Source organism: Triticum aestivum, chromosome 5A (assembly GCF_018294505.1).
Source record: "Triticum aestivum cultivar Chinese Spring chromosome 5A, IWGSC CS RefSeq v2.1, whole genome shotgun sequence".
In the NCBI taxonomy this organism is placed as follows: Eukaryota; Viridiplantae; Streptophyta; class Magnoliopsida; order Poales; family Poaceae; genus Triticum; species Triticum aestivum.
Genome location: NC_057806.1, coordinates 613887576 through 613959201, shown reverse-complemented (window position 1 = coordinate 613959201; position 71626 = coordinate 613887576). Strand labels below are relative to the sequence as shown.

General features: G+C 46.3%; 4 protein-coding genes across 7 annotated transcripts; 1 reads left to right on the top strand and 3 right to left on the bottom strand.

The window, feature by feature from the left end:
- The first annotated feature begins 29415 nt into the window (after positions 1–29415).
- Positions 29416–36549, top strand: LOC123105337 (indole-3-acetaldehyde oxidase). Its single transcript, XM_044527393.1, has 7 exons — positions 29416–29763; positions 31682–33322; positions 33728–33990; positions 34105–34314; positions 34400–34618; positions 34747–35907; positions 35998–36549. The coding sequence occupies exons 1-7, from the start codon at positions 29598–29600 to the stop codon at positions 36409–36411; spliced, it is 4074 nt and encodes a 1357-aa protein (XP_044383328.1). The 5' UTR covers positions 29416–29597; the 3' UTR covers positions 36412–36549.
- Positions 36550–36897: 348 nt separating this feature from the next.
- LOC123105338 (probable glutamate carboxypeptidase PLA3) lies at positions 36898–48089 on the bottom strand. Of its 4 annotated transcripts, XR_006450806.1 has the most exons (12): positions 47011–48084; positions 45743–45985; positions 44548–44700; positions 44226–44294; positions 43132–43219; positions 42571–42654; positions 42170–42258; positions 41755–41868; positions 38862–38996; positions 38580–38748; positions 38345–38482; positions 37027–37254 (listed from the first exon to the last, which is right to left on the bottom strand). XR_006450806.1 is itself a non-coding variant. In XM_044527394.1 (11 exons), the coding sequence occupies exons 1-11, from the start codon at positions 47947–47949 to the stop codon at positions 37052–37054; spliced, it is 2286 nt and encodes a 761-aa protein (XP_044383329.1). In that variant the 5' UTR covers positions 47950–48089; the 3' UTR covers positions 36898–37051. The 4 variants fall into 4 exon arrangements, 3 of the variants coding, with proteins under 3 accessions (XP_044383329.1, XP_044383331.1, XP_044383330.1); XM_044527394.1 differs by lacking the exon at positions 38345–38482 and having other exon boundaries at positions 36898–37254; positions 47011–48089; XM_044527396.1 differs by lacking the exon at positions 37027–37254 and having other exon boundaries at positions 38341–38482.
- LOC123105339 (uncharacterized) lies at positions 40494–41743 on the bottom strand. The gene has a single exon (XM_044527397.1). It carries the CDS (start codon positions 41368–41370, stop codon positions 40747–40749), a length of 624 nt encoding a protein of 207 aa, XP_044383332.1. The 5' UTR covers positions 41371–41743; the 3' UTR covers positions 40494–40746.
- An 8339-nt stretch (positions 48090–56428) lies between the features above and the next one.
- LOC123107956 (probable carboxylesterase 15) lies at positions 56429–57842 on the bottom strand. The gene has a single exon (XM_044529833.1). It carries the CDS (start codon positions 57730–57732, stop codon positions 56728–56730), a length of 1005 nt encoding a protein of 334 aa, XP_044385768.1. The 5' UTR covers positions 57733–57842; the 3' UTR covers positions 56429–56727.
- Between the last annotated feature and the right edge of the window lie 13784 nt (positions 57843–71626).

Genomic DNA, 71626 nt, shown 5'->3' with positions numbered 1-71626 from the left:
GGGACTACACCCAGTGGGTGCACTTAGCGTGCCCCCACTCGTCCAAGATTTGGCAGACACACCCAGTGGGTGTACAGATACAAAGATCTTCGGAAAGGAGATTCTTCAAACAACATAACATAACAGACCAAGTGTTGAGTCGACTGACCTGGACGTTACTCTAAAGGGCCGAACTCGCGTCATAAGCTGCTTGGTTGGCCTCCCGAGCCACTTTCACTTGTTCCATCAGGATCCCCGCCTGGCGTATGGCCTCTTTCACGGCAGCCGCTTGGTCCTCAGGGACGGGGTACGTGGAGAAGAGAGAAGGCGGATCCGCAGTCGACATCGAGGGCTGCATGCTCGTCAGAGGAACAGCGAAAGTCACAGAAGCCCGAGTGGTTTCACCACCATCCCGAGCTACGGCCTCAGACGCCGGAGCAGACTGGGGAGTCTTGTCAGGCGACGCCCTCCTGTTCCTTCTCACTCTCAGCGGTTCGTTGTCATCGTCATCCGGGAGGTTGATAACATGAGGAGGAGCTACAAGAAAAAATTCAATCGACCAGAGTTGCAATAAATGTCCGGTCGACTCAAAGCAGAACATCAGCAATCGTACCAGGGTTGGAGGTAACAGCATCCTCCATCTCTTGGTCATCGTCCTGGGCGGAGATCTCAGAAGTAGCAACACTGCAAGTCTCGAAAGTCAGTCAGTTGGCTCAATGAATCGACCAAGGATCTGTCCACGGTCAACAAAGGAAAACAAGTTTTATTATTACCCAGAAATGGTGGGGATGGCCATCTTCATCTTGGGCAGAGCCTTGGGCGGCTTGGACGGCATCGCGCGTGGGTGCTTGGGAGCCTTTCCAGTCGGCGTAGGAGAAGAGGTCCGAGGGTGTTTCGACGACTGCCCAACAGGAGTAGTCGCCCTACCACGCTCCCGCGCTGGATCGTGTGTGAGCTTGGATCGCCCCTCCGGGCGGGGGGGGGGGGGTCAACCTCCTCCTCCTCCTCTTCGCTGGAGTCGACGTCGTCGCCTCCCTCTCCTTCATCGTCGGACTCCCACTCGCCTTGATCGTCTCCGCTCTCACCTCCGCTCGCCTCCCCTTCCTCAGTTGGCTCCTGTCCCCCGTTGGGCGTCGAGTACATCTCAGTAGTCGCCTGAAAAACAATAGACAAGACAAAGGTCAATCGACCAACTCAAAGAAGACCAATGAAGAAAACAAGATCTCAGTCGGGAGCATAAAGACAGACCTGGTCCACGTCATACGAGTTGTCGAGTGGAATTACCCTCCTGGCTCCTCAGGGGTTGTCCTTGTTTCCTGTGATGCTCGATAGCCACCCCTCCGGCATCTCATCAGTGACCTCCTCTGGGTGGATCCGAGTGGAGTCATCGAGACCCGAGTACAGCCACATCGGGTGGTCACGAGCCTGGAGCGGTTGGATGCGCCTCCGAAAGAAGACCTCCAGCAAATCCGTACCAGTCACGCCCTCGCGGACAAGCTCAACCACTCGACCATCTAGCACTTTGACCTGGGCCTTTTCTTCTGGCGTCACTTTCAGAGAAGCAGGTTTTTCAGCTCGGTCGAGAGAGAAAGGGGGAAGACCAGTCGACTGTCCTGGGGTCGCCTGGTCCTTACAGTAGAACCAGGTCGCCTGCCAACCACGGACCGACTCCGGGAAAGTGATAGATGGAAAACAACTCTTTCCCCTCGTCTGGATCGCCAGGCCCCCGCAAAGCTGGATCACCTACGTCCTTTCGTCACTCGACTTGGCCTTCTTGACCGATTGAGAACGGCAGGTAAAGATGTGCTTGAAGAGGCTCCAATGGGGGCGGCAACCCAAGAAACCCTCACACATGGAAATGAAAGCAGCAAGGTATACGATGGAGTTGGGAGTGAAGTGGTGGAGCTGCGCTCCGAAGAAGTTCAGGAAGCTCCGGAAAAAAGGATGGGGCGGCAGAGAAAACCCGCGGTCGATATGGGTGGCCAGGAGCACGCACTCATCGTCGCGGGGTTGAGGTTCGATCTCTCTCCCCGGGAGACGCGCAGCTTCGTGGGGAATGACTCCCCCCTCGACCATGTCATCGAGATCTTCTTGCCGGATCACCAACGGCATCCAATCGCCTTGGATCTAGCCTCGGGGCAGAGCAGACCTTGAGGAGGATCCGCCCTGAGCGGACCTCTTCCCTTTCCCCTATGTCGCCGCCTTCTTCGCGCGCTCCAGAGCGGATGTCTTGTCCTTCGCCATCGTCGCCGGCAAATCTTGCACGGGCCTGCGGCGCTAGGGTGAGAGCGGAGGTGGTGGAGGAACTTGCAAAGGGGGAGAGGAAGAAGAAAGCACACTGTTTGGAAACCCCGAGCCGGCGACTTATAAGAGGCCACTCCCGAGTGGCCGACTGGTAGGCCCAGGCTATCCAGTCAAATCCCGCAGCAGACGCGCGCGCAGTACGTGGCGAAAAAGGTGGCGCGGAAATCGAGGAGCCTCCGCTTTATCGCTTCCAATTACTGCGGCCGCTCCCGTCCCGCGCGCTTCCCGAAATCCGAATCCCGCGACATCCGCGGGCCACAGAACAACTTGTCAAAACAGAAGACCCCGCTCGCGCCAACACTCGGTATGTCACAAGTAAAGAAATTCACTCGATGAAAGGCCTGGAATGGATCAAGACGACTGAAAGAGGTTGATGATGTCATCCGTGACGATTGACCCGAAACAAGGCATTCATGTAGCCCAAAGAACCAGTCGGAAAGGCCTCCAACTCTTTCCCCACTCTAACCTCGATCCATTCGGGGGCTAATGATGAAGCTATGTACCTAGGGTAGGGGCACGGACTGGTCCTAAAGAGCCCTACCCAAGGACATCCCTAGAAGAAGTCACCTTTCAATCGACTTGAAGGTATCCCACTCGACAGGTTCAAGACACTCGACCAAGAAGCTATCACTCGACCATGAAGCCAACCACTCGACTGCCAGGAGACCCAAAGTCACTCTGCAGGCAAACGGTCGGCTATTAAGTAGTCTTTATGGTCATTATAGCACTTTATTAGGGGCGTTACCAGAAACGCCCAACCTTAAATGTACCTTAAACCCTGCATTACTGAGGGCAGGAGAGGACCGGCAAACTCTATATAAGCCACCCCCCTCCTCAGTATGAAGGGTTCGCACCTCTGTTATTCACATGCCTATAATCCAATCGACCGCCTCCGGGCACCAAGACATAGGGCTGTTACTTCCTCCGCGAAGGGCCTGAACTCGTACATCTTGGTGTGTTTACAACTTCCCAATAGCTAAGATCTAGCCTCTCCATACACACCCCTCTACATCACTGTCAGAGTTAGAACCACGACAGTACCTCCCTGCTAGACTTATAGCAAGGCACACATCAGATCTGGTACACAGCATTGCATACATGATAGAGCCTATGGCTGAAGCATAGGGAACATCTTTCATTTTCTCTCTATCTTCTGCAGTGGTCGGGCATTGAGTCTTACTCAACTTCACACCTTGTAACACAGGCAAAAACCCTTTCTTTGCTTGATCCATTTTGAACTTTTTCAAAACTTTGTCAAGGTATGTGCTTTGTGAAAGTCCAATTAAGCGTCTTGATCTATCTCTGTATATCTTGATGCCCAATATGTAAGCAGCTTCACCGAGGTCTTTCATTGAAAAAATCTTATTCAAGTATCCTTTTATGCTATCCAGAAATTCTATATCATTTCCAATCAATAATATGTCATCCACATATAATAGTACAAATGCTACAGAGCTCCCACTCACTTTCTTGTAAATACAGGCTTCTCCAAAAGTCTGTATAAAACCAAATGCTTTGATCACACTATCAAAGCGTTTATTCCAACTCCGAGAGGCTTGCACCAGTCCATAAATGGATCGCTGGAGCTTGCACACTTTGTTCGCTCCCTTTGGATCGACAAAACCTTCTGGTTGCATCATATATAACTCTTCTTCCAGAAATCCATTCAGGAATGCAGTTTTGACATCCATTTGCCAAATTTCATAATCATAAAATGCGGCAATTGCTAACATGATTCGGACAGACTTAAGCATCGCTACGGGTGAGAAGGTCTCATCGTAGTCAATCCCTTGAACTTGTCGAAAACCTTTTGCAACAAGTCGATCTTTATAGACAGTAACATTACCGTCAGCGTCAGTCTTCTTCTTGAAGATCCATTTATTCTCAATTGCTTGCCGATCAATGGGCAAGTCAACCAAAGTCCACACTTTGTTCTCATACATGGATCCCATCTCAGATTTCATGGCTTCAAGCCATTTTGCGAAATCTGGGCTCACCATTGCTTCTTCATAGTTCGTAGGTTCGTCATGGTCTAGTAACATAACTTCTAGAACAGGATTACCATACACACTCTGGTGCGGATCTTACTCTGGTGGACCTACGAGGTTCAGTAACAACTTGATCTAAAGTTTCATGATCATCATCATTAACTTCCTCACTAATTGGTGTAGGTGTCGCAGAAACCGGTTTCTGTGATGAACTACTTTCCAATAAGGGAGCAGGTATAGTTACCTCATCAAGTTCTACTTTGCTCCCACTCACTTCTTTCGAGAGAAACCCCTTCTCTAGAAAAACTCCAAATTTAGCAACAAAATTCTTGCCTTCGGATCTATGATAGAAGGTGTACCCAATAGTCTCCTTTGGGTATCCTATGAAGACACATTTCTTTGATTTGGGTTCGAGCTTATCAGGTTGAAGCTTTTTCACATAAGCATCGCAGCCCCAAACTTTCAGAAACGACAACTTTGGTTTCTTACCAAACCACAGTTCATAAGGTGTCGTCTCAACGGATTTCGATGGTGCCCTATTTAAGGTGAATGCGGCCGTCTCTAAAGCATAACCCCAAAACGATAGCGGTAAATCAGTAAGAGACATCATAGATCGCACCATATCTAGTAAAGTACGATTACGACGTTCGGACACACCATTACGCTGTGGTGTTCCGGGTGGCGTGAGTTGCAAAACTATTCCGCATTGTTTCAAATGAAGACCAAACTCATAACTCAAATATTCTCCTCCACGATCAGATCGTAGAAACTTTATTTTCTTGTTATGATGATTTTCAACTTCACTCTGAAATTCTTTGAACTTTTCAAATGTTTCAGACTTATGTTTCATTAAGTATACCCATATCTGCTTAAATCATCTGTGAAGGTGAGAAAATAACGATATCCGCCACGAGCCTCAACATTCATCGGACCACATACATCTGTATGTATGATCTCCAACAAATTTGTTGCTCTCTCCATAGTTTTGGAGAACGGTGTTTTAGTCATCTTGCCCATGAGGCACGGTTCGCAAGTACCAAGTGATTCATAATCAAGTGGTTCCAAAAGTCCATCAGTATGGAGTTTCTTCATGCGCTTTACTTCGATATGACCTAAACGGCAGTGCCACAAATAAGTTGCACTATCATTATAAACTCTGCATCTTTTGGCTTCAATATTATGAATATGTGTATCACCATTATCGAGATTTAGCAAAAATAGACCACTCTTCAAGGGTGCATGACCATAAAAGATATTACTCATATAAATAGAACAACCATTATTCTCTGATTTAAATGAATAACCGTCTCTCATCAAACAAGATCCAGATATAATGTTCATGCTCAACGCTGGCACCAAATAACAATTATTTAGGTCTAATACTAATCCTGAAGGTAGATGTAGAGGTATCGTGCCGACCGCGATCACATCGACTTTGGAACCATTTCCCACACGCATCGTCACCTCGTCCTTAGCCAATCTTCGCTTAATCCGTAGCCCCTGTTTCGAGTTGCAAATATTAGCAACAGAACGAGTATCAAATACCCAGGTGCTACTGCGAGCATTAGTAAGGTACACATCAATAACATGTATATCACATCTACCTTTGTTCACCTTGCCATCCTTCTTATCCGCCGAATACTTGGGGCAGTTCCGTTCCAGTGTCCAGTCTGCTTGCAGTAGAAGCACTCAGTCTCAGGCTTAGGTCCAGACTTGGGTTTCTTCTCCTGAGCAGCAACTTGCTTGCTGTTCTTCTTGAAGTTCCCCTTCTTGTTCCCTTTGCCCTTTTTCTTGAAACTGGTGGTCTTATTGACCATCAACACTTGAGGCTCCTTCTTGATTTCTACCTCCGCTGCCTTTAGCATTGCGAAGAGCTCGGGAATTGTCTTATCCATTCCTTGCATATTATAGTTCATCACAAAGCTCTTGTAGCTTTGTGGCAGTGATTGAAGAACTCTGTCAATGACACTATCAACCGAAAGATTAACTCCCAGCTGAGTCAAGTGATTATGGTACCCAGACATTCTGAGTATATGTTCACTGACAGAACTATTCTCCTCCATCTTGCAGCTGTAGAACTTATTGGAGACTTCACATCTCTCAATACGGGCATTTGCTTGAAATATTAAATTCAACTCCTGGAACATCTCATATGCTCCATGACGTTCAAAACGTCGTTGAAGTCCCAGTTCTAAGCCGTAAAGCATGGCACACTGAACTATCAAGTAGTCATCAACACGTGTCTGCCAGGCATTCACAATGTCTGCAGTTGCTGGTGCAGGTGGTACACCTAGCGGTGCTTCCAGGACGTAATTCTTCTGAGCAGCAATGAGGATAATCCTCAAGTTACGGACCCAGTCTGTGTAATTGCTACCATCATCTTTCAACTTTGCTTTCTCAAGGAACGCATTAAAATTCAACGGAACAACAGCATGGGCCATCTATCTACAATCAACATAGACAAGCAAGATACTATCAGGTACTAAGTTCATGATAAATTTAAGTTCAATTAATCATATTATTTAAGAACTCCCACTTAGATAGACATCCCTCTAATCCTCTAAGTGATCACGTGATTCATATCAACTAAACCATGTCCGATCATCATGTGAGATGGAGTAGTTTCAATGGTGAACATCACTATGTTTATCATATCTACTATATGATTCACGCTCGACCTTTCGGTCTCCATGTTCCGAGTCCATATCTGTTATATGCTAGGATCGTCAAGTTTAACCTAAGTATTCCGCGTGTGCAACTGTTTTGCACCCATTGTATTTGAACGTAGAGCCTATCACACCCAATCATCACGTGGTGTCTCAGCACGAAGAACTTTCGCAACGGTGCATACTCAGGGAGAACACTTATACTTTGATAATTTAGTGCAGGATCATCTTATAATGCTACCGTCAATCAAAGCAAGATAAGATGCATAAAAGATAAACATCACATGCAATCAATATAAGTGATATGATATGGCCATCATCATCTTGTGCTTGTGATCTCCATCTTCGAAGCACCGTCATGATCACCATCGTCACCAGCGTGACACCTTTGATCTCCATCGTAGCATCATTGTCGTCTCGCCAATCTTATTCTTCCATGACTATCGCTGCCGCTTAGTGATAAAGTAAAGCATTACAAGGCGATTGCATTGCATACAATAAAGCGACAACCATATGGCTCCTGCCAGTTGCCGATAACTTGGTTACAAAACATGATCATCTCATACAATAAAATTTAGCATCATGTATTGACCATATCACATCACAACATGCCATGCAAAAACAAGTTAGACGTCCTCTACTTTGTTGTTGCAAATTTTACGTGGCTGCTATGGGCTTAGCAAGAACCGTTCTCACCTACGCATCAAAACCACAACGATAGTTTGTCAAGTTGGTGTTGTTTTAACTTTCTCAAGGACCAGGCGTAGCCACACTCGGTTCAACTAAAGTTGGAGAAACTGACACCCGCCAGCCACCTGTGTGCAAAGCACGTCGGTAGAACCAGTCTCGCGTAAGCGTACGCGTAATGTCGGTCCAGGTCGCTTCATCCAACAATACCGCCGAACCAAAGTATGACATGTTGGTAAGCAGTATGACTTATATCGCCCACAACTCACTTGTGTTCTACTCGTGCATATGACATCTACGCATAAAACCTGGCTCGGATGCCACTGTTGGGGAACGTAGTAATTTCAAAATTTTCCTACGCACACGCAAGATCATGGTGATGCATAGCAACGAGAAGGGAGAGTGTTGTCCACGTACCCTTGTAGACCGAAAGCGGAAGCATTAGCACAACGCGGTTGATGTAGTCGTACATCTTCACGATCCAACCGATCAAGTACCGAACGTACGTCACCTCCGAGTTCAGCACACGTTCAGCCCGATGACGTCCCTCGAACTCCGATCCAGCCGAGTGTTGAGAGAGAGTTTCGTCAGCACGACGGCGTGGTGATGATGATGATGTTCTACCGACGTAGGGCTTCGCCTAACCACCGCTACAGTATTATCGAGGTGGACTATGGTGGAGGGGGGCACCGCACACGGCTAAAAGATTAAACGATCAATTGTTGTGTCTATGGGGTGCCCCCTGCCCCTGTATATAAAGGAGCAAGGGGGGTGCGGCCGGCCTAGAGAGGGGTGTGCCAGGAGGAGTCCTACTCCCCCCCCCCCTTTCCTTGTTGGACTAGGAGAGAGAGGGGAAAGAGGTGGAGGAGAAGAAGGAAGGGGGGCGCCGCCCCCTTCTCCTTGTCCTATTCGGACTAGGGGGAGGGGCGCGGCCCATGCCCTGACCGCCTCTCCTCTCTTTCCACCAAGGCCTACTGAAAGTGCAACCATCCCTGGGTGGTTTTGGTAATTCCTAACAACATATAGCTCATTGAGCTAACATTATTCCAAGATTAATATTTCAGGAAAAGCTCAATGAATGGCATGGCATGGATGAGGAAAGTGGATCCCTCAAAATTCTAAGGACAAAAAGTTTGGCTCAAGCTTGAAGCTCAAGACTCTACATTTTATATTTTAGTGATCCAAGATCACATTGAGTCTATAGGAAAAGCCAATACTATCAAGGAGGGATGAGGTGTTGCTTAATGGCTTGCTTGCTCAAAATGCTTAGTGATATGCTCCAAAATCCTCAACTACCTTCCCACATCCACATATGACCTAAACCAAAAGTCAAACTCGGCCCCACCGATTCTTTCTATCCGGCGCCACCGAGTTTCAAATGTCATAGCCACTGCCACAAACCCTAGGCAAATCGGTCTCACCGATAGGGATCTCGGTCTCACCGAGATGGGATTGTAATCTCTCTGTTTCCCTTCATAACGTTTCAGTCTTACCGAGATGAGCGATCGGTCCCGCCGAGATTGCAATGTAAACTCTCTGTTTCCCTTTTGTAACACTTCGGTCTCACCAAGATGAGCGAATCGGTCCCACCGAGTTTACCTGACCAACTCTCTGGTCAGCTTATTACCAAAATTGGTCCCACCGAGTTTGTGTAATCGGTCACACCGAGATTACGTTATGCCCTAACCCTAACCATATCGGTCCTACCAAGTTGCATCTCAGTCCCACCGAAAATCCTAACGGTCACTAAGTTTGCTGAATCGGTCCGACCGAGTTTAACCATTCGGTCCCACCGAGTTTGGCAAATTGTGTGTAATGGTTAGATTTTGTGTGGAGGCTATATATATCCCTCCACCCACTCTTCATTTGTGGAGAGAGCCATCAGAACATACCTACACTTCCAATACACATTTACTGAGAGAGAACCACCTACACTTGTGTTGAGGTCAAGATATTCCATTCCAACCATATGAATCTTGATCTCTAGCCTTTCCAAGTTGCTTTCCACTCAAATCTTCTTTCCACCAAATCCAAATCCTGTGAGAGAGAGTTGAGTGTTGGGGAGACTATCATTTGAAGCACAAGAGCAAGGAGTTCATCATCAACACACCATTTGTTACTTCTTGGAGAGTGGTGTCTCCTAGATTGGCTAGGTGTCACTTGGGAGCCTCCGACAAGATTGTGGAGTTGAACCAAGGAGTTTGTAAGGGCAAGGAGATCGCCTACTTCGTGAAGATCTACCGCTAGTGAGGCAAGTCCTTCGTGGGTGACGGCCGTGATGGAATAGACAAGGTTTCTTCTTCGTGGACCCTTTGTGGGTGGAGCCCTCCGTGGACTCGCGCAACCGTTACCTTCCGTGGGTTGAAGTCTCCATCAACGTGGATGTACGATAGCACCACCTATAGGAACCACGACAAAAACATCCATGTCTCCAATTGCGTTTGAATCCTCCAAACCCTTCCCTTTACATTCTTGCAAGTTGCATGCTTTACTTTCCGCTGCTCATATAGTCTTTTGCATGCTTGCTTGAATTGTGTGGAGATTGCTTCTTGTGCTAAGATAGCTAAAATCTGCCAAGAACTAAAATTGGGAAAAGACTAGATTTTTATTTGGTCAAGTAGTCTAATCACCCCCCCCCCTCTAGACATACTTTCGATCCTACAAGTGGTATCAGAGCTTTGGTCTCCATTTGCTTTGATTTCCATAGCTTTTGGCGGTCATAGCCTTGGTTTCACAACCTAGGAGAGTATGGCGTCTAGCGAGGGAAATTATCACCGTAGAGGTCCTTACTTTGATGGCACTAATTTTTCTAGTTGGAAGCATAAGATGAAAATGCATATTCTTGGACATAACCCTGTCGTTTGGGCTATTGTGTTTATTGGCTTGCAAGGTGAATTCTTTGACGGGAAAGAACCGAACCGTGAAGCCACCGCGGAAGAGTTGAAAATGCTGCAATACAGCGCTCAAGCTTGTGATATCCTCTTCAACGGATTGTGCCCCGAAGAATTCAACAAAATCAGCCATCTTGAGAATGCAAAGGAAATTTGGGATACTTTGATTGATATGCATGAAGGTACCGACTTCGTCAAGGAATCCAAATTGGAAGTGCTTCAAAGTCAACTTGACAAGTTCAAAATGAAGGATGGTGAAGGTGTTGCTGAAATGTACTCTAGGCTTGCTCTTATCACAAATGAGATTGCCGGCTTAGGGAGTGAAGAGATGACCGATAGATTCATCATCAAGAAGATCCTAAGAGCCTTGGATGGAAAATATGATACCGTGTGCACATTGATCCAAATGATGCCAAATTACAAAGATCTCAAGCCAACGGAAGTCATCAGAAGAATTGTTGCTCATGAGATGTCACTCAAGGATAAAGAGGAACTTCACAACAAATCAAGTGGTGCTTACAAAGCCTCATGTGAAGCCCCCACATCATCGAGTGAGAAACAAACCTTCAATGAAGAATTGAACTTAATGGTGAAGAACTTCAACAAGTTCTACAAGAGTAGAAGCAAAGAGAGAAGCTCCAAGTCAAGGTCCTACAATGACAAAAGATCTTCTAGTCGAGAGCGAAACTGCTACAATTGTGGAAGGCCCGGACACTATTCCAATGAGTGTACTGCCCCCTACAAGAGAAGAGAAGATTCTCCCAAGAGAAGAAGTAGAAGAGAAGAATCACTATCTAGAGAAAGAAGGAGTAGAGATGATCGTTATGAACGAAGACCCTCACGGAGAAGCAAGGATTCGGAAAGAAAGGACAAGTCGTCAAGGAGCTACACAAAACGAAGACATCAAGCTCATGTTGGTGAATGGGTATCCGGCTCCGACTCCGACAACCACTCCGAGAGAAGCTATCACTCCGACTTCAAATATACTCAAGATGAAGGTGTTGCCGGTCTAGCACTTGTGACAACCAACTCCTACGACATATTTGACTCACCAAATGAAGGAGTTGGAACATGCTTCATGGCTAAAGGCCCAAAGGTATCACATCCCAAGTATGTTGATTTCAATAGTGATGAAGATGACTTGTTAGGTGATGATGATTTACTTGTTGACAACTCTAGTGATGAATACTGTGATGAAACGTCAATTAATCATGCTAATCAAGATAAAACGAATGACAATGATAAGGAGAAGATTGAGTCTCTAACTAAAGAACTAAACACTCTTAAGTTAGCTCATGAAACTATCTTAGGAGATCATCGAGAACTTTTAAGGACTCATGAGAAATTACGCTTTGAAAAGCTCAACCTTGAGCAAGAGCATGAGTTCTTAAAAGCAATCAATGATGATCTTCGTAAGAAAAGTTCTTCTTACATTGCCAAGCGTTTACTCTTATCCACTTACATGCCTCAAGTCAAGTCTAGTAACAAGAACAATAAAGATTCTTCCTCTAGTAGTAACAATAATCATGCTAAATCCAATATTGTTGCTTCTAGTAGTTCTCTTGATTCCACTAATGATTCTCTTAGCCAAGTTACACTTGAGCAAGAAAATAGCTTATTGAAGGGAATTATAGAGAAAGGTGTTTACAAGAGCCTTGCCGGAAGTAAGCAATTCGAGGAAATTGTGCGCAAGCAAGGAAGGCACCGGAAGAATCAAGGTGTTGGTTTTGAACGAAAGTTCAATGCCAATGGAGTTGAGTGGAAAGAAGATCAATACCCCAAGACGAAGTTTGTTCCTGAACAAGAGAAGTATGATCCTACTTCTTTCAAAGGGACACAAGCTCAAGATGATTTTCCACCACAAGACCACAAGCAAAAAGGCAAGGACAAGCTTCAAGAGGAAATTGATGCATTTGAAGAAGCTCCTAAGGCCTTGGTCAAGTGGGTTCCCAAGACTACTTCAAGTTCCACTTCATCAAGTACAACTACAACACCGAGGATTCCCATCAAGATGGTGTGGATCCCGAAGAAGAAGAACTAGAGAGTTCTTGAGGGTGACTCTGCCAACATACTTCACTCTTATCATCTTGGCAAGAACAAGTGCAATCAACTTCCACATCTTGCACTAGTTCAAGGAGTCACAACCCCTCTTGTTGGTAAGACAAGGGACAAGGTAACCTAAAAGCTTTCATAGACATCATCTTGTGTGTGCATCACTTTATGTCTATGGATATCCTTGTTTGTTCCTTGTGGGACTAACCCGTGTAGGTATTGAAAGTGCAACTCACTCCAATGGATAGCTTCAAATGATCTACATCAACATTGAGCATCCACATCTTCAACATCTACATGAAGTCATCATCGACAAAACCCAAGGTTAGTTCATCCCTCTTAGGGGGGATCTCACATCTAGGGGGAGCTTTACTCTAAGAATTGAGCTAAAGCAACTCTAATGGTGTGAACACAACAATGCTTTATGTAAAAGTGGTAACCCCACTTGTGCTTAAACGATGAGTATGACCTATGATCAAATGTTCTCATTTGACTCCTAAGTCAATATACTCATATATAGATGACCTAGTCATCGCAAATTGTTTGATAGATGCTAGAATTGGTTGTGCATGCCTTGCCACATATTTCAATTGCCATTTTATTGTGTGAGCATGTTGATTGCATATTTTACTCATTCGAGGACATCCACTTGTTGTTTTGATTGATTGGTTTTCTTTTCTTTTGCCAAGTGGATGGACAAGAATGCCTAAGAACCCTCTCTAGCTATCTATGCTTTTCTCGTCTCAAACTCTAGTCATGCTACATCACAAAATTTGATCAAGTCAGATTCGAACCACTCTGTGTGAGGAGCACTCGGAATCCCCGATTCATCATAGACTTAAACTTCCAAAACTTCTTTGTGCGTTTCGGTCTGACCGATTCATCCATTTCGGTCATACTGAGATCACTAAGTCGATCTAGGTTTTCAATCTCGGTGCAACTGATTTGAACCTTTCGGTCACACCGAGTTTTAGTAACTGATTGCAGTTATGAATCTCGGTGCCACCAAGTTGTTCCACTCGGTCCCACCGATAGGGTCGGGCTATATATACCCAGGGGTCAAATTTTGGAAAACTTTCCGAACCTCCTCGACCCGCGCTTATGAAGGAAATATGCCCTAGAGGCAATAATAAAGTTATTATTTATTTCCTTATATCATGATAAAAGTTTATTATTCATGCTAGGATTGTATTAGCCGGAAACATAATACATGTGTGAATACATAGACAAACAGAGTGTCACTAGTATGCCTCTACTTGACTAGCTCGTTAATCAAAGATGGTTATGTTTCCTAACCATGGACAAAGAGTTGTCATTTGATTAACGGGATCACATCATTAGTTGAATGATCTGATTGACATGACCCATTCCATTAGCTTAGCACCCGATCGTTTAGTATGTTGCTATTGCTTTCTTCATGACTTATACATGTTCCTATGACTATGAGATTATGCAACTCCCGTTTGCCGGAGGAACACTTTGTGTGCTACCAAACGTCACAACGTAACTGGGTGATTATAAAGGTGCTCTACAGGTGTCTCCAAAGGTACATGTTGGGTTGGCGTATTTCGAGATTAGGATTTGTCACTCCGATCGTCGGAGAGGTATCTCTGGGCCCTCTCGGTAATGCACATCACTTAAGCCTTGCAAGCATTGCAACTAATGAGTTAGATGCAGGATGATGTATTACGGAATGAGTAAAGAGACTTGCCGCTGACGAGATTGAACTAGGTATTGGATACCGACGATCGAATCTCGGGCAAGTAACATACCGATGACAAAGGGAACAACGTATGTTGTTATGCGGTCTGACTGATAAAGATCTTCGTAGAATATGTGGGAGCCAATATGAGCATCCAGGTTCCGCTATTGGTTATTGACCGGAGACGTGTCTCGGTCATGTCTACATTGTTCTCGAACCCATAGGGTCCGCACGCTTAAGGTTTCGATGACAGTTATATTATGAGTTTATGAGTTTTGATGTACCGAAGGAGTTCAGAGTCCCGGATGAGATCGGGGACATGACGAGGAGTCTCGAAATGATCGAGACGTAAAGATCGATATATTGGACGACTATATTCGGACTTCGGAAAGGTTCCGAGTGATTCGGGTATTTTTCGGAGTACCGGAGAGTTACGGGAATACGGCGGGAGAAGTATTGGGCCTTATTGGGCCATATGGGAAAGAGAGAGGGGCTGCCTAGGGCAGGCCGCGCCCCCCCGCCCCCAAGGGCTAGTCTGAATTGGACTAGGGGGAGGGGCTGCGCCCCCTCCTTCCTTCCCTTCTCCCTTCCCCTTCCTTGTCTCCTACTCCTACTACATGGAAGGACTCCTAGTTGGACTAGGAAAGGGGGAATCCTACTCCCGATGGGAGTAGGACTCCCCTAGGGCGCGCCATAGAGAGGGCCGGCCCTCCCCTCCTCCACTCCTTTATATACGGGGGCAGAGGGCACCCCATAGACACACAAGTTGATCTTCGTGATCGTTCCTTAGCCGTGTGCGGTGCCCCCCTCCACGATATTACACCTCGATCATATTGTAGCGGTGCTTAGGCGAAGCCCTGCGACAGTAGAACATCAAGATCGTCACCACGCCATCGTGCTGACAGAACTCCTCCCCGAAGCTTTGCTGGATCGGAGCCCGGGGAGCGTCATCGAGCTGAACGTGTGCAGAACTCGGAGGTGCCGTCCGTTCGGTGCTTGGATCGGTCGGATCGAGAAGACGTACGACTACTTCCTCTACATTTTGTCAACGCTTGCGCTTCGGTCTACGAGGGTACGTAGACAACACTCTCACATCTCATTGCTATGCATCTCCATGATCTTGCGTGTGCGTAGGAAAAATTTTGAAATTACTACGTTCCCCAACAGTGGTATCAGAGCCAGGTTTTTATGGTTTGATGTTATATGCACGAGTAGAACACAAGTGAGTTGTGGGCGATATAAGTCATACTGCTTACCAGCATGTCATACTTTGGTTCGGCGGTATTGTTGGATGAAGCGGCCCGGACTGACATTACGCGTACGCTTACGTGAGACTGGTTCTACCGCCGTGCTTTGCACATAGGTGGCTGGCGGGTGTCAGTTTCTCCAACTTTAGTTGAACCGAGTGTGGCTACGCCCGGTCCTTGCGAAGGTTAAAACAGCACCAACTTGACAAACTATCATTGTGGTTTTGATGCGTAGGTAAGATTGGTTCTTGCTTAAGCCCGTAGCAGCCACGTAAAACTTTCAACAACAAAGTAGAGGACGTCTAACTTGTTTTTGCAGGGCATGTTGTGATGTGATATGGTCAAAACGTGATGAGATATAAGTTGTTGTATGAGATGATCATGTTTTGTTGAAGTTATCGGCAACTGGAAAAAGCCTTATGGTTGTCTCTTTATTGCATAAGATGCAAGCGCCAAATAATTGCTTTACTTTATCGCTATGCGATAGCAATAGTTGCAAGAGCAATAGTTGGCGAGACGACCATGTGACGACATATTGATATAGATCAAGATGATGGAGATCATGGTGTCATGCCGGTGATGATGGAAATCATGACGATGCTTTGGAGATTGAGATCAAAGGCACAAGATGATGATGGCCATATCATGTCACATATTTTGATTGCATGTGATGTTTATCTTTTATGCATCTTATCTTGCTTTGATTGACGGTAGCATTATAAGATGATTCCTCACTAAATTTCAAGATAAAAGTGTTCTCCCTGAGTATGCACCGTTGCCAAAGTTCGTCGTGCCCAGACACCACGTGATGATCAGGTGTGATAAGCTCTACGTCCATCTACAACGGGTGCAAGCTAGTTTTGCACACGCAGAATACTCAGGTTAAACTTGACGAGCCTAGCATATGCAGATATGGCCTCGGAACACTGAGACCGAAAGGTCGAGCGTGAATCATATAGTAGATATGATCAACATAGTGATGTTCACCATTGAAAGCTACTCCATTTCACGTGATGATCGGTTATGGTTTAGTTGATTTGGATCACGTGATCACTTAGAGGATTAGAGGGATGTCTATCTAAGTGGGAGTTCTTAAGTAATATGATTAATTGAACTTAAATTTATCATGAACTTAGTCCTGGTAGTATTTTGCAAATTATGTTGTAGATCAATAGCTCGCGTTGTTGCTTCCCTATGTTTATTTTGATATGTTCCTAGAGAAAATTGTGTTGAAAGATGTTAGTAGCAATGATGCGGATTGGATCCGTGATCTAAGGTTTATCCTCATTGCTGCACAGAGGAATTATGTCCTTGATGCACCGCTAGGTGACAGACCTATTGCAGGAGCAGATGCTGACATTATGAACGTTTGGCTAGCTAAATATGATGACTACTTGATAGTTTAGTGCACCATGCTTAACGGCTTAGAATCGGGACTTCAAAGACGTTTTGAACGTCATGGACCATATGAGATGTTCCAGGAGTTGAAGTTAATATTTCAAGCAAATACCCGAGTTGAGAGATATGAAGTCTCCAACAAGTTCTATAGCTAAAAGATGGAGGAGAACCGCTCAACTAGTGAGCATGTGCTCAGATTGTCTGGGTACTACAATCACTTGAATCAAGTGGGAGTTAATCTTCCAGATAAGATAGTGATTGACAGAATTCTCTAGTCACCATCACCAAGTTAGTAGAACTTCGTGATGAACTATAGTATGCAAGGGATGACGAAAATGAATCCCGAGCTTTTCATGATGATGAAATCGATGAAGATAGAAATCAAGAAAGAACATCAAGTGTTGATGGTTGACAAGATCACTAGTTTCAAGAAAAGGGCAAAGGGAAAAGGGGGAACTTCAAGAAAAACAGCAAGCAAGTTGCTGCTCATGTGAAGAAGCCCAAGTCTGGTCCTAAGCCTGAGACTAAAGTGCTTCTACTGCAAAGGGACTGGTCACTGGAAGCGGAACTACCCCAAGTGATTGGCGGATAAGAAGGACGGCAAAGTGAACAAAAGTATATTTGATATACATGTTATTGATGTGTACTTTACTAGTGTTTATAGCAACCCCTCAGTATTTGATACTGGATCAGTTGCTAAGAGTAGTAACTCGAAACAGGAGTTGCAGAATAAACAGAGACTAGTTAAGGGTGAAGTGACGATGTGTGTTGGAAGTAGTTCCAAGATTGATATGATCATCATCGCACACTCCCCTATACTTTCGGGATTAGTGTTGAACCTAAATAAGTGTTATTTGGTTTTTGCGTTGAGCATGAATATGATTTGATCATGTTTATTGCAATAAGGTTATTCATTAAAGTCAGAGAATAATTGTTGTTCTGTTTACATGAATAAAACCTTCGATGGTCATACACCCACTGAAACAAGTTCGTTGGATCTCGATCGTAGTGATACACATATTCATAATATTGAAACCAAAAGATGCAAAGTTAATAATGATAGTGCAACTTATTTGTGGCACTGCCGTTTAAGTCATATTGGTGTAAAGCGCATGAAGAAACTCCATGCTGATGGGCTTTTGGAATCACTTGATTATGAATCACTTGATGCTTGCGAACCATGCCTTATGGGAAAGATGACTAAAACGTCGTTCTCCGGAACAATGAAGCAAGCAACAGATTTGTTGGAAATCATACATACTGATGTATGTGGTCCGATGAATATTAAGGCTTGCAGCAGGTATCATTATTTTCTGACCTTCGCAGATGATTTGAGCAGATATGGGGATATCTACTTGATGAAACATAAGTCTGAAACATTTGAACAGTTCAAAGAATTTCAGAGTGAAGTGGAAAATCATCATGACAAGAAAATAAAAGTTTCTACGATATGATCGCAGAGGTAAAATATTTGAGTTATGAGTTTGGCCTTCAATTAAAACAATGTGAAATAGTTTCACTACTCACGCCACCTGGAACACCATAGTGTAATGGTGTGTCCGAACGTCATAACCGTACTTTATTAGATATAGTGCGATCTATGATGTCTCTTACCGATCTACCACTATCGTTTTGGGGTTATGCATTAGAGATAGCTGCATTCACGTTAAATAGGGCCCATTGAGACGACACCGTGTGAACTATGGTTTGACAAGAAACCTAAGTTGTCGTTTCTTAAAAGTTTGAGGTTGCAATGCTTATGTGAAAAAGTTTCAACCTGATAAGCTCAAACCCAAATCGAAGAAGTGCGTCTTCATAGGATACCCAAAGGAAACTGTTGGGTACACCTTCTATCACAGATCCGAAGGCAAGACATTCGTTGCTAAGAATGGATCCTTTCCAGAGAAGGAGTTTCTCTCGAAAGAAGTGAGTGGGAGGAAAGTAGAAAACTTGATAAGGTAATTGTACCTTCTCCCTTATTGGAAAGTAGTTCATCACAAAAATCTGTTCTTGTGACTACTACACCAATTAGTGAGGAAGCTAATGATGATGATCATGTAACTTCAGATCAAGTTGCTATCGAATCTCGTAGGTAAACCAGAGTGAGATCCGCACCAGAGTGGTACGGTAATCCTGTTCTGGAAGTCATGTTACTAGACCATGACGAACTTGCGAACTATGAGGAAGCGATGATGAGCCCAGATTCCGCGAAATGGTTTGAGGCCATGAAATCTGAGATATGATCCATGTATGAGAACAAAGTTTGGACTTTGGTTGACTTGCCCGATGATCAGCAAGCAATTGAGAATAAATGGATCTTCAAGAGGAAGACGGACGCTGATAGTAGTGTTACTATCTACAAAGCTAGAATTGTCGCAAAAGGTTTTCGACAAGTTCAAGGTGTTGACTACGATGAGAGTTTCTCACTCGTATCTATGCTAGAGTCTGTCCGAATCATGTTAGTAATTGCCGCATTTTATGAAATCTGGCAAATGGATAAACAAAACTGCATTCCTTAATGGATTTATTAAAGAAGAGTTGTATATGATGCAACCAGAAGGTTTTGTCAATCCGAAAGGTGCTAACAAAATGTGCAAGCTCCAGCGATCCATCTGTGGACTGGTGCAAGCATCTCGGAGTTGGAATATACGCTTTGATGAGTTGATCAAAGCATATAGTTTTATACAGACTTGCGGTGAAGCCTGTATTTAAAAGAAAGTGAGTGGGAGCACTACAGCATTTCTGATAAGTATATGTGAATGACATATTGTTGATCAGAAATAATGTAGAATTATTCTGTAAAGCATAAAGGAGTGTTTGAAAGGAGTTTTTCAAAGAAAGACTTCGGTGAAGCTGCTTACATATTGAGCTTCAAGATCTATAGAGATAGATCAAGATGCTTGATAAGTTTTTTCAATGAGTACATACCTTGACAAGATTTTGAAGTAGTTCAAAATGGAGCAGTCAAAGAAAGAGTTCTTGCCTGTATTACAAGGTGTGAAGTTGAGTAAGACTCAAAGCCCGACCATGGCAGAAGATAGAAAGAGAATGAAAGTCATTCCCTATGCCTTGGCCATAGGTTCTATAAAGTATGTCATGCTGTGTACCAGATCTATTGTATACCCTGCACTGATTTGGCAAGGGAGTACAATAGTGATCTAGGAGTAGATCACGGACAGCGGTCAGGATTATCCTTAGTGAAATAAGGATATGTTTCTCGATTATGGACGTGACAAAAAGGTTCGTCGTAAAGGGTTATGTCGATGCAAGTTTTTGACACTGATCCAGATGATTCTAAGTCTCAATCTGGATACATATTGAAAGTGGGAGCAATTAGCTAGAGTAGCTCCGTGCAGAGCATTGTAGACATAGAATTTTGCAAAATACATACGGATCTGAATATGGCAGGCCCGTTGACTAAATTTCTCTCACAAGCAAAACATGATCACTCTTTTGGTGTTAATCACATAGTGATGTGAACTAGATTATTGAATCTAGTAAACCCTTTGGGTGTTAGTCACAAGGAGATGTGAACCAATCACATAAAGATGTGAAATATTGGTGTTAATCACATAGCGATGTGAACTAGATTATTGACTCTAGTGCAAGTGGGAGACTGAAGGAAATATGCCCTAGAGGCAATAATAAAGTTATTATTTATTTCCTTATATCATGATAAAAGTTTATTATTCATGCTAGAATTGTATTAACCGGAAACATAATACATGTGTGAATACATAGACAAATAGAGTGTCACTAGTATGCCTCTACTTGACTAGCTCGTTAATCAAAGATGGTTATGTTTCCTAACCATGGACAAAGAGTTGTCATTTGATTAACAGGATCACATCATTAGTTGAATGATCTGATTGACATGACCCATTCCATTAGCTTAGCACCCGATCATTTAGTATGTTGCTATTGCTTTCTTCATGACTTATACATGTTCCTATGACTATGAGATTATGCAACTCCTGTTTGCCGGAGGAACACTTTGTGTGCTACCAAACGCCACAACGTAATTGGGTGATTATAAAGGAGCTCTACAGGTGTCTCCAAAGGTACATGTTGGGTTGGCGTATTTCGAGATTAGGATTTGTCACTCCGATCGTCGGAGAGGTATCTCTGGGCCCTCTCGGTAATGCACATCACTTAAGCCTTGCAAGCATTGCAACTAATGAGTTAGTTGCGGGATGATGTATTACGGAACGAGTAAAGAGACTTGCCGGTGACGAGATTGAACTAGGTATTGGATACCGACGATCGAATCTCGGGCAAGTAACATACCGATGACAAAGGGAACAACGTATGTTGTTATGCGGTCTGACCGATAAAGATCTTCGTAGAATATGTGGGAGCCAATATAAGCATCCAGGTTCCGCTATTGGTTACTGACCGGAGACGTGTGTCGGTCATGTCTACATTGTTCTCGAACCCGTAGGGTCCGCACGCTTAAGGTTTCGATGACAGTTATATTATGAGTTTATGAGTTTTGATGTACTGAAGGAGTTCGGAGTCCCGGATGAGATCGGGGACATGACGAGGAGTCTCGAAATGGTTGAGACGTAAAGATTGATATATTGGACGACTATATTCGGACTTCGGAAAGGTTCCGAGTGATTCGGGTATTTTTCGGAGTACCGGAGAGTTACGGGAATACGGGGGGAGAAGTATTGGGCCTTATTGGGCCATACGGGAAAGTGGGCAGTCCGTGCCCCCCCCCCAAGGCCTAGTCCGAATTGGACTAGGGGGAGGGGCTGCGCCCCCTCCTTCCTTCCCTTCTCCCTTCCCCTTCCTTGTCTCCTACTCCTACTACATGAAAGGACTCCTAGTTGGACTAGGAAAGGGGGAATCCTACTCCCGGTGGGAGTAGGACTCCCCTAGGGCGCGCCATAGAGAGGGCCGGCCCTCCCCTCCTCCACTCCTTTATATACGGGGGCAGAGGGCACCCCATAGACACACAAGTTGATCTTCGTGATCATTCCTTAGCCGTGTGCGGTGCCCCCCTCCACAATATTACACCTCGGTCATATTGTAGCGGTGCTTAGGCGAAGCCCTGCGACAGTAGAACATCAAGATCGTCACCACGCCGTCGTGCTGACGGAACTCCTCCCCGAAGCTTTCCTGGATCGGAGCCCGGGGAGCGTCATCGAGCTGAACGTGTGCAGAACTCAGAGGTGTCGTCCGTTCGGTGCTTGGATCGGTCGGATCGGAAAGACGTATGACTAATTCCTCTACATTGTGTCAACCCTTCCGTTTTGGTCTACGAGGGTACGTAGACAACACTCTCCCATCTCGTTGCTATGCATCACCCTGATCTTGTGTGTGCGTAGGAAATTTTTTGAAATTACTACATTCCCCAACAGCTTAGACCGCTCTGCCTCCAGGGTCTCCGGATCGTCTTCCTCGTCGCCAGCCGCCTCCTGCCGCTGGTCTCCGCCGCCGTCAATGGGAATCATCCCCGCCGTTGCCGTCGTAGCGAGTTCATCGCCAAACTAGGGTATGAACTCGATCACTATGCTATCCCTATCTGATTCCTAGCACATTGTGTTCGCCATGTATCTTGCCACGATTGAGATCATTCTTATCCAGTCAAAACACTCCATAGTTTAGACGTGAATTGAAAATTCAGGGTTAGGTTTCTGTCGAATCCATCTCGGACCCACCGAGTTGTGGAACTCGGTACCACCGATTTGGCTCAGGCCATTGAACATGTAATTTTTGGTCTGACCGAGAATTGCAAATCGGTGTGACCGAGTTCAGGAATTTGTGAAACCCTAGCAGTCTCGGTGCCACCGAATTGTGACTCAGTCTGACCGAGTTCACTAGTTTAGGTTCCAACAGCTGCTTCGGTATCACCGAGTTTACAAATCGGTTGATCCGAAATGCTTTCTGTGGAAAACTAAAACTAAGTTTTTGACTCATTCTTTTACAAAAACCTCTGCATTTTGTGATGCTCATCCACTTTATCTCATCTATATCTATTCACAGGGTCTGCTATCAGTGTTTGCAATATGTCTGATTAGAGTGACAGCCAGAACAGGTCAGAGGAGCAGGTTCACCTGAGTGAGGGCACTAGTCCCTCTAGCAGTTCAGATGATGGTAGCAGGAGCACCCCAAGCAACTTACCCAAAGCTGCCACCAGAACAAGGAAGAAGAAAACTTCAGAGTCTGAGGATGAAGATTATGTGGCAGTAGACGATGAGGCCATTTCAAAGAAGAAAGTGCTCAAGAAGGAGTACAGCTCAGCTGCAGTTAAGCCAGTGATGAAGATCAAAAGGCCAGCAGGAAGACAACCCATGTCAAAAGCCAGAGCCACCACTCAAGCATCTTTGGAATCCAAACCCAAAGAGCCTGCTGCAGAAGGAAAGAAAAGGAAGGAAAGGGTCAAGAAGACCATGGCCAGAGTGATTGGAAAGGCTTCCATGATGTAAGAAGAAGAAGAATAGGTTGCTGCACCAGCACCCAAGGCACAAAAGCTGATGGGTGATGCTATAAGTCAGGGGCTGCAACATCAAAGCCCAAAGAAGCACCCAAAGCAGCCTCCAAGCCCAAGAGTGCACCTAAGAGGAATACCATGAGTATACCAGCTGCTGAGAAGAACAAGGCCCCAGTGCCTGAAGTTGCTGCTGATGAAGATGATGAAGGACAAGTCCTGAGGAAGCTCAAACCCAAGATTCCAGACCACAATGATGCTTATCCTGTGGCTGAGAACATGAAGATCAGGAGAGACTCAGGGTTGAGGCTATGGAGAGAGTCAGATCCATATGCCACCAGGAGAAGGACTGCTGTTGATTACAGGTTCCACACAAAGGAACAGCAGGATTTCTATGAGACAATCTTGTTGGACAAGAAGCCTATAGTGTGTGATATGAGGTGGGTCGACTGGACCTACATGAAGGAGAATGAAGAACACTATCCTGGAGTGTATGACAGCTTCAGTGCGTGTGGAGTTGCAGACTTTGTTGGGCAGAAGCTCACAAACTGGAATGATGAGCTCATTATGCAATTCTACTCCACAGCACATTTCTATCCAGATGGCAGAATAGTTTGGATGTCTGAAGGAACGAGATACCAATCAACTATTGAGGAATGGGCCAATCTGATCAATGCCCCAAAGGAAAGTGAAGATGACTTGGATGTTTATGCCAAGAAAAAGATGGATCACAATTCTATGTCACAGATGTACAAGGAGATCCCAGACAAAGCTCTTGAGACTTTCAAGTTTGGGTCAGTCCATTTTCTTCTGTCAGGACTGCCAACGATCAACTGGATCCTAAGGCACACTCTTTTGCCCAAGTCAGGTGACCACAACATGATCAGAGGGCATGCAATTAATTTGCTACACATATTTGATGTGCCATAGAAATTCAAGGTCATGAGTCTCATGGTTGAGACTATCAAGAGGACAGCAGCAGACCAAAAGAGAAGTTGTGGATATGCCCCACAAATTCAGGAGTTGATTAACTCAAAGATGGGCACAGGAAAATATATGTTGGATAAGGAACACTTTGTTCTTTATCCTGACTTTGAGGACAACCAAGTGGTTATGGATGAAGATGAACCATCCTCAGTACAAGCACAAGCCAAGAAGGAGAAGGCAAAAGCTGAAAAGGCTGCAAGGATGCCAACTACTGAAGAAGCATCTCAGTATCTCCTGAAAAGCAAGCAAGATCAGCTTGGCTACCTGATTGCATCCACTCTGAGGATTGAGAAGGGACTGGACACCCTGACTCAAAACCAGGAGAGCTTGAAAAGAATCGTGGAGCAAAAATTCTATGACTTGGATGTGAAGGTAACTGAAATTCAGTCTGTTGTGGAGCAACTTCAAGATGATATGCAGGAGAGGAAGGGAAAGACAACCACTGATGCATTTGCTAGAGTGCCTAGAGCTCAGAGGTCTGCTGCAGTGCCTGTTCCAGACACCAGAGCCACGTCATCTGCACCAGCTACAGCTTCAGTGCCACCAGCTCCAGCACCTACTCCATCAGCTCCAGCTACTTCGACTGAAGCCTTCGTTCTTGGAGTTATCCGGACACCACCACCTGAAGACCAAGCTTGAGAGACGTTTTAGTGCTATGCATTTTCTATGAACTTTTTGGTAACTTGTTGCCAAAGGGGGAGAAACATGTATAGATCATAGGCTTCGAGAGAGAGCGTTGCTTTTTATTCTCTCTTGCTTTGGTGGTTGAACTTTGTTTGTCTTTTGATTGCTTGAGATACTATGCTATTATCTGTGAGACATTGATGATCATGTGGTTGATCATAAGCTACACTTATGCTTGTTAGATGATATTATCTTACTTATCCTTATATGATCATTCACTTTGCTTGGTGATGAGTGCATGTATTCAATCTTTATTATTTTGAGCGCTCCACCAAGATGTATGTGACATGGAAGAGTAACCCATGATCCTAACTCATTGTGCATTTGCAGTCCAAAGCAAATCTTAAGATATGCACAAATTTAGGGGGAGCTCTTGCTTTTCACATACTTCTCAAAGCGACAATATCTTTCACTCTTATTATCATTTGTCGAAGCTTTGATCTATATGTTGTCATCAATTACCAAAAAGGGGGAGATTGAAAGTGCAACTATCCCTGGGTGGTTTTGGTAATTCCTAACAACATATAGCTCATTGAGCTAACATTATTCCAAGATTAATATTTCAGGAAAAGCTCAATGAATGGCATGGCATGGATGAGGAAAGTGGATCCCTCAAAATTCTAAGGACAAAAAGTTTGGCTCAAGCTTGAAGCTCAAGACTCTACATTTTATATTTTAGTGATCCAAGATCACATTGAGTCTATAGGAAAAGCCAATACTATCAAGGAGGGATGAGGTGTTGCTTAATGGCTTGCTTGCTCAAAATGCTTAGTGATATGCTCCAAAATCCTCAACTACCTTCCCACATCCACATATGACCTAAACCAAAAGTCAAACTCGGCCCCACCGATTCTTTCTATCCGGCGCCACCGAGTTTCAAATGTCATAGCCACTGCCACAAACCCTAGGCAAATCGGTCTCACCGATAGGGATCTCGGTCTCACCGAGATGGGATTGTAATCTCTCTGTTTCCCTTTGTAACGTTTCGGTCTTACCGAGATGAGCGATCGGTCCCGTCGAGATTGCAATGTAAACTCTTTCTTTCCCTTTTGTAACACTTCGGTCTCATCGAGATGAGCGAATCGGTCCCACCGAGTTTACGTGACCAACTCTTTGGTTAGCTTATTACCAAAATCGGTCCCACCGAGTTTGTGTAATCGGTCACACCGAGATTACGTTATGCCCTAACCCTAACCATATCGGTCCTACCGAGTTGCATCTCAGTCCCACCGAAAATCCTAACGGTCACTAAGTTTGTTGAATCGGTCTGACCGAGTTTAACCATTCGGTCGCACCGAGTTTGGCAAATTATGTGTAACAGTTAGATTTTGTGTGGAGGCTATATATATCCTTCCACCCACTCTTCATTTGTGGATAGAGCCATCAGAACATACCTACACTTCCAATACACATTTTCTGATAGAGAACCACCTACACTTGTGTTGAGGTCAAGATATTCCATTCCAACCATATGAATCTTGATCTCTAGCCTTCCCCAAGTTGCTTTCCACTCAAATCTTGTTTACACCAAATCCAAATCCTGTGAGAGAGAGTTGAGTGTTGGGGAGACTATCATTTGAAGCACAAGAGCAAGGAGTTCATCATCAACACCCCCTTTATTACTTCTTGGAGAGTGGTGTCTCCTAGATTGGCTAGGTGTCACTTGGGAGTCTCCGACAAGATTGTGGAGTTGAACCAAGGAGTTTGTAAGGGCAAGGAGATCGCCTACTTCGTGAAGATCTACCGCTAGTGAGGCAAGTCCTTCGTGGGCGACGGCCATGATGGAATAGACAAGGTTGCTTCTTCGTGGACCCTTCGTGGGTGGAGCCCTCCGTGGACTCGCGCAACCGTTACCCTACATGGGTTGAAGTCTCCATCAACGTGGATGTACGATAGCACCACCTATCGGAACCACGACAAAAACGTATGTGTCTCCAATTGCGTTTGAATCCTCCAAACCCTTCCCTTTACATTCTTGCAAGTTGCATGCTTTACTTTCCGCTGCTCATATACTCTTTTGCATGCTTGCTTGAATTGTGTGGAGATTTCTTGACTTGTGCTAAGATAGCTAAAATCTGCCAAGAACTAAAATTGGGAAAAGGCTAGATTTTTATTTGGTCAAGTAGTCTAATCACCCCCCCCCCCTCTAGACATACTTTCGATCCTACACCCACTAAGGCCCATTAAGTCCCCGGGGGGTTCCGGTAACCTCCCGGTACTTCGGTAAAATTCCGATTTCACCCGGAACACTTTCGATATCCAAACATAGGCTTCTAATATATCAATCTTTATGTCTCGACCATTTCGAGACTCCTCGTTATGTCCGTGATCACATCCGGGACTCTGAACAACCTTCGGTACATCAAAACATATAAACTCATAATATAACTGTCGTCGAAACGTTAAGCGTGCGAACCCTACGGGTTCGAGAACTATGTAGACATGACCGAGACATGTCTCCAGTCAATAACCAATAGCGGAACCTGGATGTTCATATTGGCTCCCACATATTCTACGAAGATCTTTATCGGTCAGACCGCATAACAATATACGTTGTTCCCTTTGTCATCGGTATGTTACTTGCCCGAGATTCGATCGTCGGTATCTCAATACGTAGTTCAATCTCGTTACCGGCAAGTCTCTTTACTCGTTCTGTAATACATCATCCCGCAACTAACTCATTAGTTGCAATGCTTGCAAGGCTTAGGTGATGTGCATTACCGAGACGGCCCAGAGATACCTCTCCGACAATCGGAGTGACAAATCCTAATCTCGAAATACGCCAACCGAACAAGTACCTTCGGAGACACCTGTAGAGCACCTTTATAATCACCCAGTTACGTTGTGACGTTTGGTAGCACACAAAGTGTTCCTCCGGTAAACGGGAGTTGCATAATCTCATAGTCATAGGAACATGTATAAGTCATGAAGAAAGCAATAGCAACATACTAAACGATCGGGTGCTAAGCTAACGGAATGGGTCAAGTCAATCACATCATTATCCTAATGATGTGATCCCGTTCATCAAATGACAACCCATGTCAATGGTTAGGAAACTTAACCATCTTTGATCAACAAGCTATTAAAGTAGAGGCATACTAGTGACACTATGTTTGTCTATGTATTCACACATGTATTATGTTTCCTGTTAGTACAATTCTAGCATGAATAATAAACATTTATCATGATATAAGGAAATAAATAATAACTTTATTATTGCCTCTAGGACATATTTCCTTCAAAACCAACGCTCCCAGTTGGGGAGTCTGGTGCGCAAGCACGCATGGCGCGGCTTCCGCATAAGCAGCTCGCGACGTCGGCAAACCTCCTCCACGTGCGCCCGCGCGGACCGTAGCGCCTCCGGATGGGGATGCGTTGCGGGTCTAGATGCCAGCCGTGCAGCAAGTTCACGCCCGTCTACTGCAGGGGTTGGTGGTACTCCCAGTGCCACTGTGCCTGGTGGACTGGGATGTACAACCGTTGTTGCTCCGCGGTGGCTTGCCGCGTCTAGCCGACGTCATTGAACCTCCCCTTCCTCCCTCCCTTCCCGATGAAGATGCCCATGGCTTTGCTAGAGTTTCGGGCTGGCTGGCTGGCTAAGGTTTTGTGGCCACCGGCGAGGGAGTAAAGGTGGACAGATGTGGACGAGAAGTGGATGAGCCGACCCCACCGCACGCGTCCATTAGAAAGGACGGGCACGCGATCCTTCCACACACTGCCAGGCAGGCCCGAGGTAGGTGGCTGTGTTTAATACGACCGCATGTGGTGATTGGCCGGCTGACTTGTGGGGCCGTGACGAACACTGAGGAAACGCGCGACGCGTCCACTTCGTGTCTGAAATGTATTGGCGTGGACACGAAGTGGACGCAATTTGGATTTGGGTTGGCGCGTTGGACCGGTGTTTTTGTCTGCAGCAACCCAAACAAACGTGAACGTGCCAAATGGATCGTCCGGTTGGAGTTGCTCTTAGTGATCATTCTGTTGACCCCTTCAAAGTTTTTCTTTTCCTTTTTCTTTTTATACTCCACCAAAACATAGCTTGGGACTCCGGGGTCTTATTTGCCTTTGCTAGTTGTCGGTGTGTCTTTGTGTGCACGCGTTGATTTTGGCTCTATGTATCCTAATAACTATGCAAAGGTTAAAAATGTGCTCATTGTATTTGAATCCTCCCTACGTTTCATTTAAAGCTAGTAGTAAAGTTTCCTATTTGTCAAGATACGGTAAACAAGAACAAAAGCAAACAAACCTGGGCTGGCAGTGTGTCATCTTCAGGTCAGTTACGACCTTTCCCGTCCTTTTGATCTGTCGTATAGTACGCAGTACTACCGATTGGCTGATGCTCCTATGACAGCAGAAAAGTCCACGAGAAGCTAGCGTACCGCCTCCGTCTGTTCCGCCGGGCGTCTGCTGGACCGGGGGAGTGTACACGCGCGACCACCGAACACCAATCTCGCGCCCCTTGACCTCTAGGTAGCGATCGAAATCGCGCTGTACAATTTCGATCCTTGTCTTCCCTGCGCGCACTTGGTGAGTAGTACTAGTGCAGCAGGAGGATAAGGGTGGGTTGTGGAGAGCGATGGGGTCGCTGGGGAAGGACGCGGCGGCTGCGGCGGGGGAGCGGGTGGTGCTGGCGGTGAACGGCGCGCGGCACGAGGCGGCCGGAGTGGACCCATCGACGACGCTGCTGGAGTTCCTCCGCACGCGCACGCCCGTCAGGGGGCCCAAGCTCGGCTGCGGCGAAGGTGAGGGCAGCACCGCTCGATTCATTTCATATCGCCTTGTTTAATTCTTCTTTCGCTCGTTCGCACAAGCGGATGGATCGAGCCCATCTGTCCATGTGAGTTGCTCCAGATTTCGATCAAACCGGTACCAGTTTTTTATTTGTGTACATGTGCACGTAGGACATCACACCACAATGCACACCGATTCTTCATGTTCCTCGTCTCTGGTTCTTCTATAATCTTCTTCTTTTTTGCTTGGGTTAGCTAGCTAGCGCTATCGTTCATAAATCGTGACGGGCACATACAGATTCCAGCCTCCATCGCAATTGTTGGATCGATGGCTCGTTCATCAAACGCGGACCGCAAATATAGTTTTACTGTTTGTTTTCTCCTGGGAAAATCAATCCTCTTGCATGCGGCAGATACTGCCGCGATCTCCTTGGATTCTGATTCTGCTTGATCCCATGCACACGCCACGTTGTTAATTTAGCTATAAGTCAACTCCACCACGGAATCTAGCTCTCCATAAGAGGGTAGGCAGGTAGTTTACCAAAGGGACCCTCTGGAGATCGTAATCCGGATTTCTCGAAATAGAATAATTGAATGATAAGGAGGTGCACATGGTCAATCTCCATCTTGAAGCCAAGTCTCTTTTGTCTTCTTATATTTTACATGATACATGAAGATAATCCGACTTTCCAACCTGCTCTCAGCACCCCGACAGCACAGACGACCGCTGCTTTTTTACTTTCATTCAGGCAAGTGCACGCGTATAACTTCATGTAGGAGCATATAATTCAACTTTGCAGTTTAGTGGCAGTATTCTCTTCGCTGTAAGTTTACTTCGAATTTCTTTTTTCAAGAACGTTTTTTACTTTAACTTTACCTACTATCAAACGACCAGTCGACAACCGACGACTTTGTAGTACAACAGTTAGCGGAAATAACCTTGCCCGACACGCCATTGTCACTACACTCGGCCTAGCGATGTGACCGAGATATACTAGAATATGTTTTCTTGACTTTTATCTAAAAAATAGTGCTACCTTGGAACCAAAATATAAAACGTTTTTATAGACTAAACTAGTCTACTAAAATGTCTTATTTTGCTACGAGGAGTAATAGTAGCTAAGAAAACAGTAAACTAGAGGATTACTACGTAGTTCTTTACGGTCACTCAGCTCAGGCATGATGGTGACAAAAGGCTGCCTTGCTGTTTCCTGTTTGGTGGCCAGCTCCCATCCATGTTCAACTGCCGATATTAGAAACTTTGGCGCGTGTTCCACTTTGCCACATACAGTAGCGAAATTCTGTAATCAGTACCACCAGATTTTTGCCCATATCAACTTGGCACATGCTTTATATTGATATTTATATAGATTCGCATGACTTTACACTTTACAGAACTAGCCCGGCAAAGGAGGTAATTAGTGGGAGTGTGGGACCATGTGCTTCGCAATAGCCGTTGCCTTTTAGCGTGAATTATGTGAGACTTTTTATCTTCGATTTTGGCCGATTCTAGCTGAAATTAACATATATATCCCCGCAAAAAAAGTGAAATTAACTAACAGCAAAAAAAAATCTAACGTGTGTGTTTTTTTTAGCATCAGTACAGACACAAGCGCTCATATACACGCGCATATACTCACCTCTATGAACGCACACACGCACACCCTACCCCTATGAGCACCTCCGAAAGACTGAGCCGGCACATCATCTTGAGATTTACGAAGTCACCGTAGGCACCTCGTCGTCGACGGGAACGTCTTCTCCCACTGAAAGCACATCGCCGGAAATCCTGAAATAAATCCAGGAATAATACGAGCACCAGGATTTGAACCCTGGTGGATTCGGAATATCACTGTCCACCTAACCATCTCAACCACAGGTTGGTTTGCAAATCTAACGTGTGTTAACGTTGCTGCGTGCATGCATGCAGGTGGATGCGGCGCATGCGTGGTGCTCATCTCCAAGTACGACCCGGCCACCGACGAGGTGACCGAGTTCTCGGCGAGCTCCTGCCTGACGCTCGTCGGCAGCCTTAACCACTGCTCGGTCACCACCAGCGAGGGCATCGGCAACACCCGCGATGGCTACCACCCCATCCAGCAGCGCCTCGCCGGCTTCCACGCCTCCCAGTGCGGCTTCTGCACCCCCGGCATGTGCATGTCCATCTTCTCCTCGCTCGTCAAAGCCGACAAGCCCGGCACCACCACCGCCGGTGATCACGCCCCGCCGCCGGGGTTCTCCAAGCTTACCTGCTCTAAGGCCGAGCACGCCGTTTCCGGCAATCTGTGCCGCTGCACCGGCTACCGGCCTATCCTCGACGCCTGCAAGAGCTTCGCCGCCGACGTCGACCTCGAGGACCTCGGCCTCAACTCGTTCTGGAAGAAAGGCACCGACAGCGCCGACATCAGCAAGCTGCCGGAATACTCCAGCGGCTCTGTCTGCACCTTCCCTGAGTTCCTCAAGTCCGAGATCAAGGGCCAAATGAACGAAAACTCAGTGCCAGCGGCGATCGCCGGCGAAGACGGCTGGTACCATCCCAGGAGCATCCAGGAGCTCCATAGCCTCTTCGATTCCAGCTGGTTCGACGAAAATTCAGTCAAGATCGTGGCGTCAAACACCGGCGCCGGAGTGTACAAGGATCAAGACCTGTACGATAAGTACATCGACATCAAAGGCATCGCAGAGCTTTCTGTCATCGACAGGAACAGCAAGGGGTTGGAGATCGGGGCAGCCGTGTCCATCTCCAAAGCCATCGAGGTCTTCTCCGATGGCACTCCGGTATTCAGAAAGATCGCCAGTCACCTGAGCAAGGTGGCCTCGCCGTTCGTCCGAAACACAGCGACCGTCGGCGGGAACGTGATCATGGCACAACGACTGCAGTTCCCATCGGACATAGCCACCGTTCTTCTCGCCGCCGGCTCCACCGTCACCATCCAGACGGCTTCCAAGATGCTGTGCCTGACGCTCGATGAGTTCTTGGAGCAGCCTCCCTGTGATGCCAAGACCATACTGCTCAGCATATTTGTCCCGGATTGGGGTTCAGACAATGTCATCTTCGAGACCTCTCGTGTAGCTCCCAGACCATTTGGCAATGCCGTCTCCTATGTCAATTCTGCATTCCTGGCAAGGACTTCAGGCGATGGAGCATCAGGGAAGCTCATAATTGAGGATATCTGCCTTGCATTCGGCGCATACGGTGTCGATCATACCACCCGGGCTCGGAAGGTTGAAGAGTTCTTGAAGGGGAAATCCGTGAGTGCGCCTGTGATACTTGAAGCTGTTCGATTGCTGAAGGATATTATCATGCCGTCAGAAGGCACCACACACCCTGAATACAGAGTCAGCTTGGCTGTCAGTTTCTTGTTCAGTTTCCTTTCTTCACTTGGAAACAACCTGACTGAACCAGCAAAGGCTATTGCTCCCAATGGGTCATGTGCAAATGGAAGCATGAATGGTCAGGTTGCGAGCGAAGACTTGCAGATTCGCTCAAGGCAAGAACTGGTTTTCAATGACGAATACAAACCTGTCGGCAAGCCGATCACGAAATCCGGGGCCGAGCTGCAAGCTTCTGGTATACTCCTACATTCTTATTCAATGTTTTATTTAGATTACAAGTGTTTACTTCAATTAGTATGTACTCTTCAATTACAAGTGATAGTACTACTTGACAATGCTGGTCTACCTTATAACTTATGCCCTGGCACTGCACTTCTTAGATTTCTGTAGCTTGAACTTCTCAGCATTGTTTATAGTAAAGTTGTACTAAAGTTGCATCACTTAATTTGGATTGGAGGAAGTAATATTTTCTTCTACATACTTCAAGATCATTTGGGATTTTTTTTATTCATCTTTAGCACAATGGTTCTATCAGTGCCGAACCATATGATATGCTGCATCCCTGAATATATTTCTTCAAAAATAAAAATTTGTTGGCACATCTAACATGGACTTGACAATATTCTTGCTTGTTTTCCAGGGGAGGCTGTGTATGTTGATGACATCCCTGCTCCCAAGGATTGCCTCTATGGAGCTTTTATCTACAGCACACACCCTCATGCCCATATCAAAGGTGTCAACTTCAGGCCATCTTTGGCTTCAGAAAAGGTCATCGGAGTTATCACCGCAAAGGATATTCCAGCCGGTGGCAAAAATGTTGGAGCTGGCATCAATATGCTAGGAACCGAAGCTCTTTTCGGCGATCCGGTTTCTGAATTTGCTGGTCAAAATATTGGCATTGTGGTACCTACTTCTGGCCACCTGAACTCAATTTCAGGACATAAACCAGTACTAGTTTATTCTTATACTGAATTTTAAGAGATCACTGAACTTACCGTATCCTTTGCCATCACTCAGATCGCTGAAACACAGAAGTACGCCTATATGGCGGCGAAGCAAGCGGTCATCGAGTATAGCACCGAGAATCTTCAGCCGCCGATTCTGACAATAGAAGATGCCATCCGGCATAACAGCTACTTCCAAACTTCCCCATATTTTGCTCCTCGGCCAGTTGGGGACTTCGAGCAAGGGATGTCTCAAGCTGATCACAAGATCCTATCAGGAGAGGTACACATTTGATATCTAGGATGCTGCATTGTTAGTTTCAGATGACGAAGATAACTGAATAGCGTCTTTTGTTAATTTCCGACAGGTGAAACTTGAATCACAGTACTACTTCTACATGGAGACTCAGACCGCATTGGCCATCCCCGACGAGGATAACTGCATCATCGTCTACTCCTCTACGCAGCTACCCGAGATCATTCAGAATGTCGTCGCGGACTGCCTCGGCATTCCCTACCACAATGTTCGCGTCATCACAAGGAGAGTCGGAGGCGGCTTTGGTGGAAAGGGAATGAAATCAACCCATGTAAGTTCATTCAGACTACACACCAACAATAACTTCTGCAGCATTCATTCAGACTACACACCAACAATATGTTCTGTTTTTCAGTTGGTACAATCTTCTGATCATGTTACAATTGTTTGGGTTTTCAGGTAGCATGTGCGTGTGCAGTTGCAGCGTTCAAGCTGCGGCGTCCTGTTCGGATGTACCTCGACCGGAAGACGGACATGATCATGGCCGGAGGGCGGCACCCGATGAAGGCGAAGTACTCCGTCGGGTTCAAGTCGGACAGCACGCTCACGGTTCTGCACGTCGATCTTGGGATCAACGCCGGGATATCGCCGGACTTGAGCCCGATGATCCCGGCTGCCACCATCGCTTCTCTGAAGAAGTACAACTGGGGCGCCCTCGCCTTCGACATCAAGTTGTGCAAGACGAACGTATCGTCCAAGTCGGCCGTGCGGGCGCCCGGCGACGTGCAGGGCTCCTGCATCGCCGAGGCCATCATCGAGCACGTCGCGTCCGCGCTCGGGGCCGACACCAACGCCGTCCGGAGAAAGAACCTCCACAGCGTCGAGAGCCTCATGAAGTTCTACGGCGACGCCGCGGGGGACGCCCCGACATACAGCCTCATCGACATCTTCGACAAGCTGGCCTCGTCGCCGGAGTACCAGAGCAGGGCGAAGGCAGTTGAGCGGTTCAATGGCGGGAGCAGGTGGAAGAAGCGCGGCATTTCGTGCGTGCCGATCACCTACGAGGTGGCCCTCCGGCCGACGCCGGGCAAGGTGTCCATCCTGAACGACGGCTCGATCGCTGTGGAGGTCGGCGGCGTGGAGCTCGGGCAAGGGCTGTATACCAAGGTGAAGCAGATGACGGCGTTCGGGCTGCGGGAGCTCTGTCCCGACGCCGACGGGCTGCTCGACAAGGTGCGCGTCATTCAGGCCGACACGCTGAGCTTGATCCAGGGCAGCTTCACCGGTGGGAGCACCACGTCCGAGAGCAGCTGCGAGGCGGTCCGTCAGTCGTGCGCCGTGCTCGTGGAGCGGCTCCAGCCCATCAAAGAGGGCCTCGAGGCAAAGTCAGGCGCTGCGGCGCCATGGAGCGCCTTGATTGCCCAGGCGAAGATGGCGAGCGTGAACCTGTCGGCCCACGCCTACTGGAAGCCCGACCCAGCCTTCGTAAAATACATCAACTACGGAGCCGCCGTCAGCGAGGTGGAAATCGACGTGCTGACCGGAGCGACGACGATCATGAGGAGCGATCTGGTGTACGACTGCGGGCAGAGCCTGAACCCGGCGGTCGACCTCGGCCAGGTAAGCTCACCGCCGACCCGCGCAGCCACCTGATCGCTAGCTGCTTCTGCAGATCGTTGTAATCTGACTCCATTTTTGTTCATGGATCAGGTGGAGGGCGCATTCGTGCAAGGGGTGGGGTTCTTCACGAACGAGGACTACGCGACGAACGCCGATGGGCTGGTGGTGCACGATGGCACCTGGACATATAAGATCCCGACGGTGGATACCATCCCCAAGCAGTTCAACGTGGAGCTCATAAGCAGCGCGCGCGAAAACAAGCGGGTGCTCTCCTCCAAGGCGTCCGGCGAGCCGCCGCTGCTCCTGGCAGCGTCGGTGCACTGTGCCATGCGGGAGGCCATCAGGGCGGCCAGAACGGACTTCTCGGTCAACTCACCGCTGACGTTCCAGATGGACGTGCCGGCCACCATGGCCGACGTCAAGGAGCTCTGCGGCCTTGACGTCGTGGAGAGGCACCTCCAGAGCCTCTCCTCAGCCGCCGAGGTCCCGACTCCCGTGGCATGACGCTGAGTACGTTGTGTGTAAAAAGTTGGCATGTAATTTGGCGTGTGTTATGCAAAACAGTTTTGCTAAGTTTCAGTCGATTAAGATTTCGTTATGTCTCAGATCATATATTCCTTTGATCTTGCATGAAGATCCGTATATTTTTTTCTTTTCAGTTTTATCTTTTCTTCTTCTTAATTCTATGTCACTTCTTAATTCTATGTCACTTGACTGAGACTTGATTAAGTCTCAGTCGACTCAGATCTAACCACACCCTATGAAAAATGTTAGACCTACAGACCCATCCTACGGACGTACATCCGGCTGTGCTATTGTGCTAATATCCCCTCCCTCCTGGTTAAAATTTGAACAATAATGACCTGGGCATCTTCAACACGGACTCCTAAAATGAACACTGTATCCGTCCACCAAAAGTGATATGAGAGCCGGTCATATTGTGTACCTCAAACATTCGTATACATTGCATATCAAATTTGAACAAACCTGATGATTTTCATTTAAATCGGACCAAATTCATTACATTTTTGACATATATCTTTCAACTAAACAAAAACAAGCGACATTTTTTTAATTGTCTAAATCTTCATCAGCTGTGGAGGCATCTGTGTTTCACGCCCAGTCTTCCCCATGTCCGACAAGCTCAACAACTATGAGCCCCAGGAAGTGCAGCGGCGGGAGAGGAAGAATAGAATGTGGAATACGGCCCACATGCGACACCAGACATGGTCACATCCGCATCCCACTTCCTACTCTTCATCACCGGAGTCTGTCGCGTGGCCGTCGCCGAAAGTGTCCCATGTTCGCGTTCGGCTGCTCTTCCGCCATGGCGGTGTTGAAGTGCGTCTGCGCGAACGGGGACGTCAGCTCGTCATCGAAGCATCGTCCGGCTACTCTTCTTTAAGATGAAGTAGTACTCATAGGCCCGGAAACCATTAAAGAGGCGATCAAATACACTTTGGCTCATCCGGAATCGACGTCAGAAAAAGGAATCAAATAACACGATAGGGACAAAGTAGTCGTCCATCAGCATCATATGCCCCATGCCCTTTGTCGATTCATCACTCGATGCCCCTTGATTGATCCCTTAAAATTGAGAACATGCTCCTATGCACGTTGGGCGTCTTCAATAACCACATGTATCATCACCGTTTCATCCTCATCTAAGGAGGCCGGATCCATGAACGCACATCGAAGTACTAAATAGCCAAATTCATCGTGTTCGCTTCAAAGTAAACAACAATAAAATCAATAGCTACTCGTATGACATTTGACTGACACTTGCCAAACGTGGTGTCTGTTATGGACCACAATGTCCAGGGCCGGAGCGTACCTGTGTTGCAGCAGGACCAAGGTTGGAAGGGACGCGTAGGCAAGTCGAAGCTTGTCCCCTTTTCGAGGGGGGTTGGGCATCCATGAGCCACTCTGGAAGAGCTCGGATTCTAACCTTGTGTCAGACCCACGAGCCAAGAGACAGTCTCCCAGATGGAGCGATGGAGGTCTGGCAAGGCCTGTGCAGCGGAGTGGGTGGTACAACGATGGTGTCGGTCTCAGACTATGCAGATACAAAGCAAGGGCGGAGGGACAAAAATAGGACTTTGTGGTGTTTTTTGTTGGGTCCAGGGCATCGGATGTCTACATGGCGAAGGGACGTCGGATTCCGACCCCCCCCCCCCCCAGTTTGCTTGCGGTTTACAGGAATACAGCAAACCTACACAGAGACATTTGATGCACGGTGTTGGATGACACGAAATGTCCGGACCACTCTGTTTGAAAGTTTAGCGGCGTTTTGATGGACGGGCGTACGGGCGTTGGAATGCCTGACTGCCGGATGGCTCGTGTTGAATACCATGGCCATGACAGGGGGAAACTACGCTGAATCATGCATATGCACCCATTTTTCAAAAAAAAAAATGAGATCAATCCAAGGGCTAACCTTCATTGACTTTTTTTATAGGAGAAACTCCGTGAGCACCCGCATCAAAGCCGAGGCTCGAACTCAGGTGGACTGGCAGCTACCCCAGCTGCCCAGCCAACTGGTCAAAGCCCCTTTCTCATGGGCATGCTCTCATTTCTACGAGAAACAGAACGATTTTATTTATTTATACTCTGATTTCACGGAGCCATGGAGACACTGAAATTTATTGGTTTGTTGTGTGCACCAAATTCACCTCTGAGCACATTTGCGGCCCTCTGGATCGCCATGGCGACCCTCCACAGCTCCTGCCGCACCGCCGCCTGCCGTTGTCTCGTGCTCTGGTTCCCCCGCCGAGAGATGGCGTCCACGATACCGGGGAAGAACTCGAGCTCGCTCTCGTAGTCCTCCGGTGGCGAGTACATCTACGAATGAACACATAAAACTGTTGTTGGAAAGGCGTGCTCATTGTCGCTAGAAATATGATCAAGTTTTTCATGGCACCATTGTTGCATCAGTTGGCGCAGGGTTTGCTCACCAGATGCTTGTACCATGTTCTTCCTTGGAGTCCTTCCGCATGCAGGAAGCTTCTTTCGGCTAGTAGAAGGCGGTCGTTCAACAGCCGCCTCCTTATAAGACCGTGTCCATCGTGTATATCCAGCAGCTTTAATTCCTGGATTTGACACCAAAAATCAACAGCGTGAACCACAAAATTTCACACCCAAACCATTTCATTGACCATGGCCTGATAGTATTAAAAAGAAAATATTGTGCTGGACTACTCTGGCAAAGCATCAACAGTAACTCAGTGGTCATTGACCATAACTGAGACAAACACGCGAATTTGCTTAAGGGCATCTCCAGCCGCGCCCCCAACAGGCCCTCCCCAGATGATTTTGCTGCGCCGGCGCCAAAAAAACGGCCCAGTCGCGTCCCCAGAAAGCCGTTTTTCGCCGGCTCGGGCCAAAACTGGTGCCGGCGGACCCAGGCCGAACCCGGCGCCCTGGGGGCGCTTGGGGAGCCGGCACAAGCGAAAAAGGCGCGTGGGCCCGCCCTGGCGGCGACCCGAGGGCCTTTTCCCGCCGCTTCTTGACGCTTTTTCCTCGCATCTCTTCCGCTCGCTCGCCTTCCTCCCGCCATTCCCTCCCTTTCTCCCGCCAAACCCCCTCCAGCTCGCCTTCCAGTCGCCGCCATGCCGCCGAAGAAGTACGCCATGCCGCGCGCGGCGGCAACCACGACTGGCACCGTGGCCCAGCCGAAGCAGAGGAAGCCGAGGGCGCCGCCATCGAAGCCACCGGGCATGTCGAACGCCGAGTGGAGGGTGGAAGTTCAGCGACGCGACGCAGTCACCACCGACCGGCGGAACAGGGCCATTGCCAAGAAGGCCCGCGACAACGCGGCGCGTGCGGCGGCGTCTTCCTCATCGGTCGACCACGCGGGGATGATGAATCCACCCGTCGTCAGCCACGCCCAGTACGCGCCCTGGGGACAGCAAGGCGTCGGATCTCCATGGGGATCGTCGTCGCCCGGCTACGCCGACGGCAACGCGCACGGGGGGTTCAACCCAAACGTGACCTTCCCCCATGGCCACCCCGCGACGCGCACACCCTCGCCCGCCTTCGTCGGCGTGCAGTACCCTCCATACAACTACTCGCCGCCCGCCGCCTACGCGTCCACACCGACGCCCCATCTCCGCCTTGGACCGCTGCCCTTCTCGCACCTCGGCGACACGGACGACACAGGAGCCGACATGGACGACATCATCGCGACAGGATCGACCGCGGCCGCCGCGTCTTCCGGGTTCGCCACCCAGGACGAGGTAGTGGATCTCAGCGGCGACATGGAGGCCGAGCTCGGCTACGTCTATGGCGAGGACGCGCACGAAGCGCAGGAACCCAAGGACAAGGAGGAGGAGGAGGAGGAGGAGCCGGCTCCTGTTCCGACGAAGGGGCGCCAGAAGAAGAAGCGGGCGGCTAGGTCAGGCGAACCACGCATCAAGTGGACGTCCAAGGAGGAGGAATGCCTCGCCGAAGCATGGAAAGTCGTCTGCCTCGACCCGACCACCGGCGCGAACCAGAGCTTGGAGACGTACTGGGACCGCATCAAGGCCGAGTTCGACGAGCGGAAGCTCGTCGACCCGTACTTCAAAGGCGTCTAAATGCAGCGCGGCTCTAAGGCGATGGCGAACCATTGGGGGCGTATCCAATTGGCGTGCAACAAATGGCATGGAATCGTCGAGGAGGTCGCGGCTCGCCCGGAGAGCGGCGCCAGCGTTGAGGATCAGGTACGCACGCCGTTCGCCCGCATCTCTTCGTCGTCAACACCCGCCGTCCGCCAACTGTTTGTTCCTCCGCGTAGTTGCTGCGTATGTTCACCATGTATCGGCGCGACAACCAAGACGCCGACTTCAAGCACCTCCACGTCTACAAGCGCATTGACAAGTGCGAGAAGTGGGCGGAAGTCCGACGTACCCTCGACAAGGCCAAGGAGATATACAAGCCGGACGCGACGACTCCGGGCGCGTCAGAGGGGCGGCCGGACGGCCACAAATTGGCAAAGAAGGGGAAAAACGCCGACGCGGCAACCGCGCGAGTGCAGGAGTCCATCGAGCATTGCCTCGCCGACGCCCAGGCCCGGGCCGTCCTACGTGAAGAGAAGACCAAGGCGCGGTGGTCGTCGCTGATGAAGAACAGCGCCATCAAGCTCGACCTGCTCCGGACGAACGTCGCCGCGAAGAAGAGGAACACCGACATGGCTTTTCTGATGGGCGGGGCGGACATGCTCCAAAGCAACAACGAGCAGCTCAGGGCGTAGTACATGGCGGAGCGCGGCCTCATCCTGAACCAGATGCAGACGGCAACGCCGACGACCCAAGCTCCCACGCCCACGACCACACGGACGCCAAGCCCGAACGACGCCTCTACGTCGCCGCCCAGCAGTGCCGAAGCCGCGCCGACACAGCCCAGCACCGAAGCAGCTCCGACACCGCCGAGCCCGCGCACGCCGACTCCGCCAACGCCTGAAGCCGACCCCACCGAGTGAATCATTGCGCACGCGAACTTGCGGCGTGCGGCGCTCTGTTTTTTGTAACGCCAGACTACGTCCGATCGCCGGATTTGTGGCGTCTTTTGAGAGCGGGAACGACCAAGTTTAAATTTCCTGCATCCTGGGGCCGGCGCTTGGGGGCATGACTGGGAGCTAGGTCGCCCCCGGGGGCCGAACTAGCGCCGGCACGCCCGCAGGCCGCTCTATTTAGGCGCCTTGGGGGGCCGAACGGCTGGAGATGCCCTAAGCATTTGAGGACAGAAATGCATATTCTTGGAGCCCTACAATGTCCAAACGAAAATACGAAACACAAGTACACGAGCATATAATTACAACGGAGCAATACAAAGGGAAAATACAATAAAGTATGTATAGCCTGAACACACCTTTGCCTCCTTCTGAACTTCTGTGGCTGCACTAGAAAGATCATTGATGAATCCATGTATGACACTGACTGATTGGCTATTGTTCATCCTGTCAGCAAGCACATTTGTATGCTCCTGTGATGTTACGAATTCCAAGTTTACATTAAAACAAATGCGCTACATCAGGACACTGTTGCCATAGTAGTAATACACGAATGGCTTTTTGTGTGTTTGACAGATCAGATTTGCCAAATTAGGCATAGCCCTATTTATAATTTGTAGATATGATGTGTTAGACGAGAGTTAATCCCTGATCTGGAGGTCAATCCTCCCAAGGAAGAAGCACTAATGTGTGGAGCTCCTTATGAAGACAGAGAAAGTAATGCCCAACAATAATGAATATGCTTACCATAATTCTGAAAAATAATTACTGTACCTGCAACTGTGAGGCATATGTGTGGTAATCAAAAGGCAACACAAGATCATTTGCCAAGCGAAGCGCTAGTAGTCCCCAAATTTCGGTAACTGATGAAGTGGAAAAGTCAAATAAGTGGGTCTGATGACTACTTTAATACTCCCTCCGTTCGGAAATACTTGTCTTAGAAATGGTTGTATCTAGAACTAAAACAAGTCTAGATACAACCATTTCTAGGATAAGTATTTCCGAACGGAGGGAGTACATGCTTGCACAAATCATTTTTCAAGCACCAGTCAAAATCTACCACAACCATATGTGCAGTTCTGTAGGCCACAGTCCATGTGCACTCTTACTCTTGACCAACAAAATTGTAATTGTAAGGCACTCATATCATTTTGATAGATCATGCTGCTACTTACTAGCCAAATGACGAAGAAACAATGGATCACCATGATTTTCCATCCAGATATAAGAGTCAAGTGCGGTATGATAGCCAGGAAATTCTGTATCAGCATTACCCTGGTTAGTGATGATGATTTACATAATATATTAACAGAATCAATAAGACACGTGGTATGAAAAGATAGAGCGAGGAAGTAAATTGTATCTGCTTATTAAGGACGACCAGGAAAAATATGGAAACAAAAGAAATTATTCGCATACGTAACTTCAGAAATTGGATTTTATAACCGAAACAAAATACATAAAAAAAATTGAGTAAACAGTAACTATACTAAAATTGGCATTTATTCGAAAGGAATCCATATTGGCTATCTGCAACTCAAAATTATACAAGATCTGACTTCTGAACGAGATGAAAATATGGTACTTTCTATTTGGAAAAAGGACAGTTTCTCCCCCTCAAACTACATATATGCTGAAGTATAAGAGTAAGACAGTGGAAGATCACAAGGTATGATTTCGTATCAAATATCAACAAGAATATTGGAGCAACCATTGAATTAAATGTACTCAAATACCTTTTCCATAGTACAAGTCCACACAAGGAATTCCAGCATGATGGAGAAATGGGGCGAAATCAGAATCAGTTCTGGCAAGTCTCTCTATCTGCATATTGAGATCATCTTCAGAAATAAATCCAAACACCTAGAATACAAGCAAGGTACTAACTGGAATCATCTCGATACAATTATTCTGTATGGGTATGGTCCGTGATTACATTGGCAAAGAGGCGCTCTTGAGGTAAAATGAGGGGGAAACCTTCCTGAATTACGCAAGCATGATCGGTAAGACCAAAATGGTTTATTAATTGATCATATGTACCACAGTCAACGGAGATTAGACCAGTTTCAAAAGATAAATCAGCCAAAATTCCAACTAGCAGCCATTTGTTCATATCTAAACCTGGTTTCTGCGTACTAATTGCAAATACTTAGAGGCTAATCTTGGCTCCAAGCTATAGACTATGTAGTACACTGCTGTCGAGATAATCTGTGGACTACAAACTATGAACGTACTATTTTCTTGGTTTGGTCTTTGAATTGCTACCGTGTTTCAGTTAAACAATGTATTAGATAACTATATTGCGTTTTTTTATACCACCTATTTTAGTAAAGAACAAAGAATTGCTCAAATTAGAAATACACATAATTTAAAATGGGAAGTGGCTGCATTCGTGTTCCTTTGGTCTGGCTGTCATCGCGACTGCCGATTTGAATAAAAAGTCGACCTCGACAATGTAGATTGTAGTAGCCAAATTTAGGGAGAGGCGCGTGTTCACCCACTATGATCTATAAAGACCTCATACGCATTGGGGACAACTGCTCCCAATGGTAGCACACTATGTCTGTCCCTACTCCCTACTAGCATCATAATGCACAATAGTCAACCAGATCAGTAAGAAACTTATGAGACCAAAAATGAGAGTGATGTCAACATGGTCACAGTTAACTTGCATGCAGAGGACAAACCGTGACCTCTATGTGGCGCTGTTGTAAAACTCTCATTTGACTTTTAACCATTTTAGAGCAACTAGAGACAAGAGACAACATCGAATTGTAGTCCAACCACAATACTATGTGCAGGGGAAAAATTAAACAATCATAATTCTTACATTGATGCCGCCATTCATTGTACTCCATGTATCATGAACTGTCTTTCCTTCAACATCTGGATCCTTTACCTGGAAATAACAGGTTTGAAATAGAATAAATCTCATCTACTCATTCCAATTCTTCCATACCACAGTGACGCTGATGTCGTAATGATATTTGCTACATAGCGATGGTTAAGCTAACTAGTTTCAACCATACGCAGGAGACATGCAGGTACTAACAAAGGTTTTATAACAGAACCATGTGTAAGAAATGGCTACTGCTAGCTAAAAGTGAACTTGTGCCAGAGAAGAATGCAAGAGTAAAATAATTTCCTTTTACCTGTCTTGTAACATCGATCAAGAGCTTGTCCAACTGGGGAGTAGAACCAGCGAAAAGCCCCATGCCTTGCACAGCACAATCAACATTCAAGTAAGCTACAGCTTTGGATTGCAGATCTCCAAGGTTCTCTTCGACCCATTCAGTTGACCCAATCTGGAAAAAAGAACCTTCAAAATACAGAAAAAGCAAGTGTAGCAAAAAGTAAATGAGTCTTGGGAGTTGTAATAAATTAACAAAGTAAATCAAGTAAAATAATCTTTTACTCAGAATTTTGAACAGTAGATAGCACATAAAAACTTCATGTGGTCATGATTTTGCTATTAATAAAATCAAGAAAATGATTTGCAAATGATCCAATATCAGAAATCTTTAAAACTTAACATCTGCCTTGTTCTTTTTCTCTATAACCAACATCTGATTTGTTCTGATCTTTTGAATTGTGAGTATTGCAAATCATGCGCTATCAACGGCCACACAATCACACTATTATTTATTTATTTTGCAACCAAAAAAAAACACTTGCTGATTATGTAGGTCAAAAATTAGTCAACCTCAACTGCTTGCCACCTTATTCTGATAATTTGAATTGTCACTACCACAAACATGCCAGCACGGACCGCCACATGATTACATGATTATTCTTGCAACATAGACACACATATATTGACACTTAAGGTCGATGCAGCTACCACCTTAGGGCATTTTCAATGCATAGACGCTTATTTGGGCGCTCATCATTTAAGAAAAAGATTAATCAAGAAGCATCGGTGGAGGAGTCTCCCTTTCCAACGCAGGAGCGCCAGGTTGAGCGCTTAGATAATATTTTTAGCACACATTCTAGGACCTGACTCTCGTCAAAACAGATGCATGCAGGAAAAAAAGGCTCAAGCGCCCGATGACAGGAGCGGCATCGACGCCAAGCGAATTCCTGGGATCGACCAGGAATCGAGCCAATCGGCCGGGAAACAGAACCTGGCGCCTGGGCTAAGCGCCCGCGTTGTAGATGCCCTTATGAACTTTGCTACAAATGACCAGCATGCCTTAACTCTAAAGTGCATGTACAGTTTCAAATTTGGGGAGGGCCGGGGGGAGGGGGGCATATGTCCCCACACATTAGTATACACATATCCTATGGTTACGTAGATCATGTTATTCATACCGAGCATCTTCTCATCTTCTGTTGATACAGACTTACCATTCCAAACTCTTCAGCATCCCAGCTACAAAGAATGATAGTCCTCCGTGGTGTCCAACCTGACTGCAGCATTATTCCAAGACGGCGAGCAACATTAAGAAGCGCAGCTGTCCCACTATTAGGATCAACTGCTCCATACGTCCATGCATCTCGGTGGTTCCCAAGGATCACGTAACGATCAGGTTCTTCGCGCCCTTTTATGACAGCAAAAATATCCTTTATCGTAGCCATCTTCCTGTCCTCCTTAAAAACAGAGATGAGAAGACCGTTTTTTCAGAACTTAAAGCCACCATGAGCTTGAATATTGTCGATGAGGTACACAAGTAGTATTTGAAAGGAGATGCAATAACACAAAACTCTAAAGAAAAGAAAATACTTATGAATGTATGGCAATTATATGGCCTTTTGTTTGTCCAGCACTACCTGGCCCACCCAAAAATGACAAAATGGCATTACATCATCAATAGAACAAAGTCACCTAAAGGTGCATTTAGCACTTGCAAAATTTACAGCACCCAAATGTTCTGTTATTTCGTACTCAAATTACTTCGCTATATCACCAAAAAATTCTGCCTTCACAAATTATCATCCATATTTTGAGAGTGCAATTGGATTAAGAAGGTTATGAAACATGAGAAAGGGGAGCAAGAATTGCCATACTATCCCTACATATATACAATGGAAACAGTCAGTGACTTACAAATGGAGTTGAGCAAAGATGCGATAAATGTGGGCAGACAAGGAAACGATTATCTGCCTTTCATGAATAAAGTGAGGAAGTATACAGCAAAAGAAGGAGGCATCCAAAGCTCCCTTCACCGTGTATCCGTATCCGCAACAATAATCTTCAGAAAGCCAACCAACATGTGCAAGCAGCAAAAACTACCTGGGGGCGCACTAAACACCAAACAGAGCCGCTATTTGACACAGTCTTTGCTTTACCATGGAAAAAGATCAAAAAGATGCAAGGACCGCTGGAACCATATCCCAAATAGTGAGGTCGACAACGACATGAGTCACTGTAATTCCCTGCTTAACTTTGGTAGTTGCAGTAGTACAATACAGATGCAGGCCAGAGACCACACTCTGCCGGATTAACCAAGCGTCAACCTAAATTTGGCTACTACATGGGTCAAATTAGCAGCCTGTCTATGGAAACCCCAAAATTCAGGTGGAATTTCCAGCTTTCGCGTCCTTCTTGTCCGCCTCTGCCTGTACATGGCGACAGCAAAATACTACCAAACCAATGCATATGTACACCTGAATACCTGGTAGGTGAAGTTGACCAGCGTGGGGCCTGGTCCGATGCCGCCGGCATGGCCCTCGAGCCCTAGCTCCGCGCGCCACTCCGGCGGCAAGGCCGGCCCGCCCAGGCTCCGTACGATGACAGAGGCCGTGTCGGCCGACACCGGCATGGACGGGATCGTCGGGAACCGCCGCCGGACCGCCTCGTGGTCGAACCCTAGCCGCTCTGCCCCGTCCGTCGCCGCCCAGCCGGGCGTCAGCGGGTCGCCGGGCCCCCCGAGGAGGGCCGTGCCCCTCTCGACCCCGCCGTCCGCGCGGCCGGCTATGAGCACTGCGACGGCGCCCCTCCCCGCGGCGCGCGCCACCACCCCGCCGCGGTATCCGCCCCCGCGGACCGCCACGGCGACGCGGCCACGGAGGGATACCCCGAGCCGGTCGAGCGCGACCAGGTCCTCCTCGCGGCCCAGGTTGACGAACACTGCCTCCGCCACGGCCGCACCGGAGGGAGCGTACGCATGGTAGGGCCGCACGACGCGGCGGCCCGGGTCTGCCGGCTCGTCCGTCGACAGGTGCGCAAGGAGGGACCGGTCGGCGGCCAGCAGCGCGAGGGAGGCGTGCGCCCGGTACGAGAGCAGCGGCGCGTACTCTCGTGTCAGCGTCCGGAGCCCCGCGGCGCGGAACCGCGAGAGCACGTGCGCGGACACGCCCGCCGCCCCGGCCGTCCCCGCGAGGTGCGGCCCCGACGTGAGCGCGCGCAGGTCGGCGGCGATGCTGGCGTTGGCCCCCGGGGAGAGGGAAAGGAACAGCTTGGCGGGGTCAGTGCCGGATTGGCCGGGGCGGGTCCCCGGCGGGCGGCCGTGGAGCACGAGCAGCGAGACGAGGAGCAGCAGGCCGAAGGGCAGGAGGAGGCGCGCGAGGCGGAGCGGCCGCTGCGGGGAAGTCGGCGAGGAGGGGTGCGGCATTTCGCGGCGGCCGAGCGTGTGGGGGCTCGGAACACCAGCGGGCCTCGGGGGCGCGCCCACCACCCGTGCGCGGCTTTTACGGCCATGGAAAGGCGGCCGTTACCAACTTTAGTGCTGCTCGCCATCGTAGTATACTGTACACTACTACTACAGTATACTGGTGGTCCTATACGTAGCACGTTGTGGATGGGAAGATGCATGCTCTCGCCATTGCCGTTTCTTCCGATAAGTACGTGCGTAACGTACGAGTACTAGGCTTTACGACGAGCGGGGTCCCGGGGAGCTTCCACTCGGAGCAAGTGCCGGCGGCGGGGCCGGCTGCGTTGCGCGGATTGGGCGGCCGGGGGCGGTGCGCGGCGCACCACGGCCCACTAGCGCTGTGTGTCGGGGCGGGGGCGTGCGGGGCCCCCGGCGACGCTGTCGCCGCGCCGCCCGCGAGCGAGCTCCCTTTGCGACGTGCCGACCGCCGAGAGGGAAACGGGCACAAACAGAGGACAGCGACCGGCGCACCTGTGGGCTGTGGCAGGCAGGTCGGCGCGTTCTGGGCTTTCGGGTGCTCTCTCGCTCTCGCCTCTCGGTGCCTGCCCTGTAGACCGATAGGGCTACGTGGAAGAAGAATGGGACGTGCTGGTTTGTCGTCTCGTGGTGAACAAAGGTGTGTCTGTGTGTGCGAGCTCGTCGTTATCCATGGGCATGTGCTTTATGTCACTTGGGATGAGACTCTGGCTAGCAGAGTCTGTGAAGTGAATAGTTGTGGTTTACTGTTCTGTTCAATCCGCAGTCCGGTGTCCCATGTCGTTCACCCCTCAAGATGGCACCGGGGCTCCGAAACCCACGTCCCCGCGGGTTTTTATCCTATTAGGTCTTCTCATCCCCGTGGAGCTGTTGTTGTGCACATTATACAATCCGGCACGTTTCATGGGTTTGCACCTGTTTCGGTAGTTTTCGAACCCGAAACCCGACAAACCCGGCAAAATATTTTTTTTTACTGAAATATGCTCCTGTTTGTTGCTGAAATATACTTATCTTCGTTGTTGAAATGGGCTATGGTTGTGCTGAAATAGGCTTTTTTTTAGCTGATGTTATTCCTGAGTATTGTGCTGAAATTTGCAGTTGTTTTGCTGCTGAAATATACTATGTTGCTGCTGAAATTATATTATTGTTGCTACTATTTATCTTATGTTTGTTGCCTCCGAAATATACTATGTATGTTGTTTAAATCTGCTAAAATACACTCTATATAGCTGTTGAATCATCTACTATTGTTTTTTGTTGAAATTTGCTCTAGTTATGCTGCTGAAATGTGCTTGTTTTGCTATTCAAATGTTACTCTTTATCGCCATTATGTTTGTTTAAATATTTTTATTTTCTCATGGGTTCCCCGTTGGTTCCCCGAAACCCGATGGGTTTAGTGGACGGGCGGAAAACTAGCTAGCCCCGCACACGGTGATGGGGACGGGGACGGGTTTGCAATTTTCTCGTGGGGATGGGTTTAGGAAGGCAAAACCCGATGGGTTTCGTCCCCGTTGCCATCTGGATTCACCCCTCTTATCTTTGCTTGTGTTAGAGCATGGACCGGACACGCTTTTATATTTGCCACTGTGTATCCGCCTATTTTATATCCGGCGTCTTATATTCATACTGCACATGCAACATTAATCTATTCTACGTGATCAAACGACGGACAACAAAAATCGGTTGCAAACGAGCACAAGATCGACTGCAAACGAACCTAAAAACTTCGCCACATCCAAAAAATCATCTTAGTCCGTCACAGTACAAGTTCTTAAACTTTTACAACTAAAAACAATATAAACATTCCGTTCCGCCATGCGTGGCAAAATTTGGTATGAATGATTGTACGAACATTTTAAGGTAAATAATACATGATGGGGTTTTAAAAAACGATATAAACATAGAGGAGGGGGAGGGCGAATCACCACTCCCTCGTTGGGCCTTTGAACTTCCGGTCGTCGGCGCAACTATAGGCGTCCGCGGTAGGTGGAGGGTCTTGGTTGTCCGAGGAGGAGATGCAGTTGTCACCGTCGTTGGAGTCGGAGAGGACGATGAGCCCCTTCATCCGACGGCGTGCCCTGTCCTGCTCCCACTTCAATTTGGCGACCCGAGCCGCCTCCACCACTGCCTCCTTCGCCTCGTGCTCCGATGGCTCAATATCAAGCCGGAGCGTCTTGGTGTTCTTCTTCGGAGGCGGCGAGCGTCTGTCTCCGCCATCATGGGGGACCGGCGGTAGACCCGTGTGAGGAGGCGCGCCTCCTCATCGAGATCCGCTTCCATCCGGCGGCGAATGAAATTGGTGATGATGATGGCAACGAATCCCCCTCTCCGGAGCCCCGAGCGGATTCCAAATCAGCCCTCCCGATGAAAAACATGAGGTGACGGCGGCTCCGTATCGTAAAATGTGATGAAACTTCTTCTTTTATCTTTTTCTCGGAGAAATGAAATTTATAGGCTTGCGATTAGAGTCAGCAGAGCCACGTGGGGCCCACAAGGTAACAGGGCGTGCCCGAGGGGCACGTCCTGTTGCCTTGTGGGCAACTGGTGGCCCCCTCCGGTGGATCTTCACTCCAATGTTTTTTTATGTTTCATAAAAAATCTCCATAAGATTTCGTCCAATTTCGAGAATTTTTTTTCTGCACAAAAACAACACCATGATAGTTCTACTGAAAACATCATCAGTTCGGATAGTTCCATTCAAATTTAGAGTCTAAAACAAGAGCAGAAGTGTTTGTAAAAGTAGATACGACGGAGATGTATCAGCCGCCCCATATCGGCACTATATTTGGGCTAGATATGAGGGATATCAGTAAGCCCGGGCGTTTGCTCGCGGTTTGAGAGGTCCGGTTGGATTGATTTTTTTTTATCGGGTCAGTGAACAGACGGACTGTCCGGGCGTTTGAGACGGTATGAGAGGTCCAACTATAGATGCTCTTACTATGTACTCCTACATGGCATTGCACTACGTTATAACTGGGTATTGGTGTTTTTTGTGTTTTTCATGTATCTTTTATTTTTTGAGAAACTGTTTTTCATGTATCTTGCCTTGGTACGATGCGTTGTCTTTTGGGCGGTTAAGGTTTTCGATGCGGTTTCCCACGTAAACTAAACAATGGTTTTCGACTCAGTTTCCCACGTAAATTGGTTCAATTTCCTTTTGAATGGAGATCAATATACAAGTGGGGATTCCCCCTCCTCACCGACGTATTAAAAAAATGTCCACAATCTGTATGATAGAATCGCCACTATGTGTCGTGTTGTATGGATCCTGCACATGAGGTGGATAATGTGTGCCCTTTTGCTCGGTGTAGCTACACTAAGGTTTAACTTAGGACACCGATATTCACCACACATCTCATGGGTCTGAGGGAATCACTGAGGATCCGTTGGCCCCTGTCAGAAAATCACCGGGGATCCGTGCAACACCCGATGTTGGGTCCGGTGGAGATCCTCCCTACCGCCACCGCCTCGGCGTCGACACAGACGGGACGCCGAGATCCGTGCGTAGGCCGCCTCAAGACCCTCGTTGGCGACTATTGCTGCTCTCCACCTCCATGCCCCGCCTCCTCGCCAATGCCTTGTCGGCGACGCCTCCGCTCCTTCCCCTTCCTAGCCCCACATCCTCGAGCGCCGACACTATCTTGAGCTAACGCCGTGCCGCCGAGGTCCATAGGCAGGCCGCCACACACACCCCTCGTCGGTGATTCTGGTCGGCCGGATTTGAGGACGGTGGTTGCTGACTTCCTGTAAGTGGGGAGGAGAGGAGGCATCGAGATGTGGGACCAAATAACTGGTTTGGTCGCGAGACCATTCGGCCCTAACACTAGCAAAAGTGACCTGGCACTGTCTCACTGCTTTAAAAATCGTGACTCGTGATGGACGGTGATAGATGCGTTTGGCCCAAGTTGCTAAGTGCTACACGTGTGACACTTATCAATTGGGTATTTTTTTTAGTGGGGATGCTTTCATCCTAGTATTTGTGTTCATGGCATCACGTTTTTGCAGTTTGATGTAGTATTTTACTATGTACAATAGGTGGGGTGGATGATGAGGCAAAGTTGTCGACAACGGGTACAGGAAAGAAATCTCGTGCGAGAGTTTGGGTAATAAAGTAGAGTTACCGTCGACGTGACTATTGCACCGTGAACGGCGACAATGAAGGAGGCATTGCCGGAGTTAGTTTTGACGTTGGATAGGAAGAGTATGCTCTTTGGGACATGATGTTTCTTAGCTCCAGCTCAAATGAGCTCAGGCCCACAATAAGATCTGAAAATTCTGAAAACAAAATTAAAAAAAACTTTATGGTAAGCATTGGAAATGTTTCGAGTGCTTGCAAAGTCTCATCATGGAATGACATTTGTAGAAGTCATGAAAAAAAATTGATGCTCCAAAAATGCAATTTTCAAAAGCATTTTTTAGTGCTGATATTTTTGTCACTGACGTCCACGATTTGTCATTCTATGATGAGACTTTGCAAGCACTAAACGTTTATCAAAGTTTTCCAAAAAGAATTCAGAATTTTTCTTGAATCATTTTCAAACTTTTCAGATTTTACTATTGAGCTTGTGAGCAGAAGAGAACTTACAGTTAGATACAAGGCTTGATCCAGAGACAACCCAAAAAGCGAGCTCGAATTGAGAGGCTTGTTATTGTGATCTGAGAAATAAGTCAATTAAGAAATAAACACATATTGTTGGATCTATGGAGAACAACTCACCAAAACACTAAGAAAAATGTTTGATCTAGAATAGTGACGGATCAGGAACCACCAGCTGCATTTCACCAAATTTAATGTTTTTATGTCGAATTATGTTGCCGTGAGGATAGTAAATTTCTTTAACTAGTAAGCTGGCATGTGCACCGCACGTCCGAGAAAAATATCACTTAGGATGTATTCTTAGGTAAATTGCACACCATGGTGGTCACATTGCCTCATAAAATAATAATATATTGTTTCATCCATTCAGTATCTATAGGTAGTAAACAATGAACATTAAATCTACTAATTAATCCTCCAAAACCCCATTGTTGAACACATTGAATCATTGGGCTTAAATATACTAATTAATCATCCAAACCCCCACTGTTACACATATCAAGTCAGTCGACAACTTAATTCCAGCTTGATACTTCTTAGAACAACATGATTATACTATAGAACACAGTTTCAGTATGCAACATAAATTGGTCCCAAAAAAAGACCTGTTTAAAGAAGATAATAGAATACAATCTACACTCTTCGGTATCGCATACCAGGTTGTTCCCTCTTTCCTCATGATGGCATGTAGATTTCTTCCACGGACTCTAGGTGAACTCTCCATTTCTTGTGATTCAGATTGAAGGGGAATCTATCAAACATTTACATAGAAGCTGAAATCAGTATGTACTTCCATTTAATTCTAAAAGAACCGGTTATTATAAGTTGTAATTGTGTGGTGGCATCTAGGGTGAGCATACAAAATAAAATCATATGCATTTTTAACACAGACAATTCAACTATGCCGAACAATAAAGTGAGTACAAATCTATTGAATGGATGGTAATGTATTCAAATGAGATTACTCACACTTATAGCAGATCAAGTTAGCTGCCCATGCATTGCGATGTATCCTGCATATGCACCTCGTCACATCCTCAATCTAAGTTTGTCACTGCTGACAAATGTCCATCCAGCTCAATATCCCCCCTTGCTTGCCACCCCTCCCCCCCCCTCCCCTAAGAACTCCAAACACATAACTGTGTACTCTTTGTTATATTGCACAACATGCTCTTCTTGGCAATACGTTCTTGTAGTTTTCAATTGTGTCACTATAAACTTCTATCTCCCTTTCTCAAAAGGTTACACACACAGATGGGTTATACTCCCTCCGTCCCATATTAGTTTTCACCGAAACGGATGTATCTTTTGACGAAGGTAGTATTTCACAATGTGCTAGTCTTCGCAGGGCGTGCCCGGATACAACAAAAAGAGTTACCTCTACCAGGAATTGGACAGCTATTAGGAGGTAGCAATAAACAAACCTTGAACTAAAGAAATTCAACTCATTTTGCCCACAACAAGAAATGGATCAAGAAGATTAGTAGATAGAAGTATCACAAACATGTACGGTACTATCCTGCGAAAAGGATCAAGAATATTAGAACCAACAGAAAAATAAGAATAGTGATACAAAGAGCACCCAGGGGACTCACGTGTGCCCTATGGCATGTCCGTTCGCTCGCATAATAGATCCCACTGACTAAAGTAATTGTAGTTCCTGCCTCAAACGTTGCTATATGGCTGAGAATATAAGAGGGGATTGACAAGATGCATGCATATTGTAGGGTTTCTTCTCACCAGACATGGAGGCGGGGCTACCGGGGACACGTTAGTGCAGCTATCTACTCCCTCTGTACCGAAATAGTTGTCGCTGGAGTAGCTGAACTTCAGCTACTCCAGCGACAACTATTTCGGTACAGAGGGAGTAGATTCCACTGTAATGAAGATGGAGAAGACGAAGAGGGGGAGTATAGCTTGAAGGTGTTGTATCCGTCCCGACGACATCGACGATGCGCGCGTGCCGCATGGCCGACCTGGCGAGCCTCCTGCCCTCGAGGAAAGATTCCGTGTGCCATGGAAGGAGCCGTACACGTACTGACGTACGTCTATAGTGATTACGGCGGCGGTCTGAGTTCGTCTGACCATACAGGTTTCTCTGCATGCACGCCGGCCGAGACCTACTCTTCTTTTCGCCGGACAGACGACGGCGCCTCGGGCGCGAGCGGCATCACCGAGTGGCACGATCGGAACTAATCCTGCACGATGGGAGACGGCTGCGGCGTCATAGGGGCCGGAGGAGAAGGCATCACACGCATGACCGAGAAGCTTGAAGACTTCCTCAACGGCGGCGGAAAGGTTCTTGCCCAATTGAATGAAGAGATCATTTTTTACCGCGTCGGCCGTGGAATACCATGTCGAGAAGGCGTGCCAGTAGCGCAAACGGTCCGGGCTCCTGCCCATGGCAGCGCGGACGTCGGCGGCAAACATGTTCACTGCGCCGGTGAGGGACGTGAAGAGCCGCTGGGCCACGCCTTTGTTCGTATTAAGGCATCGTATTTGCAGGACGAATATCCAAGATGGTTTTGCTTTAATTTTCTTTGTTTTCTACCTTGATTAGCGGGAGCACAATACATACCTGGTGCATGCGACCCTGTTCTCCCGCGTGGTAAGTTTCCACTGATTGCTCCTCCGCATGCATGGTAGTTATTTTCTTTCTCTTTTTCAAACGTCTTATTTATTCTCGCGGTGTTTGTTTCCTAGTTTATAGGATACATGAACGGGATGTGGGGCGGGGAACTTTCTCGGCAGAGTTTTCGTCCGCCTAGACAAATGGTTAAACACACTTTTGACGTGAGTTAATATAATTTTAACGATTAAATTAAATTAAGTGTTGCTGATCGTGAGGCTGTAATTGATTCGTGTTGTTGTGTGTACATAAGGCTGTGTGCACTTAGTGATGAATATGTTTGCTTGTTTAATAGTAGTATAGATTCTTTGTTTTCTACCTTGATTAGCGGGAGCACAATAATTACCTGATGCATGCGACCCTGTTCTCCCGCGTGGTAAGTTTCCACCGATTGCTCCTCCGCATGCATGGTAGTTATTTTCTTTCTCTTTTTCAAACGTCTTATTTATTCTCGCGGTGTTTGTTTCCTAGTTTATAGGATACATGAACGGGATGTGGGGCGGGGAACTTTCTCGGCAGAGTTTTCGTCCGCCTAGACAAATGGTTAAATGCACTTTTGACGTGGGTTAATATAATTTTAACGGTTAGATTAAATTAAGTGTCGCTGATCGTGAGGCTGTAATTGATTCGTATTGTTGTGTGTACGTAAGGCTGTGTGCATTTAGCGATGAATATGTTTACTTGTTTAATAGTAGTATAGATATAGATACACGAACGGATGCGGGGCGGGGAACTTTCTCGACAGAGTTCTCGTCCGCCTAGATAATGGCTAAACACACTTTTGACGTGGGTTAATATAATTTTAACGGTTAGATTAAATTAAGTGTCGCTGATCGTGAGGCTGTAATTGATTCGTGTTGTTGTGTGTACATAAGGATGTGTGCACTTAGTAATGAATATATTTGCTTGTTTAATGATAGTATAAATAAGCAAGACAAATCCTGGCAACAAAAAAAACATATTTGCCATGTTTGTTAAAGAAAACTGCTCGCGGCAACATAATTTGTCATCTTGGACGTATGATTATTCATGCTAAAAAAATCTGACATTTGATTTGTAACTAAATCCTTAATAAATTGGCAATACATTCAAATCAAATGTAGAGAAAAAAATATGTCTAAGTTTATGGCATCTTTGTATTTTGAGGTGTATGACATACGAGTGTCCAAAACAAAATGTGACTCCACTCGAACTCCACAAGGCAGCGTACACCTCTTTGATTCACATGATTTTGAAAATGTAGGAATATGAAAAATATAGAATTGCAGTGGCATGTCAACTTGAATCCTATAGGATTAACAAAGAGTGTTTGATACCACATAAAAAACAAAGAAAATGTAAAAAGAGGTTGAAGTGGATGTTAGATTTTCTATGAAATGTAATACAAAAGATTCCATAGGATAAATTCCTATAGGATCCAATTCTGTGAATCAAAGGGTCAATATAAAAAAAATTCCTAAGAATTTCAATCTTCCAAAAATTCTAAAGATATCCTTTGAATCAAAGGAGCCCTCAACAGCTTTGCTCGATCTCCAATTTAGTCGGAGGCGCCGCCGTTGCCGTAGACAAACCGTTTGACGAGCCGGACCACCTCGCTGCCGGCGTCGCCGTACGGCTCGACCGCGAAGAACCCGTGGTGCTGCCCCTCGAACTCCACGAGCTCCACCGGCTTCCCCATGGCCTTGAGCCTCGCGGCATAGTCCGCGGCGCGGTCGCGCAGCAGGTCGCGCGCGGCGGCCACAACGAGCATCGGAGGCAGCGCGACGCCGTCAAGGGCCGGGCTGTCCGGGCCGAACGGGTTGGCCAGCGGGTGGTCCCTCGTGGACCCAGGCGGCAGCACCAGGCGCCACGCCTGGTCGACCGCCGGCAGCGACAGGAACGGGCCCGGCGGGAACTCCGCCTCCGACGCCGTCCTCTCCTCCCCGCCGAACATCGGGCAGAGCATCGCGCACCCGGCGACGCGAACGGGGTCGAGGGGGCCTAGCCGGCCCGACGCGAGGCGGACGGCCGTGTGGTGGACGACGCCCCCGCCGGCCGAGTCCCCGGCGACGAACACCCGGCCGAAGTTCGCCGTCTCCGAGAGCCATGGGTCGGCGTTGTCCCCAACAGCCGCTACCTGGGCGCGCACCCAGGACACGACGTTCGCCGCGTCGTCGAGACCCGCGGGGAAGCGGTGCTCGGGGGCGAGGCGGTAGTCTGCAGAGAGCACCAAAGCCGGGAGCTCGCCGGCGAGGCGGACGCAGCACGCATGGAAGTTGGGCATGTCGAAGCTACCGATGCTGTACCCGCCGCCGTGGAAGTAGACGATCACCGGGAGCTTGTTCCCGGAGGAGGAGGCCGCCGCCGGCCTGTAGATGCGGAGCTTGAGGCCGTGGCTGGCGTCGTACAGAACGTCCTTCCAGTCGACGACGGGCTGGCCGGGCGGCGGCGACGGGATGGGGAGCGGGTAGGCGTCAGTGAAGCGGATCACCGTGCCGTCGCTGAGGAGCTGCAGGAACGGGGGCACGTCCTCCACGACGTGCGGCGGCGAGGAGGACGCCATGGGAGAGGTGCGGTCGTGTGGTGGCGACGAGGAAGTTGACTGGAGGGGGTCACGTTTTGGCCAGTAGTGATGGTACTGCTCGCGGCTAGTGTGTGCGGTAGGCAGCTTGGAATGGGAGACATCTTTGCTGCGTCGCCATTTTTATATACCAACGGAGTGAGCTAATTGAGCACGACATATTTTTCTAGAAACTTGACGAGCACGGCGAAGTTGACTGGAGCCGGTCTCTGTTGGCTTCCTGCTGATTTCGTCTCTGTTTCCGCTGCCGAAATTACTCACGTGCCTTTTAGAAAACGGCGATTTCGTGTCTAAGAACTGATGTTTTGATTCAACCGAGTGAGGTGAAAAGAGCATGAGTAAGGACATGCTGTTCTTTTCCTGAAAAAGGGAGAGCGCATACTTTCAATTGTTAAAGTTATAATAAAGGCTGATTTGGTTCGTCACAATTATTTTGTGCGAAAAAATATTAATCTTTTGCTAATCATCAGGCGGCTGAGAATTCTGTCGATTTTGGCTTTGCCCCGCACATGAGGAGGGCCGGTCATGGACTCCACAATGAGTGTGAGCCACGAGTGAGCGAGGGCCAGTGCTCGCCATGGCGTCGATGGTGAGTGTCTCCGAGGGTTGACTGTTTGGGTCGGGGGTGAAGGGTTATCGTCGGGCTCGAGAAACCGAGGGCGGGGGTGTTAGAAGGATGGCTGGAGCAGCGACAACATGGTAGTGAACAGCGGTTAAGGGAAGGGCGGGGAGAGGTGGCAAGCGCGAGCGTCATAGGTCGTGGGAGGCGGGAGCTGGCGATTAGGCCGACGTTGTCGGTGAAGCAGGGAGGAAGAAAAAGAATGATATAATGTCGGCAGGTTCCAAAATTCGATTGACGCCAAAGAAAATCAGGCACCTAACCAATAGCGGTTCTAAAATGATTACATGTGTAGTAGTAGTGTTGCAGAAAAGCGATTCAAAGCAAGCTTCGAACTGGTTCAAGTTCCAACTTCAAAAATATCTCTTCATCCGAACAAACCTCTTGTTTTGATTCAAAGGCTTGGTCCGGCTGACTTGTTAAAACTTAACCGGGAAGGGGGTAAAAATAGGCAAATAAAGAACAAAGTGATAACCATCCTTCGTCGAAAATAATTTATGGATATCGAGGGTTTTGTTTGAGGTAGTCCTCGCACTGTGAGAAATCTGGCATATCTTCCGCAATCCAGAGTTTGATATCTCGGCTAGGAACCGCTTTGGCGTTGAGCATTCCCCCCTCCTTTGCGAATGCTGCAAGGATGAGTTTGTCATCGTTGGATGAAGACGTCGATGAACCATGAGCATATCCAAAACGAATCCACATCCACTCATTGTGTCGTGGGAGACAAGACAGGTGGATTCAGGAGTGCTGAGAGATAGGTGGGAGGGTTGGTATGTATAGGCATGTAATATAGCCGTTGAAAACTTGCCGTTGGAAGATAGTCGTCGGAAAACTAGCCACTAAAAATATAGTTGTTTGAAAAGTAGTTGTTAGCATTATAACCTTTGCAACTACAAACCATTTGAATCATAATAGTTGAATTGATAGTTACAAGATGTGTTGAAATAAAGGAGAGAAAAAAGAAATCTTTTTTGACCATTGCTTATATGGATATATATGCAAAACCAAATATACACATGCTGCTGGAGACGCTCTTAGAGGTGGGTGGAGAACAAGACATATGTGGACAATTGGAATATTAGGATGGGTGTGTGTAATATAACCATCAGACATGTGTTTTTCATTTTGCTCCAGGTCATCTTTTGACCAATGACAAATTTACACGTGTATCTGTTGCTTTGAGTTGAGTTCATTCCTCTGTTTGTAAGGAAATTCATCTGATTTCATTTGGCTTTCAGGTCGGATCCCACTTGGTCTCAATGTTCAGCTCCACACCACCCATTACCCTGCCGGGCTTTCCAACCCTCAGCCCACCCTACAGGGCCCAAATGGTAAACCCAATGAGTTACTGTTAGTGTGGTTCGACATGCATATCTGGCACACTATCTTGGTACATGCAAACTAGTATGAATGATATCTCAAGAATGACAAGTATACGAAAACAAGAACTACTCAAAATGAATGGAGACTAACAACTAATAGTTGTGCACTGAAACAAAAACTAGTATGAATGATATCTTGGTACATGCAAACTAGTATGAATGATATCTCAAGAATGACAAGTATACTAAAACAAGAAAGTACTCAAATGAATGGAGACTAACAACTGATAGTTGTGCACTGATCTTTAGAATAACTCAAAATCATTCTTAGGGGTACTAAGGACTAAAAACTAAAAACCGAGAATTGTCCTTCATTGATTTCCTTATGGTTTTGGGCTGGACTTACATTGCGTCATTGATCATCCTATGCAGGCATGTCATGTGTTTAGAAAAATTTATGTTCTTCATCTTCTCCAAGGAAGCACGTTGGAACTTGCAAAAACACTTATGAAGAAAATTTGTGATGTATTTTTAGGACATTTGTCTTTTCATTTGTTATGTGCGTGCAAGCATTGTGAACAAATGTGCCATAAAGAGGATGCGGAGGAAAAAAAGGATGCTTTTGAGCATGCCAACTTACCTTGAGACGTAGAGACGCCAAAAATATCACTCTCTTTATGTACATCCTCCAACCAGAAAACCTCACCACCACTAACGTGTACGTCCATGCCGACTGGAGAGGTACATACATACATGTTGCTCTAATGGCGTTCTTGTATGTTGCACATAAGTATTTACTAGTATTTTTGGTATATGCATTCCACATCGTAGTTTGGCAAATCTGACTTGCATCCTTGAGCCTCTTCATGGTGTCGGGGATCCTGTTCTACACATTCTTCAAGCACAGACAATGTATGTGACCCCGCGGGGTGTGCATTTTGGAGCAATAGTCCGCAAGTGTCTAAATTCTAAGGATCAGAGTCCATGACTTACCTTATCCTATGTTTTTGTTGGTGCAACAACAGGATTGGCGACTTAACAGGAAACACAACTTCAACATTTAATAATACAAAAAATGAACTGTAGAAGCTTCATCATTTATGAAAAACATTAATGTTTCCACATGGAAACAACAACACAATATATCAAAATAATATGATCCATGTTATGAACAATGCAAATCGGTAGGAGGGTAAAATTAAAATGGACATGTGGGACTGTTAATTCTGGAAGGTAAGAAAATCTAGAAAGCAACACCAAACATAGTGCTTCATTGGATGCGCAGCTACAAAATTTTATGAACCTATCTAATGAATTGCATGATTAGATTCGTCCATGTAGGATCCTAATGAGGGTTAACAACCATTGGGCCACTCAGATGTCTTGTATTTTTCTAGAATACATGTATGATAGAATGATGCAGAGCTACATTTCGAGAAAATTACTTCAACAAGGAAAATGAGAATAGGTTTTTGTCCTTGCAAATCTCAAGCACCTAACAAGAAACATATTGTAAGCTTGCCTACTCAACCAATGCATCAATTTTTTGGCAAGCCAATCAACCAAGTAGCCCAAGTAGATAGCATTTCTCTACGGACCATCGAAGTTAACAATACATAAGACACTTTCATGTTTAGAGTTCATACCAACAACACAGATTCCCTATTCCATCATTTTAAGCTTCACACAGGGAACAAATTGGAGGCCCACTAACAGAAATTAGTATTCTCTAAACTCTAGAAACAAAATATTCATCAGCTAATCCTCATGACGGATGCATCCAAACATAAATAATAACACACATAGTTTAGTAAATTTATCTTGGTAGCTTCATCAAATAAGCATCACAAATATTAATTGTCATCTACTTAGATTTCTTCTTTGCAAAATTGAAACTGGAACTACAAGAACAACACTACAGGGCTGGCTATTGTACCGACTGTAAAGCTTTGGTTTCAGAATGTAGCAAAGATATACCAGGGATATATAACATAACTAGAGAGTGGCCACGTTCCTATACATCTAGTAAAGATATACTAGGGATATAATATCATCATTTTCCTTTGTAAATAGGCCACTCTAATATATTGGCAAATAAAGCTATAGTTCATAGCTCCCCCTATACCTGAGCCCCTGCCAACAACCTTAAGACTGTATCTTACTATACCAACTACCGTACGGTACCCTATATTAGACCGTATATGTTACTGACTCCTTTTTATGGTTGCTTGGGGATACCCTTGCTTAAGGAAACAATTATAACTCAGTGGAAATCCAACTAAATCTGTGATGTGGGACTAAAGTTCCCAGATATAACTTACCCGTAGCAACCGGCAAGCATCTGCTCCCGCTTCACCGAGAGTCCTGCTTTTGCCCGCTGTCCCGACACTCGCCTCCTGCATGGGAAATGTCGACAACACATTGATGCCCCTGCTCCTCCTCCTCCTCCTCCTCCTTCTCCCATGATGGTCATCGGCGGTCGCTGTTGGGGAATGTAGCATGCAAATTCAAAAAAAATCCTACGATCACGCAAGATCTATCTAGGAGATGCATAGAAACGAGAGGGGGAGAGTGTATACACGTACCCTCGTAGACCAAAAGTGGAAGCGTTATGTTAACGCGGTTGATGTAGTCGGACATCTTCATGATCCAATCGATCCAAGTACCGAATGTACGACACCTCCATGTTCAGCACACGTTCAACTCGATGACGTCCATCGAGCTCTTGATCCAGTAGAGGGACGAGGGAGAGTTTCGTCAGTACGACGGCGTGGCAACGGTGTTGGTGATGTGATCCGCGCAGGGCTTCTCCTAAGCACTACGATGCTATGACTGGAGGAGTAAAATATGGAGGGGGGCACCGCACACGGCTAAGAAACAATTTTTGTGTCTTTGGGGTGCCCCCTGGCCATGTATATAAAGGAGGGGCGAGAGAGGCTGGCGGCCAAGAGGGGTGCGCCATGGGGGGAGTCCTACTTGGACTCCTAGTCCAAGTAGGATTCGCCCCCCCTTTTCCTTTCTTCCACCGGAGGGAATAGGAAGGAGAAGGAGAGGGAAAGGGAAGGGGGCGCCGCCCCCTCCTCCTTGTCCTATTCGGCCTCCCAAGGAGGGGGCACGTGGCCACCCCCTGCGGGCTTCCCTCTATCTCCCTTAGGCCCATGTTGGCCCAATACTTCCCCGGGGGGTTTCGGTAACCCCTTGGTACTCCGGAAAATACCCAATCACTCATAACCATTCCGATGTTCGAATACTACCTTCCAATACGTAAATCTTTACCTCTCGACCATCTCAAGACTCCTCATCCTGTCCGTGATCTCATTCGAGACTCCAAACAAACTTCGATCACCAAAACACATAACTCATAATACAAATCGTCATCGAATGTTAAGCGTGCGGACCCTACGGGTTTGAGAACTATGTAGACATGACCGAGACTCTCCTGCTGTTTTCACTGGTCAAAAAAAGACATGACCGAGACACATCTCCGGTAAATAACCAATAGCGGAACCTGGATGCTCATATTGGCTCCTACATATTCTACGAAGATCTTTATCGGTCAAACCGTATAACAGCAGACGTCATTCCCTTTGTCATCAGTATGTTACTTGCCTGAGATTCGATCGTCGGTATCATCATACCTAGTTCAATCTCATTACCGACAAGTCTCTTTACTCGTTCTGTAATGCATCATCCCGCAACTAACTCATTATTCACATTGCTTGCAAGGCTTATAGTGATGTGCACTACCGAGAGGGCCCAGAGATACCTCTCCGATACACAGAGTGACAAATCCTAATCTTGATCTATGCCAACTCAACAAACACCTTCGGAGACACCTGTAGAGCATCTTTATAACCACCAAATTATGTTGTGACGTTTGATAGCACACAAAGTGTTCCTCCGATATTCGGGAGTTGCATAATCTCATAGTCAGAGGAATATGTATAAGTCATGAAGAAAGCAATGGCAATAAAACTAAATGATCATAATGCTAAGCTAACAGATGGGTCTTGTCCATTACATCATTCTCTAATGATGTGATCCCGTTCATCAAATGACTACACATGTCTATGGTTAGGAAACTTAACCATCTTCGATTAACGAGCTAGTCAAGTAGAGGCATACTAGGGACACTCAGTTTTGTCTATGTATTCATACGTGTACTAAGTTTACGGTTAATACAATTCTAGCATGAATAATAAACATTTATCATGATATAAGGAAATATAAATAACAACTTTATTATTGCCTCTAGGGCATATTTCCTTCAGTCTCTCACTTGCACTAGAGTCAATAATCGGGATTACATAGTAATGATTCTAACACCCATGGAGTCTTGGTGCTGATCATGTTTTGCTCGTGGAAGAGGCTTAGTCAACAGTTCTACAACATTCAGATCCGTATGTATCTTGCAAATCTCTATGTCTCCCTCCTTGACTTGATCGCAGATGGAATTGAAGCATCTCTTGATGTGTTTGGTTCTCTTGTGAAATCTGGATTCCTTCGCCAAGGCTATTGCTCCAGTATTGTCACAAAAGATTTTCATTAGACCCGATGCACCAGGTATTACACCTAGGTCGGATATGAACTCCTTCATCCAGACTCCTTCATTTGCTACTTTCGAAGCAGCTATTGATACGTCTCCAATGTATCTATAATTTTTTATTGTTCTATGCTGTTATATTATCAATCTTGGATGTTTTATAATCATTTTATAGTCATTTTATATAATTTTTTGGTACCAACCTATTGACATAGTGCCAAGTGCCAGTTGCTGTTTTTTCCATGTTTTTTACATCACAAAAAATCAGTACCAAACGGAGTCCAAATGCCACGAAACTTTACGGAGATTTTTTATGAACCATAAGACTGAAGGAAATATGCCCTAGAGGCAATAATAAAGTTATTATTTATTTCCTTATATCATGATAAATGTTTATTATTCATGCTAGAATTGTATTAACCGGAAACATAATACATGTGTGAATACATAGACAAACAGAGTGTCACTAGTATGCCTCTACTTGACTAGCTCGTTAATCAAAGATGGTTATGTTTCCTAACCATGGACAAAGAGTTGTTATTTGATTAATGGGATCACATCATTAGTTGAATGATCTGATTAACATGACCCATTCCATTAGCTTAGCATCCGATCGTTTAGTATGTTGCTATTGCTTTCTTCATGACTTATACATGTTCCTATGACTATGAGATTATGCAACTCCCGTTTGCCGGAGGAACACTTTGTGTGCTACCAAACGTCACAACGTAACTGGGTGATTATAAAGGAGCTCTACAGGTGTCTCCAAAGGTACATGTTGGGTTGGCGTATTTCGAAATTAGGATTTGTCACTCCGAATGTTGGAGAGGTATGTCTGGGCCCTCTCGGTAATGCACATCACTTAAGCCTTGCAAGCATTGCAACTAATGAGTTAGTTGCGAGATGATGTATTACGGAACGAGTAAAGAGACTTGCCGGTAACGAGATTGAACTAGGTATTGGATACCGACGATCGAATCTCGGGCAAGTAACATACCGATGACAAAGGGAACAACGTATGTTGTTATGCGGTCTGATCGATAAAGATCTTCGTAGAATATGTAGGAGCCAATATGAGCATCCAGGTTCCGCTATTGGTTATTGACCGGAGACGTGTCTCGGTCATGTCTACATTGTTCTCGAACCCGTAGGGTCCGCACGCTTAAGGTTTCGATGACAGTTATATTATGAGTTTATGAGTTTTGATGTACCGAAGGAGTTCGGAGTCCCGGATGAGATCGGGGACATGACAAGGAGTCTCGAAATGGCCGAGACATAAAGATCGATATATTGAACGACTATATTCGGACATCGGAAAGGTTCTGAGTGGTTCGGGTATTTTTTGGAGTACCGAGGAGTTACGGGAATACGGGGGAAAAGTATTGGGCCTTATTGGGCCATACGGGAAAGAGAGAGGGGCTTCCTAGGGCAGGGCGCGCCCCCCCAAGGCCTAGTCCGAATTGGACTAGGGGAGGGGCTGCGTGCCCTCCTTCCTTCCCTTCTCCTTTCCCCTTCCTTGTCTCCTACTCCTACTACATGGAAGGAATCCTAGTTGGACTAGGAAAGGGGGAATCCTACTCCCGGTGGGAGTAGGACTCCCTAGGGCGTGCCATAGAGAGGGCCGGCCCTCCCCTCCTCCGCTCCTTTATATACGGGGGCAGGGGGCACCCCATAGACACAAGTTGATCCACGTGATCATATTCTTAGCCGTGTGCGGTGCCCCCTTCCACCATAGTCCTCGATAATATTGTAGCGGTGCTTAGGCGAAGCCCTGCGACAGTAGTACATCAAGATCGTCACCACGCCGTCGTGCTGACGGAACTCTTCCCCGACACTTTGTTGGATCGGAGTCCGGGGATCGTCATCGAGCTGAACGTGTGCTAGAACTCGGAGGTGCCGTAGTTTCGGTGCTTGATCGGTCGGGCCGTGGAGACGTACGACTACATCAACCAAACGCTTCCGTTGTCGATCTACAAGGGTACGTAGATCACACTCTCCCCTCTCGTTGCTATGCATCACCATGATCTTGCGTGTGCGTAGGAAATTTTTTGAAATTACTACGTTCCCCAACAGTGGCGTCCGAGCCTAGGTTTTATGTGTTGATGTTATATGCACGAGTAGAACACAAGTGAGTTGTGGGCGATATAAGTCATACTGCTTACCAGCATGTCATACTTTGGTTCGGCGGTATTGTTGGACGAAGCGGCCCGGACCGACATTACGCATACGCTTACGCGAGACCGGTTCTCCCGACGTGCTTTGCACATACGTGGCTTGCGGGTGACAGTTTCTCCAACTTTAGTTGAACCGAGTGTGGCTACGCCCGGTCTTGCGAAGGTTAAAACAGCACCAACTTGACAAACTATCGTTGTGGTTTTGATGCGTAGGTAAGATTGGTTCTTGCTTAAGCCCGTAGCAGCCACGTAAAACTTGCAACAACAAAGTAGAGGACGTCTAACTTGTTTTTGCAGGGCATGTTGTGATGTGATATGGTCAAGACATGATGCTAAATTTTATTGTATGAGATGATCATGTTTTGTAACCGAGTTATCGGCAACTGGCAGGAGCCATATGGTTGTCGCTTTATTGTATGCAATGCAATCGCGTTGTAATGCTTTACTTTATCACTAAGCAGTAGCGATAGTCGTGGAAGCATAAGATTGGCGAGACGACAACGATGCTATGATGGAGATCAAGGTGTCGCGCCGGTGACGATGGTGATCATGACGGTGCTTCAGAGATGGAGATCACAGGCACAAGATGATGATGGCCATATCATATCACTTATATTGATTGCATGTGATGTTTATCTTTTATGCATCTTATCTTGCTTTGATTGACGGTAGCATTTAAGATGATCTCTCACTAATTATCAAGAAGTGTTCTCCCTGAGTATGCACCGTTGCGAAAGTTCTTCGTGCTGAGACACCACGTGATGATCAGGTGTGATAGGCTCTACGTTCAAATACAACGGGTGCAAAACAATTGCACACGCGGAATACTCAGGTTATACTTGACGAGCCAAGCATATACAGATATGGCCTCAGAACACGGAGACCGAAAGGTCGAGCGTGAATCATATAGTAGATATGATCAACATAGTGATGTTCACCAATGAAACTACTCTATCTCACGTGATGATCGGACATGGTTTAGTTGATTTGGATCACGTGATCACTTAGAGGATTAGAGGGATGTCTATCTAAGTGGGAGTTCTTAAGTAATATGATTAATTGAACTTAAATTTATCATGAACTTAGTCCTGGTAGTATTTTGCAAATTATGTTGTAGATCAATAGCTCGCGTTGTTGCTTCCCTGTGTTTATTTTGATATGTTCCTAGAGAAAATTGTGTTGAAAGATGTTAGTAGCAATGATGCGGATTGGATCCGTGATCTGAGGTTTATCCTCATTGCTGCACAGAGGAATTATGTCCTTGATGCACCGCTAGGTGACAGACCTATTGCAGGAGCAGATGCTGACGTTATGAACGTTTGGCTAGCTAAATATGATGACTACTTGATAGTTTAGTGCACCATGCTTAACGCCTTAGAATCGGGACTTCAAAGACGTTTTGAATGCCATGGACCATATGAGATGATCCAGGAGTTGAAGTTAATATTTCAAGCAAATACCCGAGTTGAGAGATATGAAGTCTCCAACAAGTTCTATAGCTAAAAGATGGAGGAGAATCGCTCAACTAGTGAGCATGTGCTCAGATTGTCTGGGTACTACAATCGCTTGAATCAAGTGGGAGTTAATCTTCCAGATAAGATAGTGATTGACAAAATTCTCTAGTCACCATCACCAAGTTAGTAGAACTTCGTGATGAACTATAGTATGCAAGGGATGACGAAAACGACTCCTGAGCTTTTCATGATGATGAAATCGATGAAGGTAGAAATCAAGAAAGAACATCAAGTGTTGATGGTTGACAAGATCACTAGTTTCAAGAAAAGGGCAAAGGGAAAAAAAGGGGAACTTCAAGAAAAACAGCAAGCAAGTTGCTGCTCATGTGAAGAAGCCCAAGTCTGGTCCTAAGCCTGAGACTAAGTGCTTCTACTGCAAAGGGACTGGTCACTGGAAGCGGAACTACCCCAAGTGATTGGCGGATAAGAAGGATAGCAAAGTGAACATAAGTATATTTGATATACATGTTATTGATGTGTACTTTACTAGTGTTTATAGCAACCCCTCAGTATTTGATACTAGTTCAGTTGCTAGGATTAGTAACTCGAAACGGGAGTTGCAGAATAAACAGAGACTAGTTAAGGATGAAGTGACGATGTGTGTTGGAAATAGTTCCAAGATTGATATGATCATCATCGCACACTCCCTATACTTTTGGGATTAGTGTTGAACCTAAATAAGTGTTATTTGGTGTTTGCGTTGAGCATGAATATGATTTGATCATGTTTATTGCAATACGGTTATTCATTTAAGTTAGAGAACAATTGTTGTTCTGTTTACATGAATAAAACCTTCTATGGTTATACACACCAACGAAATGGTTTGTTGGATCTCGATCGTAGTGATACACATATTCATAATATTGAAGCCAAAAGATGCAAAGTTAATAATGATAGTGCAACTTATTTGTGGCACTGCCGTTTAAGTCATATTGGTGTAAAGCGCATGAAGAAACTCCATGCTGATGGGCTTTTGGAATCACTTGATTATGAATCACTTGATGCTTGCGAACCATGCCTTATGGGCAAGATGACTAAAGACTCTGTTCTCCGGAACAATGGAGCGAGCAACTGACTTATTGGAAATAATACATACTGATGTATGTGATCCGATGAGTGTTGAAGCTCGCGGCAAGTATCATTATTTTCTGACCTTCACAGATGATTTGAGCAGATATGGGTATATCTACTAGATGAAACACAAGTCTGAAACATTTGAAAAGTTCAAAGAATTTCAGAGTGAAGTGAAGAATCATCGTAATAAGAAAATAAAAATTTCTATGATATGATCGGAGAGGTAAAATATTTGAGTTACGAGTTTGGCCTTCAGTTAAAATAATGTGAAATAGTTTCGCTACTCACGCCACCTGGAACACCACAGTGTAATGGTGTGTCAGAACATCGTAACCGTACTTTAGTGGATATAGTACAATCTATGATGTTTCTTACCGATTTACCAATATCGTTTTGGGATCATGCATTAGAGACAGCTGCATTCACATTAAAAAGGGGCACCATCTAAGTCCGTTGAGACGACACAATATGAACTATGGTTTGGCAAGAAACCAAAGTTGTCGTTTCTTAAAGTTTGGGGTTGCAATGCTTAAAAAAAGTTTCATCATGATAAGCTCAAACCCAAATCGGAGAAATGTGTCTTCATAGGATACCCAAAGGAGACAGTTGGGTACACCTTCTATCATAGATCCGAAGGCAAGACATTCGTTGCTGAGAATGGATACTTTCTAGAGAAGAAGTTTCTCTCAAAAGAAGTGAGTGGGAGGAAAGTAGAACTTGATAAGGTAATTGTACCTTCTCCCTTATTGGAAAGTAGTACATCACAGAAACCGGTTTCTGTGACACCTACACCAATTAGTGAGGAAGCTAATGATGATGATCATGAAACTTCAGATCAAGTTACTACCGAATCTCGTAGGTAAACCAGAGTGAGATCCGCACCAGAGTGGTACGGTAATCCTGTTCTGGAAGTCATGTTACTAGACCATGACGAACTTGCGAACTATGAGGAAGCGATGATGAGCCCAGATTTCGATAAATGGTTTGAGGCCATGAAATCTGAGATAGGATCCATGTATGAGAACAAAGTGTGGACTTTGGTGGACTTGCCCGAGGATCGGCAAGCCATTGATAATAAATGGATCTTCAAGAGGAAGACGGACACGGATAGTAGTGTTACTATCTACAAAGCTAGAATTGTCGCAAAAGGTTTTCGACAAGTTCAAGGTGTTGACTACGATGAGAGTTTCTCACTCGTATCTATGCTTAAGTCTGTCAGAATCATGTTAGCAATTGCCGCATTTTATGAAATCTGGCAAATGGATAAACAAAACTGCATTCCTTAATGGATTTATTAAAGAAGAGTTGTATGTGATGCAACAAGATGGTTTTGTCAATCCTAAAGGTGCTAACAAAATATGCAAGCTCCAGCGATCCATTTATGGACTGGTGCAAGCATCTCGGAGTTGGAATATATGCTTTGATAAGTTGATCAAAGCATATAGTTTTATACAGACTTGCGGTGAAGCCTGTATTTACAAGAAAGTGAGTGGGAGCACTACAACATTTCTGATAAGTATATGTGAATGACATATTGTTGATCGGAAATAATGTAGAATTATTTTGCAAAGCATAAAGGAGTGTTTGAAAGGAGTTTTTCAAAGAAAGACTTCGGTGAAGCTGCTTACATATTGAGCTTCAAGATCTATAGAGATAGATCAAGATGCTTGATAAGTTTTTTCAATGAGTACATACCTTGACAAGATTTTGAAGTAGTTCAAAATGGAGCAGTCAAAGAAAGAGTTCTTGCCTGTATTACAAGGTGTGAAGTTGAGTAAGACTCAAAGCCCGACCACGGCAGAAGATAGAAAGAGAATGAAAGTCATTCCCTATGCCTTGGCCATAAGTTCTATAAAGTATGTCATGCTGTGTACCAGATCTATTGTATACCCTGCACTGATTTGGCAAGGGAGTACAATAGTGATCTAGGAGTAGATCACTGGACAGCGGTCAGAATTATCCTAGGTGAAATAAGGATATGTTTCTCGATTATGGATGTGACAAAAAGGTTCGTCGTAAAGGGTTACGTTGATGCAAGTTTTTGACACTGATCCAGATGATTCTAAGTCTCAATCTGGATACATATTGAAAGTGGGAGCAATTAGCTAGAGTAGCTCCGAGCAGAGCATTGTAGACATAGAATTTTGCAAAATACATACGGATCTGAATTTGGCAGGCCCGTTGACTAAATTTCTCTCACAAGCAAAACATGATCACTCTTTGGGTGTTAATCACATAACGATGTGAACTAGATTATTGAATCTAGTAAACCCTTTGGGTGTTAGTCACATGGAGATGTGAACCAATCATATAAAGATGTGAACTATTGGTGTTAATCACATAGCGATGTGAACTAGATTATTGACTCTAGTACAAGTGGGAGACTGAAGGAAATATGCCCTAGAGGCAATAATAAAGTTATTATTTATTTCCTTATATCATGATAAATGTTTATTATTCATGCTAGAATTGTATTAATCGGAAACATAATACATGTGTGAATACATAGACAAACAGAGTGTCACTAGTATGCCTCTACTTGACTAGCTCGTTAATCAAAGATGGTTATGTTTCCTAACCATGGACAAAGAGTTGTCATTTGATTAACGGGATCACATCATTAGTTGAAT

Coding starts and splice junctions, on each gene's coding strand:
- LOC123105337 (XM_044527393.1), top strand. CDS start 29,598: ATGGGGTCGCTGGGGAAGGACGCGGCGGCTGCGGCGGGGGAGCGGGTG. Junction 33,991..34,104: donor GTCAAAATATTGGCATTGTG/GTACCTACTTCT, acceptor GCCATCACTCAG/ATCGCTGAAACACAGAAGTA. Junction 34,619..34,746: donor AGGGAATGAAATCAACCCAT/GTAAGTTCATTC, acceptor TTGGGTTTTCAG/GTAGCATGTGCGTGTGCAGT.
- LOC123105339 (XM_044527397.1), bottom strand. CDS start 41,370: ATGATTCACTCGGTGGGGTCGGCTTCAGGCGTTGGCGGAGTCGGCGTG.
- LOC123105338 (XM_044527394.1), bottom strand. CDS start 47,949: ATGCCGCACCCCTCCTCGCCGACTTCCCCGCAGCGGCCGCTCCGCCTC. Junction 43,220..44,225: donor CAATGAATGGCGGCATCAAT/GTAAGAATTATG, acceptor CTCAATATGCAG/ATAGAGAGACTTGCCAGAAC. Junction 42,259..42,570: donor GTTTCTTCGTCATTTGGCTA/GTAAGTAGCAGC, acceptor CCACTTCATCAG/TTACCGAAATTTGGGGACTA.
- LOC123107956 (XM_044529833.1), bottom strand. CDS start 57,732: ATGGCGTCCTCCTCGCCGCCGCACGTCGTGGAGGACGTGCCCCCGTTC.